A 72089-nucleotide genomic window follows, 5' to 3' on the forward strand; every position below is an offset into this window, starting at 1 on the left:
CCTATCCTTCTCAATGGTCCATAGATGATGTGAAGACCCGGCGGTGGCGGAACCTAAGAGATACATACTGCAAGAAAGTAAAAAAACTGAAGAAGAAAAGTGGCTCTGTTGCAGGAGACGCAGCATCATCATGGCCATATTTCGAAATTATGACCTTCTTGCGGGACATAGTCGAGCCTCATGAGTAAGTAAAACAGTTCAGACTTAATTCTTGAACTTTGATATGCTCTGAATGCTCACTGTTCAGATTTCCTTAGCACATGTTTGCCGTTCTTTACCTAAGCAACTCAATAGAATATGCATTTCAGTTGACAATACTGATGTGGAGCAGATATATTGCTTTAACTGAAGACAACATGGAAATGATGAACAAAAAACGTACTAAAATAACTCTGAATATGACTGCATTAGGTAGTGTAGGTTTGTACTGTGATAGATGACCTTTGTCCTGCAAAGGACGTTAAGAAATGCCAATTGAATATGTATTTCTACATCGTTAATTTACGACCACTGCTGTGCAAAGGCTTCTCCGATGTCCCATCAGTGAACTATCTTGTGCCATCTTTGCTTGCCTTCTCATAAACCTCTCATTGGCCGATCAGACTTTCTTAAATTAGTTAATGCCTTATTTTGCATCTGCAAATAAATGGCCCCAGTCGACCTGCTTCAAGCGAGAAGCTCGAAGTGCTTGTGGCCATTACACATTCTGGCATTCAATGTACTCAACGGCATGACAACAATTGTGAAAGCAGCGAGACGTGGTTTTTTGCACAAAGATAAAAATGTCAGTGGAAGCAGTCCTGGCCCATACACAAGCCTGGCAATAATGCAGAAAAGTACAGAACTTACACTACCACGATTACAGATTGCAGAATGACAGATCATATCTATTTACAATATACGATTTTTAACCTCATGCAAAACCTTCATGTTGTGAGTAGAAAGGTAAAAATAAAATTGGCACAGTAAATCGGATGTATCTACGTAGAATTGTGAATCAATGGCATAGACTTCTATGGTGGTGTTATGCTGATGAAAACCCTATTATTTCTCCTTAGGTCCTCCAGCAATGTTGCGGGTGTCAATGCAGGCAACTTGCGTGCAGTAATCGTTGACAGCGACTCAATTGATGAAATCCTGCTCGTTTGTGAAGACGACCTATTGATAGACTCCCCTGCACAGCACTCCCCTGCACAGGAAGTGCTACTAAAAACGGTATCGGAACCGGCAAGTTGCAACACGCAAGAAAACTATGCATCTTTTTCTCAAACTTCTTCACCTCTGGCTGAACTGTCAAATATTTCACCATGCCCATCACTTCCATCTCCTCGCAACATTTCAGTAGCATTAGCAAAACCCGCTAGGCATCAGCCTCAAATGGAAACAAAATAAACAAGCAAAAAAGAAAAAGTGACACATTTGATTCGAAAATAGAAAATATAAACAAAGCGCTACAAGAAAAATTAGATCCAAACGAACACTTGTGCTTGTACCTGGCCAAGGAAATCAATCAGATACCAGAAGGAATGCAGAGTTACTGCAAGATCCACATAATGGATGTCGTTATGCAATATAGGTCTGGCAAGGCGCCTACCAGTTTTGTACAGTTGCGGCAGCCAGACGAGTTGTAATTGCCTAGGTTTCAGTTAATACTTTTGAAGATTCCTAAACATAGGAGTTCAAAATAGAAAAAAATATTCGCAAAAAACACTTTGAGCATTGATGGATACAATTTACTACACAACACTCCTAATCATAGCTAATTAATTGAAACTCACTATCTAACTGCTACACTTCTAATGTTAAAGCCAATGAAGAGTTTGAAGTTGTGGACAAGACGATGCCATACCAGTTGTTCAAACAATAAACCAATTTTCTGAAGCCCCGCAGTAGTAGGAATTCCAGCGTTTTTATTTTATCCTCATTAAACCGAAACTGGACATATTAAATGCGCAGGAAGCTTGGTGCAGATGCGACATCTGCTGATGATGCGAGGCAACAAGGAATATGAAGCGAAAGTATGTTATGCCCATAGCATCCTTGTATAACGAAGTGACAGTGCAAACACCATTCCCACTCCTCCGTGGGAATTCACGACTATTACAACAAACAAGACTACTCTGCTTCGATGTAAAGAAAAGCTGGCATTTCTACCTTTGCTTGATGTACTTTCAGCTACCTGCATTGCATATAAGGACGCATCAATTGTAGAAAATGGCTGTAGAACAGCAGGTACTAGCCCAACAAATAGTGAATTAAAGGTAGCTAATATGTTTCAGAATACCCGGGCTCGCTTGTGATGGAACTCTTTGCAATCCGCGATGCTGTGGAGGCCATAAATAATATAACAGCCCCCATCTATACAGACTCCTTAGTCGCCATAAAACAATTGAAGAAAGTGACAAAGACACTATGTGTAACCCAGGAAATCCACACACGCAATAAAAAAAACAAATATACGCATCCAGATACATTGCATACAAGACGATGCTGAAAGCGCTGAGCAGAGAAAAGTTGACCACCTCACACACGAAGTTCCAAACACTAATTCGCCCCCCACCAGGCTCCCTTTTGATGCCCGCTCCTCTGTTCCCATCTTAGCATCCTCTTTAAGGAAAGTACACGTGCCCACATTCCCCCGTGTACTTTCCCCTTCCCTCATAACGAGATTGGAGGAGGTTTTCCTTAGAAGGGTAAGAGCTGGGGAGGCCCTTACCCCATCGGTAACATGCCGATGGGAATCTTAAGAAGACATCGGACACACCACCTGCCCGAAGTATTCCACACCAGCTGTAGAAGTGGATGTTCGCCACCTGCTGTGAACTTGTGCAGGGACAAGGGTATCAGCGATACAGATTCTGCAGGAATTGAAAATAACCGCAACAGGGGAAGAGGACTTCTCCAAATGGCTCACCGACAACGATAAAAGCGGGAGCCTTCTCCGGTTCCTTACAGAAAATAATTTACATGAGTTTTTGCGTAACTAAAAAAAATTATAACTGCAGGCATTATTTATTTTTTATTTATTTATTTATTTTCAGTACGCCCTGCAGCGCCGAAGCATTATAGCAGGGGAGTGGGTACAACATGAAAGTGACGAGCAGATAAACAACAAAAAAAATCACACGAAAGCAAGAACAAAAAAAAGCGGGGGGGGGGGGGGGGGCGGTTGACAAAGGAGTAATGAATTTAAAAAAAATACAAGAGGAACAACAGTGCATTCGGTCAACAATAATAGTTTGAAGGAACAGTAAAATCACAAATCATTGATTAGCCGTAAAAATACATATCGGTCTACACTCACATAAGCTGGCAACTTGTTCCATTCAGAAATAGTACGTGGGAAAAATGAGTACTTTTTGTACTTCGTTTTACACGCCATTTCCTGTATTTTAAAACTGTGGTCTGTCCTGTTAGAAATATAGTGGGCTCTTTTTAGGTACTTTCCCTTATCAATGCCTGTTGTGTCGTTGTATACTGAGTGCAGAAGTTTGAGCCTTTGCTTCTGGCGTCTTATCTGTAGCGGTTCGAGTTCTATGTGTTTCTTTATCTGTGTTATGCTGGCATGTCTGGATTACTGCCTTGATATAAATCTGGCTGCGCGGTTTTGTACAGCTTCTAATTTATCTATCAGGTACCGCTGATGCGGATCCAATACTGCAGACGCATATTCCAGTTGAGGCCTTACCAGTGACTTGTAGGCTGTACTTTTAAGAATCTGAGGATTAGTTCCAAGGGTCCGTATGAGTAGGTTGAACATTTTCCAAGCTTTTTTGACAGACCTATCAATATGAATTGAAAAGGATCGATCAGCAGTTAGTAGGACTTCTAGATATTTCACCTCATTTGCCGTGCTGAGAGTGGTATCACCTAGTTTGTAGGTAGGTTCATTAGGAATCTTAGACTTAGTAAATGTTACCTGGTAACATTTTTTGGTGTTCAGGCCAAGTTGCCAGGTTTGGCACCAGGAGGCTGTGCTGTTCAGGTCCTGCTGCAGGGCATCTACATCTTGTACATTACGGATTGGTCTGTAAACAAAGCAGTCATCTGCGAATAATCTTATTTGTGAAGATATGTTTGAAGGGATATCATTGATATAGCTTAGGAAGAGTAGCGGTCCCAGCACCGAGCCCTGCGGCACTCCCGAAGTGACTTCAACAAAGATAGAATTTTCGCCTCCAATTACCACGCATTGCATTCTGTCGCTCAGGTGGTCTTCGATTACTTTCACAACTTTATCATCCAGGTTAAGAGTTCTCATTTTGTACTTTAGTAGTTCATGTGAGACGGAATGAAATGCTTTGCGATAGTCTAGAAAAACTGCATCGGTACGGAACCTTTTTTCAGCAGTATCCGCTAGCTCATGAAAAAGTTCAACCAGCTGAGTGTTGCAGGACACGCCTTTGCGGAAACCATGCTGGTTGGGAAAGAAAAAGCTGCTTTGTCTACATTATGTACATAAGCTACATCATGTACAATATTTTACTTGCAGCTTGCTGTAAGTGAATATTTCACTTACACCCTGTATGCACCATATATTACATTGCACGCAACCACAAAGGCAGTACTCGATTGCAAATTACGAGCGCTGCGACGGAGAACAACAACGAGAGAGTAATGACAAGGACAGGCGCTACTATCAACTGAACGTTTATTCGAAGAACACAGATTAAATACTCGCAGAAGACAACCAAAGGCACATGCGCTTCACAGATTTTTCCTAGGTATCCAGATAAACAATCTCACATTCTTGGATGCTTACAGATGGTGAGCTCACGCACGTGTCACTGTTTTTATGGATGTGATATGACTCTGACAGTTCTCTAGTCATTTGATCTTTGTGTCTAAACTTAATTTTGGTTTTGTTAAAAAGCGGTAGGTTTTGTTAAAAAGCGGTAGCGGTAGAATGTGAGATTGTTTATCTGGATACCTAGGAAAAATCTGTGAAGCGCATGTGCCTTTGGTTGTCTTCTGCGAGTATTTAATCTGTGTTTTTCGAATAAACGTTCAGTTGATAGTAGCGCCTGTCCTTGTCATTACTCTCTCGTTGTTGTTCTCCGTCGCAGCGCTCGTAATTTGCAATCATGTACCAACTAGCTCAACTTTCCGTATTACTGAAAGGCAGTACTCTCTAGTACAGCACGGCATGCTGCCAAGGCGCTCGACCAATATGGCTGCTAAAATAGTGACAGCACATTTCCCGAATATACCAGGCTCTCTGTCCAAAATTCCGCGCATTGCAGCGCGCCACTTGCAAGGGTGGCTGTACAAGCAGTTGACGCCTCTGGCCAAGCCTCCTTTTCCCATTCCCATTCACTACATCGGCATAGCCCGGGGCACAGTAGACATCCTCTTCTGCACTTCGGTCCATCAAAAAACTGTGCACAACACACAATGCTTTCATGAGCTCTTCAGCATGCATGGGAGGTTCCCCCAGTGTCCTTTCAAGTATTCTCCACCGGCTAAAGAGGATGACAAAGGCATTTTCAGCGCACCTCCTGTTTCAAAGAAAAACAAAATTAATGCTTGGATAGTGATGCTCAACCAAGCTGCACTTTTTTATATCCGAAAACATTTTCATGGTTTTGCTGCAATCGCAACGCAAATGCCACAATTTACCAACAAATTCAGTGCTGTAAAAAAACAACAACAAAGAAAACGCCGCATGCGCATCTTGCCACAAATTTTTTATTTAATGCTTATGCAGGTTTTCATACACTGCACAAGAAGGATTTGTAAGTGCGTCAAAGATAGCACTGATGAACTAGGAGCACTAGTACAATTCGAGAATGTACGTGATTATTTTTACAGTATCTACCATCAATTGCTACTGTTATGGCAAAATGCTATTCCAGCTACAAAGAACCGCAACAATTGCAAGGGAGTGCCGAATGTGCATGACTTTGATTTATTCCTTCAATTGTTACGAAACAAAATGATGGTCTGCCCATTTTCCATTTGTAACCATTTACCACCTACTATCAATACATTGTGTTCACACGTTTTGCACATCTGCCTCAACAGCATTGTCAACTGAGTCCGGAAAAATGCGGTGCTGCACCTGCAATGAAAAAGTTGCTTTTGAGTTACCTAAATAAATATAATAATGGTCCCGGAAACTGTCCGAATCGAGTTTCTTCATTGCAAATCTTGCAGCAGCGAAACGTGCGGGACACGTGTGGTAACCGACTGGCTCAACTGGCCATAGATTTGACAGCAGCAAAATAATGCTGCTCTTTGAGACAATGACTGTCATCGACAGGTGTGTGAGAGCACAATTATTCAGTGTGGTCATCGTGATTGGCCCAGATCACTCTTACCTTGTGTAATGCTGCCAACATCTTGTAAAATAAAGCACATATGCTTGGGCATGTTGAACTGCATACGTATGGCTTCACAACTGGCGATGCCAAGCTCATGCTCCTGCTGCAAAATCAAAATTGTAGAATGCTCACCTGGAGTAAATTCTGTAACCAGGCGCCTTCACTGGTACTTTCATTAACCGCGTTACTTCAATCGGAGCTCGTTTGAGGCTGCTGGAACTGCACTGCGGTCGCAATCACGGCAATTTTCAAACCTCAAACGGCTTATTTCAAATATAAAATACAAATCTCAAATGGGCATTTCTCAACTGTCTGAAACTTTCCAAATGTGCGTCTTATTAAACCGTCTATCCAGCATAGCTGTTGTACAATAACGCAGTCTGTAAATTTAGACTGCTCGTCATCTTTTTTACTGTGGCACGCCTGCCGTCATAGCGCGCCGTAGAGGTCACTTGGGTGGCTGGAAGGTCTCAGCGTGAATATCATACGTACAGAATCATGTGGCCGGTGTGGACACATTGATCGCTAACTTTGTTCAGATCATGGCACTGGTCACGCAAACAGCCTAGATACGCAGATTGAGAATGGCCTAAAAACAGCCTCCTATAGTTTAGGACAACTATCTGAAAGCTTGCACTATTCTAAGCTCACGCATTGTAAGTTTGTAACTCGACACAAAGCTGAAACAGCGTCACATCCAGACAAAACATGAGAAAACTGCTCGAAATTGAATTTGCACATGCTGAAGAGCCTTCTCCAAAATAATATTGCTCACGCTCACTACTGAACCAGATACTAAGCCAAACTTTGTGCATGTTTTGCATGTTGCTGTCAATGTACTGGAACTAAGCAATGAAATTGCAAATTATGCACGCAATATTTGAGGCCGTATCGATTTTAGGAGCGGCAACTTCACTGCTGTTACCTTGCTCGGCTAAGGCGATAGTTGAAGATCCGTTTGCTGGCCTCCAAACCGCGCCCAGGGTACGGCCTCGAAAAGTCATACCGCAGCTGGAAAGCCTCATCACCGACAAACACACAAGGCGCACTGAGACCTGTCCCAGGCAGACGCAGGCGCCTAGGCAAATTTAGTTGACCTGCTTCCAGACGTTTTCCGAATGTTGACTCCTGGAGTACCCCTCCATCGCTCTGCTTGCCATAAGCGCCAACGTCTGCAACAACAAACATGTAGGCACTATCAACTACGGCAAGCAGAACTATGGAGAAGGTGCCCTGAAATGAAAAAAATGTTGAAATGCTCAGTTACTGAAGCGCCCACAATCTTCCACAGCATATGGAACATGTCTAACGGGCACCTTTCAAATGTAGTTTATCAACATCTGCAGACTGACTATGTCCACTGTAGGATATAGGCCTCTCTCAAATCCTTCGAATTAACCCTTCAATGTGTCTTCTACAGCAGTTTTCACAAAGTATAAACACGGTTTCCTGGAGCGCCTATTACATATATCAAAGTTCTAAAATAGCAATACAAATCTCCCATTGGAAACGTACCTTGTAGTTGAAATACATACTGCCAGACTTGGCGGGGGCTTTAATCTGGACGTGTTTACTATCCGCAGCAACAATGCAGTTTGGAAACTGCCAGGTACGCCCAAATCCTTCTGCAACACGCAGCCAAGTCATGAGATCTGGATCCTGAAAAAAAAGTTAAAGTCCATAAAGAAAGGAAAACATGAACACGGAGGAAAATAGCAATAAGCAATGTAGCAGGTATTGATTGAGAGGCCTTATTACAAATAGTAATTTATGTTACTGATAGTTTTGCGAAGTATTAGTCTTGAAATTAATCTTGATAGCAAATGGGTGAGTATGAAACGCATGATGCCAGACCACCAAGTGTTTTTGCAGGTATTATGAAGGATTATATTATCTAATCAATAAAGCACACAGATGGGGCAACTTGATTCTGATCTTGGAAGTGGCACCTGTTCAACCTACACACTGAGTATTTCATTCCACTGTGTGCACATGATAAATAAAGGAATACATTACATAAACACTTCTATGATTACACATCCTTAAAGTTACCATGCAGAGAGTAATACCAGTCACATGGGCATTTCGAAGGCCTAAAAACTGCCAGTCTATATAATAAAAGTTTATGAGCAGGGCTACACTAGCGGTTTCAATGGCCATCAAGCAAGTAACAGTTTTAGAATAGGGTGGGAGTGCTTAGGCAGGCACTAGCCACACCCTTTGCACATTTAGCACAGCATTCTGTGTGTGTGCACTGGTGCCTCACTATTACCCTAGCCCCTAACCTATAATGTCATGATATTCCAAACTTTCCAGCTATGGTGGCACCACAAAACCTTAGTCCGAGTGATGGATTCTCTTGATGGTGATCAAGTTTGCCATGCAGGAGTAGCACAACTCCTTCGAGTTTGGTAGCGATTGAGAATCTTGAAGGCTCTTGACTTAATATTCTTTGTATCCTTACGACGGGTATAACACAGACTTCTGAATTTGAATCAGGGTGCCTGGGTGATATTCCTAGCTATGAGTACAGCAGACTTCTTTAAATAGAATAACAAATGCTATGCATGAATACTCATATATGGCTGCAGTGTTCATGTTAAACTTTTTTTATAAAAAGTTTGAAAATGCTTCGTTTCAATAGGCACATTTTTGTTTGAATCATAATTTCATGTTTATATCACATCTGGCCACATGTAATGAAGGTCTACATAATCCGAGTACTCATAGGCATGCACAAATGCTGGAGCCTAGCCCACAAAGCTCGACATGTCACTGCGGCTCGTGCTGTAGAAATTCCCACCCGAAAAGACAGGGCTATGTTCCGTATGAGGTCGCCCGATGACAGGTACCTGTAAAATCGGTGTTCAGGCAGCTGATGTAGGGAAAGAATTGAGCGGACTAAGTTTCATGCATGAAACAAATTACTTAGAATGTGATCCCAATGCCTGCCGAAAATTGCAAGTTTGATGGGAAATTCAGAAAAAAACAGCCCCCAGCTGCTGCAGAGGAGTTAAGTGATGGACTAGTTGGTTTGATGACAATATATTCTTCATTTAGCACAAACAAACACAGGGCCAAAAAAAAAGACAACAAAAACGAAACACTGTTAAGCCAAGCGGTCAAAATAGTCATGTGGCTTTGCATCCCCTTAAAAGACTTTTTACCCTGCTTCACTAGATTAAAATTTCTGTTCTGCATATCAAATAACTTAGGAAAAGAAATGCACACAAATACATGGACAAGAAGAAAATAAGGACAGGCGCAACTATATAGCAAACGGTTCACGTGAATGGTTCACATATATTTCAAGTTTAGCAACAGCTGCAAGTTCGCAATGTGATGCTTGAAAATAATAAATGAGCCTAGCATTTATAGTACCTGAGCGTGATAGCCAACCTTTCAGCTGGGCATATTGGTTCTCTGACCGCATGGTTCTTCACGAGGTCCTGCCTCATTAGGTCCAGCACTAAGTCGAATTTTTCACGAGACATGCGGTAATATTTTTGGAAATACCCCAAGTTCTTTCATCTTTGTCATCTGAAATAAGAAAAGGGAACAGCGGTTACCCATGCTTCTCACTTCTGGGGAAAAAAATGCGAGGATGACGAGGCGTCATTCAAGTTTGTCCAGCCAGATTTCGTATAATTTTCACATTATTAAAACGCGACTGGTGAACACAGGCCCACGGTTTGAGAAGTAAACATGCATTGATAGCAGCGCATCATGGGATGACGGTTCGTTCTCACATGGTTGTACTGAGTCGGATTTTCTGCTTTTATTGCAGGGGCGACAATGAGCAGCCAGTTGCCTATTTTATATGATGCATACGTACGGCTCACGGCGGTGCAATATACCATGCAGCAATCGAAAAAGAAGGGAAGCGGAGGGGGGGGGGGGGGGGCAACAAAAGCCGAGAAGCGTGAGCGCTCGAGCGATGAGCTGCGGAGCAAATTAGCGAAAATCGAATGCACCTGCTTTGCTATGAAAAATGTGCATGTGCATGGATGGTTTGTGCATCTAACCGCGGATGTACAGGAGCGCAATTATTTCTAAAACTGACTAAATGCTTTCAATTTGCTCCGCAGAGTACCGCGAACGCTCTAAATTTCCGCGCTTCGCCTTTCTGCGAGCATATTGCTGCATTGTGTGTAGGAAAGCAAGATGCGTTGCTTCGTATGCCAACGTCTTTGATTGAGTACGTATAAAAAAATATCGGAGCTACCCGAATGATTACGATTCTTACCGTAGTGAACAATTCGTTTTCCGTGCTGCGAGGTCTCCAGTCTGGTCGTACCCACCTCCTGCGCTGCTTCACTTTTTCTTGTTTGGCTTTTAGGAGAAGCAGCTTCCATCGCCGGGAAAAGTGCACGGACATGATTTAACAGACGGAACGAAGACGCCCGAAAATTTACGGCTCAGCTACGTTAGCTGCGCCGCGGCTTCCTTCAAACAAACCAAAACATAGAAGAGGATTGTTGCCAGCGACTTAACAAGAGTTGCGCTAATGTTAAACATTTATTTTATACTTCCGACATGGGCAGTACCATAACATGTAATAATAACTTTATAAAGTACCAAAAGTGATAAACTAATACGATATATACAATGAATTTTTCATTTATTTTTAATTACTTTTGTGTGAAAGCAAAACAATTCCCCAGCAAACCAGTAACCGACGCCGCTGACGTGCTGCTGCCGTCTCCACTCCCATGTGTCTCCGTATGCAGTGTTGCGGCAGTTCGGAAGCAACGATCCGCGCGGCGCGCCGCTGAAGCTTTCGCACATGTCTCCCACTTTATGAGCGTGAACACATGAGCGACAACGGTAACTTACTGGAGAGGATGAGGGAGACAAGGGGAAAAGGCGCAGGAATGCGCGAGGACAAAAAAGGAGCTCTTGCTTTCCCGGAAACGAGGTTCGCATGTGGCGGAGAGGGCTGCAGCTGCCCACGCATGGCTTGTCATTGGTCCCCACATACGAATCATTTCCTGCATCGAGGCTGAGATGCGGCAACGCCAGATGCCAGTAGCTTTAAGAGTCGCTTCGCTTCAAGCGCAAGAATTGCGCCTTCGGCGACGCTGATTTCCGAGATGCTGACGCAGCGCCGAATAAAGGCTGCCACGTGTCTCGGCCTTTAGGGGACGAAAGAGCGGCTCGGTTTTTCAGCGAATTGCGTTAAAATTCGGGGAACGTCACGTGAAAAAAAAATAGCTATTTGGAGTATTTGCCAGAATGACAAACAAACAAAGGCTCCTTCCCTTTCTCCATTTCTAGTCTTGTTTTTGCTGCAGAGCCCCAGAAATTTGGCCCTAATGTAGCACATAGCCAGGGAAGGGTTGTAAGTCGTCTCAGGATGCACATTTCTTTCACTCGTGGCATAAGCGCCTCCCAGCACACCATTTGTTGGCTCTGTTTGTTTGCAACAGATTACCTTAGTCGCCCCCGCCCTTACATACTCGCTTAAAGGAAGGAAGGCAATGACAATTTGAATTTGCTATTTAAAGGTCAACTCCGGTGGTTTTCATATCATTTTGTGTTTTTGGTTGAATTACATTCCTCGGCACGTCCTGACTCCAACACAAAAAACCGTTTTTCGAAATTCCAATTAGAAGTATTTTTAAAAAGGAAAAACAGCAAATCGAAACCGAAACTGCTTTCACGGCCTGAAACGACATCCTACTTGACGAAATGGTGACGTCAAACTCAGTACTAGAAAAACACTCGTACGCGCGTTGGATTGTGAAAATAACGTATGGACATCATAAAGCATTGCATAAAATGTCTGATGTAGTTCAATATAAGCCTCACAATTTGATAATCATTTGTGACGTCAGAAACTCAGTGTTGCCGGCAGAAATAGTCTCAACCTAAGCCATGAAAACAGCATATTGTAAAGTCGTGTTGCGCGCGAACGAATTATTGTACCGCGCCCAAATTTTGTAGAATGCGTCAAGACGGAGAGGAGAATCTACAGTAAAATTTTTATTTGAATATTCGAATGTCAAAAAACCTCCGGAGTTGCCCTTTAAGCACATCTAACATGGACTAACACAATGGACTTTTTTCCAGTAGGACACTCCTTTTGTGGCCACCAGGCGAAGTACGTTTCACAGGTTACCGAGAAAGTTTCCAAACAGTATTTTAGTACAGGGCTAGTCTGGCTTAGCCTTCGCGGAGACGCGTGACTGATGGGTGAACACATCGTGATACTCTCCCCAAGCCACACATGGGCTGCCTGGCGCTGGTGAACCTCACCCGGTCTTTTCTCTTCAGGCGAGCTAGGAAAGGCGGAGACAATGCAGTGCGTGCATTCCAAAGGCCTTGAAGATGCTTGTCACGGACATTGTTTCGTGGAAAAGCAGGCGCTTCGAACACCACCCCCCCTCCCCCCGTCTTTCCGTGTGGCATCCGGGCGAAAATGGCGGTCGGGAAGATTTCCAGCATGCGCAGTTACAAAAAGGTCCATTTGAAAACTACGAATGTCCGATTGACATACTTTGTGCGGCAAGGTAAATAAGGGCCCACGAATCCCTATCTTAAGTGTAGCTGAGTGTATTTAACAAAAAGAAGTAAAAAAGAAACAATTTTTGATAAAATTTGTCCTCGAGCGTGACATCTTTCACCTACCCATCAGCCTGCCTCTAGTTAAGGCTATAAAATTAAATAATTCATAACTAGGAGAACGCCAAAGTTTCGTCTTGAGAGTAGAAACAATAGCACCTTTAAATCGCATTTCGATTCCTCGAATTTTTGGCATTAAGAGACGCAGAGTTTGGCAAAGTGATAAACGCTTTTAGTTGGCTTGGTTTTGGGAAACGGAAGTAGCTGTATCTGTCTCAGTTCTCGGTGAACGCCAACCCTTAAAATAAAGACATGCGATAGGAGGTACAGCTGCCCAAATCTTTAACTGTCGTGCTCATGGCAGCCGTCTTTTCTGTGCTCCTGTGCATTAGTGCGGATACAACTTGCCAGAAGGTCAAGATAAAGCAAGGGCTTAGTAAACCCTTCATTTTACTTGGACTTCGCGCAGAAAATTCCGACGCCACGTGCGCCAGTTAAAAATTTGGGGCTATACATATGTCGTCGGTTTGAACCTCTGTCGCAAACTAGCCTTCAACATGACTAGCAGAAGGATGCTAAATGTGAAACGAAAAGGGTATGACAACACCTGCTATGTGAAGCCACGAAGCCACGAGAAGCCACAAAGTGTGTTCGCACCAAGATTCGACTGTAGTTGCGAGCATACAACTACCCTGAAAGCTGGTAAAAAAACACTTGCATCAAGGTTTTGATATAAATCAGAGCGCTTATTTTCCCATGTGTTGCAAGTTTTGGCGAAGCCATAAACGACGGCGACGCCTTTTCGATCGAACGAGTTGTATGCGGCGTCTCTCATAGCCTGAGTCGCTTTGGGACGTTAAACCCTACAAACCGAACCAAACCTTATAATATGGTTCAGGTGTCAGGTGTCCGAAGTGTGGCAGATACCGAGCCTTTCCTTACCTGTCAACCAACTAATATTAATACTGATAATAATTATTATTATTATTACTATTAGGCAGCTGAGGGAATAACTTTGCACAACGGCCCATTACAGTTAGCTGTGCTGTTGCAGCGAGATCACTGCGCCGAAAACAGACTGTGCACTGCCCGAGCATTACTACCGCAAGCAGAAAAAAAAGCAATCTGCTGTTTCATTACAACTTCGACACATTATTGCAGTCACGAAGTCATCCCACAAAAATCATAGCAAACCTACAGCCTGCAGTTCCTGAGTGGGGAAAGGGACCCAACCCCGCGAGAGAAAGACGGGGGGCGGGTGGCACAAAAGGCATCCTCACTCTGAACGCGACGGAGCGGGATCGAGACATGGTGACAAAATGCTGCACGAGCGCTCCACCGTGACATGCGCCCAAACTATTTACCCTGCCGTTTAAGGGGCAGGAGCAGAAAAGCAGTTACAAACACTGATAAAGAGGGTAAGTAGGGTGTTAGTTTTCTTAGAGGGGGTAAGTGCAAAGGGACCTGCTTCCAGCAGGTGGAAAGTTACCCCCACGGCCTTCCAAAGGGTGTAAAGGACCCTGCTATGCCCTTTTTACCCCCTTCGCACACCCTTTTTTCAAAGGTACCTGACCAGTATAAGGCGACGATTTTCCTCTTTCCAGCACTTCGCTGCCTATTGCACCGTTCTACACTTCCTTGGCAGTTGAAAATTAGTTAACAAGTTTCCCCTCCCTACTTCGTCTTCTGACCGAGTGTTTATAGGCACGTCCCCATAAAAACGGAGGCTACTCAAATGTTCACAATAGAACTTTTATCCCCTGCCCTTATCCCAATCCCAATCATATATCCTGAACGCATCCTGCAAACACGACAAACAGCCAAGAACAATTAGTGTCACGTCGCTCTACTTTTAATTCGCGTTTTATCCCTTTTATTAAAATAAAGAAATTTCTGTTTGTATACCCAATAGGAGTGAGGGCCTCTACAAGTCTGAAAATTTTTAATGGGCTTGACGTGTTCGTGATGCTTTGTGATGCAGTTCTTGTAAAGTGGATTACATCATCCACAGCTGGGAGGCGACAACGAAAAGAAAGAAAATACGCTTCAGTATGTGCGGAAAGATCTCCCATCGTCCCCTTCAAAGTCGGCTTTCCCCAGGCGGCGGTTACTCTAGCTATCGCGGAATGGCGCCAACTTTGGTGGTTAACATTAACTATCGAGAGATGGCGCCAGCGTCGTCGAAGCAGAAGCGCCACCCCTGATCTTGTCACCGTGCACGCGGACAAAGCCAGCTCTCTTTGGCATCGGGAACTGGATGCGAGCGGACTCCTCCTCGCGGCACTCCGCAGTCGATGGCGAGGTGAAGCCTCGCGGAACTTTTCCCGCTTGCCCGTCTTGTCCGGCCTCGGAGTTTATCTCCTGCCCTAGAGTGGGCGAACATTCGCGCCTGTAGTCTTGATGGTGAGTCAGACGACCTGTATTCATTAGCGTGTTTTACTGCTAGCTGGCATTGTTGTTACTGCAACAATAAATGCCTGTTGTCAGCACGTGTTGTTCCTTTGTTCCCAAGGGCACGGCCCGCAGTGGTCGGTGTGCGCTCGGTAGGGCACGCGATCACTGGGTGGGGTCGGCGGTTTGGACTGTCAGCCGCTATTAGGCGGGGAAAACGTATTTATCCCCCTATTATAACTACACATATGGTGCCCAACGTGGGGCCGCTCATGTAACATTGGACGATCTGCTTGTTCGTGGCAAGGGACGTCCTTTGTCCGGACATGAAAAGTGCTAGGCCTAGTGTGGATTCTGATCGCTAGGCCCTGCGGCATGCTTTTTTGAGTGCGAGTTGATTCCGCTGCAGCATTTGAACTTTTCGACATGCTCAGCGCATAGTTTGTGCCCTTTGGATAAGTTTCTTTAGTTTTAAAACCACATGGTACCCACCGAGGAAGCGCGAGGCCCAGCGTTCGCGTAGTCACCCAGCCTGTAGCAAGTGAGTACGAAAGCCACCTGGGTGGTCCGAGTTTTCTGTACATAATTTCTCATCTGTCTCTTTTGCGACTCCGGGAGTCGCGGGCTCTAGGAGTCGAGCGGCCTGGGGCCACGGGTGCCACGATGAGCTTGCTGGTATTGCAGCTCGGCACCGGGCGGTGGGCGCCGATCGCTAATCCGCTTCGTGCGGTGAGCGGAGTAGGACCAACCCGTTATGCTGATGTCTCCTCTTGGCTGTGTACGCGTAACTCATTTTCTGGTTTAATTTTTTTAAGGCGGTCTTTGTCATAGTGGATGTTAGGCCTAAGCTTTCGTAGCTGCCTGCACCACGCCCGAAGAAACGACAGTCAGGAACGTGGTGTTGTAAAGCCGGGGGTACATTGCTGCCCACTTGGTTGTGCGGACACCGGTGCTCCCTCCCATGACTTTCTTTAAAGGCATGTGGGCATGTGGAGAGCGTTCTGGAAGTTATGCAGGTTCATTGGACTCACCCAGGCTTACTGGCCTCTGCACATCGTCTCGCTACCGCCATGCTGCGACGGAGCTGTATTACGTTCGGGGAGTGTATTACGTTATGTTAACAAGTTCTATGTCTTTGCCTCTTTACACCGAGCATACTGTGTGCTGTGGCAGGGACTTGCGCCACGTGTTCGGGAAACGTATCGCTGGCTCAGTCTTTAAGAACGTCGCAAACTGGCAGCGGTGCCGAGCCATCCTTTTTGTCCCTCTTCGCCACCATGCGCGAAAAAACACAGATTCGTGCAGTTACACCCGTTGTCTGCTGTCACTAGGCCAAAAGGCCAAGGACAATGCAAATGTCACTAAGATGGAAGCCAGAGCAGCATATTTCTGAATTGCGCGAGAGGCGCGCTTTATTCTTGGGAGATGTGGATGCTGTTGGTCTGTCTATGTGTTCATTTTATATTATGACCACGTTGTTCGCTTCAGCCTTGATTATATGGACAAACCCGTTGCTCATTAGGCACCTCGCCTGGTTTCAGTTCAATGCAGTTGCAACAACACCATGATGATGTTGGGAGTGCCGAAAAAAAAGCCACAAAGTAGGCTTGATAGATCTCAACCAATTCCACAGCTAGAGTAAGGTACTCGTCCGTGCATATTCAGTTAACTTCAGGACAAACTCACCTATCCTGGCTGATTTGTTTCCTCTCTATATTATTTTAATTTATTGTTGTCATTTTTTCCGCGCCTTGCTTGCACAGATGCTCCGCACAGAATCCCACAGAGCGGTGCCGTAATATCTGAGGTGCGACAATATCTTTGTAAGTATCTTAGTCCAGAATACCCCCTGTCATCATTAAGATAAGCCACATCCATGCCATAAACTTTTTAACAGCATGCTTGTGAGTCGCGGACAACCAAAAGCACCAAAGTATTTTATAATAATAATCTTCTCCAGTGTCTGTCATCGCTTAAATGCCTTCCAATTGTTTACGTTCGCAGCATTTTTTTTCATCTTGACATCCGCTGAAGGTGGTATTGTATACTGTCACGTCCTAGCCTAAGAACGGGACGATGATATCGGCCGCAGGTCAGCAGGGCGGCCGCAGGAACCAGCGCGACGGCAGGGATACCCAGAACACCGAAAGAATCGCCCGCATCAGCGTCTTCTTTCTCCACCGAACGTTGGCACTTCCTCTTCTTCGGCTACACTGCCTCTCTCCGAAAAGAAGCATCGTCCCGATTTTAAACACAAATTGCAATAATCGCCACGCAGACGCATGCACATTTGCTAGTAGAAGGAAGGGTTCTCGGGGATCACTGGTAATACGGCTTAAGCCGCACTACGTGCACAATGTCAGGACGCGAGGAACGGCGTGACGACGGTTGCGTTACACAGGGCCGCACCTCATAATTAATTTCACCAACTCGACGGACAACTGTGTACAGCCCGAAATACCGCTTCATGAGTTTTTCTGAAAGCCCTCGACGGCGAACCGGTGTCCCCACCCACACCTTGTCTCCTGGGCGGAAATTGACATCACATCTCCGGAGGTTGTAGTGACGAGCATCAGTACGCTGTTGCTGTCGTATGTGAAGTCTGGCCAGTTGTCAAGCCTGCTCCGCGAGTTCGCATACCAGCCGGATATCATCAGCTACGTCGTCTGGCGGTGCATGAGGCTGCATAGCGTCAAGCATGGTGGTGACTTGCCTTCCATGCACCAGCTGGAACGGGGATATACGGGTGGTCTCCTGGACTGCGGTATTATAAGTGAACGTGACATAGGGCAGTACCTCGAACCAGTTCCGATGGTGGACGTCCACGTACATGGCGATCATATCGGCCATAGTTCTGTTAAGCCTCTCTGTAAGTCGATTAGTTTGCGGATGACTAGCTGTGGTTCGGCGGTGGCTGGTGCAGCTTAGGCGCAAGATCTCCTGAGTGAGTTGCGCCACAAACGCGGCGCCACGGTAAGTAATCAGCACTGCTGGGGCTGCCTTGGCTGCCTCGGCAGCCGTTCCCGACGGCAGTGCGCGGGACTCCGCGTAACGCGTTCGATAGTACGTCGCTATGATAATGTACTTGTTGCCTGATTGCGAAGTCGGAAATGGGCCCAAAAAATCCATTTCAATCGTATGAAACGGAGCACTCGGTGGCTCGATTGGCTGGAGAAGGCCCGCCGGTCGCGTAGGAGGTGTTTTTCGCCTATGGCATTCGCGACAGGTTCTTTTATTATTGACGCACATATTTTGCGCGTTTCGGCCAATAATATTTTTCTCGAATACGCGAAAGCGTTCAAGTGTATCCTAGATGTCGACCTCACTGCGCAGGTCCTCCGGCACGGCAAGAAGCCACGATCTCTGGCTTCTGTCAAAATTTTTCTTGCAAAGACACCATTCCGGATCTTAAATGCAGGAAGAATACGCAGAAAATCCCGAGGTACCGCATCTGCGCCTCCTGCGAAATGCACCATCAATTGACGAAAGCTGTGGATCATCTCGTTGCCGATCTGCCGTATCGTCAGGATTCAAGGCCCCAAGGCAGCTGTCTTCCTCATCATCTGCGCCGCCTGGCGATGGTCCCACGGGTGCCCGAGACAAGCAGTTGGCATCATGATGTTTTCTTCCGAATTTATGCATGATAGTGACTTCGTACTCCTGTAGCCGAAGCTTCAGCTTGCAAGCCGGCCCGCAGGATTCTTAAGATTGGCCAGCCAGCAGAGCGAATGGCGGTCGGTTACCACACGAAACGGGCAGTCGTACAAGTAAGGCCGAAGTTTGGTTATGGCCCAGATGACGGCGAGGCACTCTTTTTGTGTTGTCGAGTGATTGTCTTCCGCCTTGGAAAGAGTTCGGCTTGCGTACGCAATAACACGCTCAGCGCCATCCTGGAATTGTACAAGAACTGCCCCTAGTCCTTTGCTGTTGCGTCCGTGTAAAGTTCAGTGCCGGCATTTTGACCAAAGTGGCCTGATATAAGTGGTAACAAAAGGGCTTGCTTTAGTTGCCTGAATGCTAACTCTTGCACTTTATTCCACACAAAGTCGACACTGTCTTTCGTAAGGTGGATTAATGGAGCTGCGAACGAAACGTCTGAAGTAAGCGGAGAGGCCAAGGAAGCTTCTGACAGTTTTCTTGTCTAACGGTGGTGGGAAGGACGCCATGGCCGCTGTTTTCTCGGTATCTGGTTTGGCGCCTGTGTGACTGATTATGTGCCCAAGAAACAACAGGTCACCTTATGCGAACTGGCATTTCGAAGGCTTGAGTGTGGGTGCGGCGTTTTGTATAGCACGAAGAACAGCTTCGAGGCGCACAAGATGGTTCGCGAAGGTGTTGGAAATGATAACGTCATCCAGATAAACTAGACACGTCTGCCCCTTCAGTCCGGCGAGCACAGTGTCAATCACGCGTTGAAATGTCGCGGGCGCTGTACATAAGCCAAACGGCATCACCTTGAACTCATAAAGGCCATCCGGTGTTATAAACGCGGTCTTCTCTCGGTCTCGCTCATCCACTTCGATCTGCCAGTATTCACTTTTCAAATCAATAGAAAATAGCGGGCGTGACGGAGCCGATCGAGTGTGTCGTTGATTCGAGGCAGTGGATACACATCCTTCTTTGTCACCTTGTCACAGGGAAAGATTGGTAAAGAGCGGACACTCCCGTAGGGCCCAGCGGCCCATTTCACTGTAGCGCACCAAGCGGCGGGCAGCAACTACTTCCGATCTTGGTGAAAGGTGCACGATTTAAATGCTAGCATGCTCTGCGTCCTTCCCTGCCCTTTTGCGCATTATTTTGGGTTTACATGGTCTGCTAGTGTTTGAATTTATATTCAGCATGCATAACAACATGAAAAATAGATTCCCAGTGCTCTAAACTGGCCATCAACGCAGCTGCGCCACAGCCATTGCAAAACAGTATTGCAGAAAAGACGCCAAGTGCTTTGTGAAATGAACATTTATTTTCCTGCATATAAAACACGAGATGCAACAGATGGAGAAGGATGCATTGAAAAAACTTGGCACACATTAGTCGATGTGCACAGTACAAAAAAAAATACACAAGGCGAGAAAGAGCACTTAGGTAGAGTAAAAAAAAATAGCATAACGTTGATTTCCGAATTATGGCAAATGATATATGTAACAAAACAGGCATTATACATAAACTACACAGTCCCAGTCGCGGCTACCATAAGCAAAGGTAACTTGTATTGTTCAGGGAAGAGAAAAGTACAGACGCATGGGGGAAGGCGACACCGCTCACTCGTCGCATCTGCCGTGCTTCGGCTGCAGTCCGTGGGTCCATGCAGTGCTGTTCGAAAAGGAATAAACATGATGCAGACGGTTCCAATGAATTGTAAGGCCACTGCACCGCGCACACATCTATGCATGTGGGTGCATACTGAAGCTTGGTGAGGAGCATTTATGGTCCAGAACAGGAACGCTGTCATTCGTAAAATTGATACAAAAGCTACTCTTGCAACGTAGAGGTCAGGAAATGCAGGCTAGCCGAACCTATCTGAATATGCATTTTTAAAGTGAGTGATATAACAGCCACTAAACTAAAAATATTCCTCAAAAGCACTGAACAGCTGAACCGATGAAGCCTGCAGCATAAAACATTTCTCACTTCAACGTTGTCCCGTTAAATGCAACGCGACACCACGTAAAACTAGCCGTTCGCAAAACCGCGGCCGGCGAGCACGCCATGTTGGCTTGCCCTTCATACGCGACATTGTGAAGCGCAGACCGCCATGCTGAGCTAAACTGCCCGACGTTCCTCTCAGTTTAACAAGAATGAATTATTTCTCACATTGCGGTTGCCCTGTTAAACGTGACACCACGTAAAACTAGCCGTTCGCAAAACCGCCTCACGCCATGTCACGTCACCGCGGCGACCAGCACGCCTTGTCATATCTGTTAGCTTGCCCTTCACGCGTGTTTTTCTGAAGCGCAGTCACCGCCGTACTGAGCTAAACTGCCTGAAATACTGCACAGTTTGACAAGAAAGTCAAGAATGCAACATTTATCACCTCACCGTCGCCCGGTTAAACGCGACACTTAGGAAAACTAGCTGTTCGGCAAACCGCGTCAGGCCTTGCCGCACCGGCCGGCTCATGCGCCATGTTGGCGCAACGGCGTGCCTTGGTGCCTTCACATGCCACTTTGTCCAGCGTGCTGAGATAAACTGTTTGAAATGCAGCTCAGGTTCGCAGGAGCACAACATATTATACCGCTGTCACACGGGCATGGCTGAACTCCTTTTAACTACCTTAAACCAAGGTAGTATTTATCTCAATGGAGATACGCGCCGTGTCACACAGCAGTCCTTTAGGAAAGGAAGTTCCTAGCGGAAGCAGTTCTGATCATCTCCCTCGAGCAGGCAAAGGGGGTACTCTGGTTCCCCGTGAGCTTCAGTGCAGGTTCAAAAAAAAAAGAAAAAACGTATTAATTTTGCGTTTATAACTAATTTTAATACTTTTTACCGCTTAACGGAAGTAATCGAGCGCACGCAAAAACGTTCACTCTCAGCAAGAGCACTAGACTGACTAGACTCTCGAACCACGTGCACGGGTCGCGCTTTCTTGGTTTGTTGCTTCGCCATTTTGTTTGTTTTCATTGAACGGGACCAACGTGACCGGACGATATGAACGACGTCGACGAAGTGCGCGTGGAGCAAGGCACGCCGCGTCTGCGGCCACAGCAGCCAAGGGCCACCTGGACAGAGTCAAAGACGTGGGCTCTGATTAATATGTGGGAGGACAATTTGGACCAGTTGCGCGGCGAAAAATATAACGCCAAGGTTTATGACGCTATTGTGCAGGCACTAAGATCACGCGGACTCTTCAAGACCCGGAAACAAGTACAATCAAAGATCGACAACTTAACTCAAAAGTACAGGTGAGCATTGTTTCATTGTAACGCGTGGATGCGCTATCGTTTAGCTTGGCAATAAAACAGTAGTAGAACGGCAGTTCGGGCGAGTTGGTTATGCATTTTTCGTATAAAACACCGTGAAGACATGGGACGAAGCAGAAGAAATAGACACAGGGCGCCGTGCGTGTCTATTTCGTCTGCTTCATCCCGTGTCTTCGCGCTGTTTTATACGAAAGATAATGAGCTTTAAAGGACAAATGGTGCCTCTTGTCTACTATTTGAGCCCAGCGTTTAGTTGGTAGCCCTGTGACAACGGTAACGAAATCACGGCTAATCGCTTGCCTGTGTGTGACAAGGCACTTTCAGGCGGACCTCAAGCAACCCACTGCATATTGTGCCGTAGTGTATACATTTATTTTTATTTTTATCTACCCTGTCCTTTCTCCCTGTCGCTCACCTCCGATTTCCTCCACCGCTTCTTCATTATTTCTTTATTTCTGCCGCCACAATTCAGCTGCTTCAGATATCAGATATCGAGGCTAGCAAACGTCTTTTCCTTCCTTTTGAATACGTAATAAAATAACCACATACTACTACTTGTCTGTGTTGACCAAGTACTTTGACGGGAATAATGTGTGAGCGATGTCCTCCCGATTGTGTTGACTGAACTTTGGAACGATTGACATTCGAATTCACTTGCTGTTATTTACCAGGAAAGTAGATCGAGAGAACAGCATAGGATCTGGGGCCACAGCGTGGCCGTTCACCGGGAAATCCATCGCTTCCTCAGAGAGCGACTGCTAATTAGAATAAACTGTGGAACAGGTGAGATGCATCTTCTTTTTCTGCTTTCGTAGCTAATACCAATATGTCGCAGACAAAAGGCAAAGCAATCTATTTAGCAGTTTCAGCAGTAAGCAAGTTTCCACCCTACATTTACTAGCTTTTGAAAACCTGCAAGACAGCCATGTGCTTCAATTCCTAATGGCGAATCAGGCACCCGACATTGTCCTGCTGCATGTGCATTGCAGAGTCGTGACAACATTTTTGAATGTCGTGCACCTGTTTTGCTTTGTAGACACGTGACAACTGTTTTGAATGTCGTGCACCTGTTGACTTACGAAAGAATGCTTACTAGACCATTTCTTCAACAACCCTTCGTGGTTTTAAGGGCTGACAATTGAAAGTTCCTCGTGTTTGGCAGTTTGCATTACCAGTGCATAGGTGAGCATCATGAGCGGTGCCTCACACTATTCGCACTCACATTCACTCAAACTCGTCCATTGAGACGTACTCACCACCACTTGCTCAGACTACAGCACGCTTTTGGCTCATCATATATATCTCATAACAAAGTCCATCATCTTCCCATTATTTGTGTGCTAATTACAATTACAACCAGTCTCTTTCACATTCGCAAATATTAGTGCGAGAGTGAATGAGTGCACCCATAAGTGAGTGCGCTGATCTGTCTGGTAAGTGTGAAATGAAATGTCCTCACTTCAGTAACATCTTTATTGTTTTTACAATTTTCAGTGTGACAGCACTTTTGTTTTGTGGAACTGTGCAATAAATAAATATTTCATATGAAATTTTTATCACAGATAATATTAGGTAGGGAAGTAGGAAGGCCACCAACGCCTTCTTCAGATGAGCTGGGTGACCTTTCAGGCGAATATTCTGCAGATACTGAAAATGTTCAAACTCTACGCTCACAGACCGAAGCTGCTATGATTCCAAATACGGAACCTGAAAGCAGCAGCGGGCATCATGGGCAGACACGAAAGAGGAAACGTGTGGCCCCGCAAGATAAGTTCGACTTGCTGCTGGAGCAGCAAGACAGGCTCATTGGAGCACTGGAAGACACTTCAAGGCACGAGAGGAGCCTCAGGGAACGGCAAGTCGTTGCACAGGAGAAGCTTGTGCAGTTGCTTGGAGACTTCTTCAATAAATCTAAAAACACCCAGCGAATATTCGCGTGGTATTAAGAACTTTGTTCGATTCGACGCTTTCGATGGACGGAGAGCTTTGCTACCTCACACTTCAACACATCAGCTTCAAGCCACATGAGATGAATTAAAGTTAGTACATGCTATGCTCCATTCAATGCCGTCCCATTTGTTGAAAATATTGAACAAGAGCAGCACGCACTTCCTTGCTATCGGCAACTTGCATGTCGGTAGTATGCGATGGCTGCTCGTAGAGAGCATTCTGCTGCTCAGCTTCGTTAATCCATTGTTGGGATAGTGAATCATTGAAGTGTTCACAAATGTTGTTAGGTGTGCAGCATGCACGCACAATAATTGGAACATTTTTAACATCGCATTCTATGCGCTTTACGATATACCTGAACCGTGCTTTAAGCCTGCCAAAGGCGTTCTCTACAATCCTTCTGGATTTGGATAGCCGATAATTAAATGTTTTTTCAGCTTCCGTACTTTGGTTTCCAATTGGCTTCATTAAGTGTGCTGTGAGAGGAAAAGCCTGATCATAAAGTATTACTGGCGGCACATCGGTATTTCCAACTTGAAGCACTGGGTGCCTGAATTTGGGCCCTTCAATTACACAGGCCAGTGTTGAATTTTGAAACACGTGAGAGTCGTGGCACCTTCCATGTGAGCCGACCACGACATTCCGAAACCTGTACTTATGGTCGACTAGTGCCAGCAGGATCGCATTGTACCTGAAAGCAAAAGTGAGCACATTAATTGGTGAGCCAAACACAGTGGGAGACCGCAAGTTTTACAACTTTAACGATGAGTAAACAATTCCTTTGCAAGCCTGTGCAAGTACATTTTTTTTATTATACTGTCAGCCTTCTTCAGGCTTATACAAGAGTGGGTCAGAAGTTGAATAAATAAAGCGAGATACATTTTTGTGCAACGTATGCAGTCATCTACGTAACAAGTCGAACAACATGCAATGCGTACTGCCCTGCCACATCGACCCGTAAGCTGAAAATTTTAAGCAATTTCAGTTTTCATATAGTCAATTACTGTGAACGAAATGCACATTTTCCATCATACGTGCCAGTGTCGACATGGTCATACACATTTAACAGCAGAAATCAAACGCTAGGCTGCTCTGTGGTAATACCCTCGTCTTGAACACAGTGATCAACCAAGAAATTATGGACCTATTCTCAATAAGTAATAATGTACACCTATCATTACTGTGCAATGTTTCAGCACGACCAACAATGTAGGTTTCAGTAAGCATTACAACTGAATTGGATTCCATTTTTCTTATTTTACAGGTGGTGAGTAGATGAATATATTGCACACAAATCTATAAGCACAATGCAAAGTCACACATTTCTCCTTATTACCTCACATTGTACAGGCGTAAACTACCCGTGAAACCTACATTTTAGCAAACGTTAATACTCGCTCTTAATGTACTTACCAGCCTTTGTAGTTGTAATAATCGCTGGCGTGCTCTATTAGGGGGGGGGGGGACTGGGAAGTGGCACCCATCCAGTGCGCCTACTGCTTGTGGGAAACCACAAACGGCTTCGAATTCCCTCATGTGGTTGGCGAGCTCGGCGACTGGCACCATTTTCACGCAGTGTTTTTCTAATGCTTCCACAACAGTTCCTCAGAATTCTCTGTAAATTGTATTCACCGTAGATTGTCCAATGTCGAAGAGATGCGCTACAGTTCTGTCCTCAGCCGACGAGCACAGTATATATAATGCAACGGTGACTCGCTTCTCAACGGCAACTGGCTGCCGCATATTTGTAGCTTGCCGCATCATTGTAGGCCGACAAACATCAACAATGTATTTAAACGTCGTTACCGACACTGAAGCAACGGCTTCCCAAGTTGGGCAGAGCGTTCTCAAACCATCGGCCGTCTCGATGGTACGCCCAAACCTCCCTTGGCGCACGCCGCGAAGATGTTGCAACGGCCATGAGGGCGGCATTGTTAATCAAAATTTGCTGTTTGAGCAGTCGACCCCTCTCCGCAGCTGCTTCGATCTCCAGGTCCAGAGAAGAAATAATCGCCGTAGCGAGAGCGATCTCGCACTTCTTCCGGACGTCTTCGCTCTCGTCACTCATGTTTCTTCCGTTAAAAAACTCACGGTATACAAGCTGGCTTTCACCGCACGGTCCGCACCCACAAGGAAGATTTGCAGCACGCAGTACCGATGGGGCTTGGCAGCACTTCAAGAACGCTATGCACAGCGCAAAGCTTGGAAGAAAGTGAACGCGTAAATATCCATGCATGCATCATGCATGAATTTTGCAAGCACATTGTGGCCAGCAGAACGAACAAACCCACTATGCTAGTAAAAGTAACAGCGCATTCCTTTCACATGAATGAAAAATAAATTTATATTTTAAATTTATTTCAAGCTATTGGAAAAAAAAGCAAATAAAAATGATTTTAGCTGTTCTTAACTTCAGTATTTTATATGCTCACACAAAACCAACAGCGCCTCAACCAACAACCTCAGCTTCCTCCAATACAGGACCGCAGGAAGTGCGTGACACTGCCCCCTTTGTAGACGATGCCCACCGGGCGAGTCAAGGTTCGTCACGTTGATAGAAGGAGAAGGGCTTCATGCGGGCCACGTGGACTACTTGAGGCTTCTGTGAACGACGACCTTGGGTGGTCAGGCGAGAGACTACAAAGTTTACTGCTCTGAGGCGTGCGAGTACAACTAAAGGACCAGTATAGTGGTGCAACAGTTTCTGGGACAAGCCGCGCTTACGGAACGGCGTCCAAAGCCACACCAAATCACCAGGGATAGAATTAACGTTTGGTGACGCTTGTCGTAGCATTGCTTGTAGCGTTCCTGGGAGGCAAGAGTGCCAAGTCCACAGAGTCGACGAGCTTCTTCAGCCAAAGAGAGTATGTGCGAGTGATATTTCAGCAGACAGTGAGAAAGGTAAAAACGTGTCCAGAGTACTTCGTGGAGGTTGTGCGTAAAGAAGAAAACACGGACTGTAGCCTGCGTTTCGTGCCTAGCAGTGTTACATGCGTACGTTATAAACGGAAGGACTTCATCCCTGTTTTTCTGGCGGGAGTCGACATACATTGCGAGCATATTGCTGAGCGTACAATTGGCGCGTCCGGTAAGACCGTTTGTTTTGGGTGGTAAGGAGTTGAATGACGAAAATGGGATGAGCAGAGGCGAAGAAGTTCCTCTGCAACTTCTGCCGTAAACTGTCGGCCAAGGTCGCTTATTAACACTCGAGGAGGCCCATGTCGAAGAATGATGGACCGTAGAAGGAAAGCCGGGACTTCAGAAGCAGTGGCTGACGGTATGGCAGCAGTTTCACAGTACCGCGTAAAGTAATCTATGCACACGATGACCCAGCGGTTTCCGTTCAAGGATCGGGGAAATGGTCCTAGAAGGTCAATTGCAGCCTGTTCGAATGGGGTTCGGGGTGGCGTTATAGGCTGAAGATGGCGCGGCGGAGGGCAGGTTGGGAGCTTGAAACGCTGGAACTGGAGGCAGCTGGCCACATAACGTTGAGTAGTTTGACACATCTTCGGCCAATAAAAACGTTCCTTAGTTCTGTGCAATGTTCTGGCGAAACCCAAGTGTCCAGCTGTGGCATTGTCGTGCATTACCCGAGGAACCTGACACCTAAGACTTGTAGGAACTACCAGAAGAAACCGTGCACCTACTGACGAGTAGTTCTTACTGTATAGTGGACCGTAACGAATGCAGAATGAGGGCGGAGGGTTCCGGGAACTTGCTGCATCAAAAAGCGGTCCCAACTCCTTGTCGTTCCGATGCGAAATCCTTAATTCACCAACATCGGGGAAGCTTGGAGAGATTGCAGCTATATATTCATCCAAGATCTCATTGTCGCAATCAGTAGTTTCAAGCGGCCACCGTGACAGGCAGTCAGCATCACCGTTCTTACGACCACTCTTAAAAGACACAGTAAAATTGAATTCATGCGGGCGCAAAGCCCACCACGCAAGGCGTCCACAGGGGTCACGAAGGTTTACAAGCCAACACAAGGAATGATGGTCCGTCACAATTTTAAATGCACGTCCATAAAAATATGACCTAAACCTTTGCACACTGAAAACAACAGCTAAGCATTCCTGTTCAGTTACTGTGTAATTACGCTCAGCCTTTCTCAAAGAACACCTTGCATATGCAACGACATGTTCATTGCCATTGTGGCGCTGTATGAGCACAGCACCCACTCAAACTGCGCTGGCGTCAGTGTGAAGTTCTGTTGGAGCTGATGGGCAGAAGTGGCGTAGTACCGGCCCTGATGTCAAAATAAATTTTAACTGACGAAAGGCGGAGTCACAATCGCCAGTCCACTTGAAAGGCACATCTTTTTGCAGAAGACAAGTAAGGGGATATGCTAGGTCAGCAAACTTCGGAACAAAACGCCGGAAATAGGAGAAAAGCCCCAAAAAACTCCTGAGCTGTTTTAGCGATTTCGGTGGTATAAAACAAGTGAGAGCTTCGACCTTTTCCAGATCAGGCCTGATTCCATCCTTGTCTACGAGATGTCCAATTACCAGTCTGGCGTTCTCCAAAACGACATTTCTTGGAATTGAGTACCAGAACAGCTTTCTCAATACACTCCAAGACAAGCTCTAATCCGCTGTTGTGTTCACGAAAAGTAGTCCCGAATATCACTACATCCTCGAAAAACCACATACAAATGTGTCACTTCAGTCCGCGTAAAACAGTATCCATGAATCTTTCGAACGTGGCTGGAGCATTCCATAATCCAAACGGCCTCACATTAAATTCATACAACCCGTCTGGGGTGATGAATGCCGTCTTTTCTTTATCTTCCGGGTGCATGGGGATCTGCCAATAGCCTGATCGCAAACTGAGGAAAAAATAGGAGGCAGAATGTAAACAATCAATGGCGTAATTAATACGTGGCAGGGAATACACGTCCTCCTTGGTAACAGTATTGAGCCGTCGATAATCAATACAAAATCGCCATGTGCCATCTTCCTTTTTGACTAGTATCACAGGGACAGCCCACGGACTAGATGATTCCTGAATGATGCCCTTACGCAGCATAACACGAACTTGTTCTGCGATTGCTTCGCACATCTGATGAGGATACACGATAAGGCTTCTGACGGATTGGATCAGCAGTCCCAGTATTGATTCGGTGCTGAATACGGGAAATAGGAATCCGTGGTGGTGAGTCCCGAGAGAAATCGCAAGCCGCAGTATGTTTCAGCCGCAGTAAAAACGTTCGCTCAGGCATGCTTCAGCTACTTCTACGCTGCTGCCTCTTCCACTCTCTTCGGTGGCCAAACCGACGGTTGTTCACTCGTACAGCCCGTGGTTGTCTCCCAGCAACTGACTCTCTGGACACGGCAACCCCGTCGTGACAATGTCAACTGATGTGCCACTATATGTGCAGGTACTTAACGGATTCTTTTCCATTGCCTTGGGCCGTGCAGTAAGCGCAGACAGCGGCTTCAATCGTCACCCAGCTTCTGCCGATGCTTATCGACTGCCGTGTGCGGGGGGCGTACATTTTTTACACTGCGAGCTGCTGTCGTGGCACGTGGATACTGCCTTCTGCGCACCCTCTTCGAGCACAGAGACGTCATCCACACTTCCAGCCCGGATTTTGCCTATAAAAGGTACGCCTGCGCCTTCCGTCAGCAGTGGACACGGCAACCCCGTCGTGACAATGTCAACTGATGTGCCACTATTTGTGCAGGTTGGTGGACGAAAATATTCCTGCCGTAGCAACTGCCTTTTTTTGATTGTGTTGCCGTGTCCACGCACATTGCTGGTTTGCTTTAGTGATTGTATCTCAGTTGTAGGCCTGATGCCGAAGCTATCCGGTGATGTTGAGGAAAATCCTGGCCCGGATACAATGGAAATGATTCAACAAGTAATTGCTTCTCAAACTGAAATCCTCAGTAAATTAAGCGAAATACAGGAAAACCAAACATCTTCTGAAGCAAGAATTCTGGACATGCAATCCAGGCTGTCTGCTATAGAACAAAAGCTACAAACCTTTGACGAGTCTCAGGATAGCCTTTCGAAACTAGAAACTTTTGCTGAAAGATGTGAAATAGAAATGACTACAGTTTCGAGAAAACTTGATGAGTTGGAAAACCGCTCGCGGCGCAATAACTTGATTGTACGCGGATTCGAGGAGGAATCAGAGAGTGAGGAGGACCTACTACAGAAAGTAAGCAATGACATCTTTGATAAAATTCTGAAACAAAGGGTGGACACTATTGAAAGGATTCACCGACTTGGAAAGAGGGAACCAGGTAGACACCGTCCGATTATTATTAAACTTACTGACTTTAGGGATAAGATGAAAATAATGAGTAGCTGTTTCAACCTAAAAGGCACTCAATTTAGTGTAAATGAAGATTTTTCTAAAAGGCTTGTGGAAATACGAAAATCCTTTGGAACTCCTGTGCCGATGAACTAAAGAACGGCGTGAAAGCTAAGTTAATTTTTGATAAGTTAAAAGTCAAGAATACCTTATACGCATGGAACGAGGAGACCAAGCAGCGGTTCAAATGCCAGGTTGCCACTAGCACTAGCAATGAGTGACTAAATAATCATAAGACGGTCTGCTTTAAATTGATAAATGTGAACGCTAGGAGAATGCTTAACAAGGTTGACGCCATATAAAGTATATGCTTTGAACATGAACCCGATATTATGGTAATCACAGAGACATGGCTACATAAAGATCTTAGAGGCTGTGAAGTTGCTCCCCCAAACTGCTCCAAAGTACGAAAAGACCGTGAAAGGAGGGGTGGCGGTGTTGCAATACTGGTTAAGAGTAATATAGTATTCTCAGTTATAGAAGGGTTTGATGATTTAGAAACTGCATGGATTAAAACCAGACTGAATGGTCGTACTGTCTTAGTGGGTGCTTTCTACAGAGCTCCCAATTCAACCATAGACGTGCTTGAGCATGCTGTAAAGAACGGGGGAAGCCTTAAAGCGGTAAAGAAGAAATTGGGCATAGGGAAAAACCAGATGTATGCAATAAGGGACAAGGCGGGCAACGTCATCACTAATATGGAAAAGATAGTCAAAGTAGCCGAGGAGTTCTATACAGATCTCTACAGTAGCCAAAGTAGTCAGGACCGTAATGAGAGTGGCGGTAGGGAAAAAACAGTCAGACGTTCCACCGGTGACGAAGGACGAGGTCAAGAAAGCACTAGAAACTATGAAAAGGGGGAAATCAGCTGGAGAGGATCAGATAACTACAGATTTGCTGAAGGACGGGGGGGATATCGTGCTAGAAAAACTGGCCACCCTGTATACGCAGTGCCTGGTGTCATCGACGGTACCGGAACCATGGAAGAATGCAAACATTATCCTCATTCACAAGAAAGGGGACTCTAAGGACCTTAAAAATTACAGACCAATCAGCTTACTGTCTGTTACGTATAAGGTATTTACTAAAGTAATCGCTAATAGAATCAGGACAACCTTAGACTGCAATCAAGCAAAGGATCAAGCAGGGTTTCGGAAACGGTACTCTACTATCGATCATATCCATACCATCAATCAGGTGATAGAAAAATGCTCGGAATATAACCAGCCCTTATACATAGCATTCATTGATTACGAAAAAGCATTTGACTCAGTTGAAACTTCGGCGGTGATGCAGGCATTGCGAAATCAGGGGGTAGACGAGCCGTACGTGAAAGTGCTGGAAGATATATATAGTGGCTGCACAGCTACCATAGTTCTGCATAAAGAAAGTAACAAAATTCCCATAAAGAAAGGTGTTAGGCAAGGAGACACAATCTCCCCAGTACTATTCACAGCTTGTTTAGAGGAAGTATTCAGAGACTTGGAATGGGAACAGTTAGGGATAAGAGTAGACGGAGAATACCTCACTAATCTGCGATTTGCTGATGACATTGCCTTGCTAAGCAACTCGGGGGATGAACTGCAAATAATGATTGATGACCTAAAAAGGTTACTGGACCTAAATGTACACTTTGGTGACAATATTATTCTGACAGGTGATTTTAATTTGCCAGCAATTGATTGGATGTCGCTTTCTCCCGGCAGAGTTGATACAGCTAGCAGTGAACATCTGATCCAACTCGCCTACTGCTATGGTTTGACTCAGATTGTTGAAAAGAGTACGAGAGCAGGTATGACAACATCCTCGATACTAGACCTTGTCTTTTTGTCATCTGGTCTACTAGAGTTTTTGCTGAGTGGTGATGTTGAAAAAGGATTGTCTGACCATAAAATGGTGATTATGTCGCTCAATATGACTCACGAAATATGTCACAAATCTTGCAGAAAGACTGTTTTGAATTTTGCGGCTGCTGATGATGTCGGATTACTGGACTACCTTGAAATCTCGTTTGATGAATTCATGTGTTTATATCAAGACGGAGTTGGCACAAATAAGTTGTGGGATTTTTTTGCAAACATGACAGCGAAAGCAATTGAGATGTTCATTCCTAAAACCACGAAAATAACAAAAAGGAAGCATCCTTGGATTAATAGAGACATTATTCACAAAAAACGACAGCTCAAAAGGAAACGAATAAGACGCTTACAATAAACAAGCCCTGAATTAAAAACCTCCATATGTCGTATGAGCCAAGAGTTAAAGCGGCTCATCAAAGAAAGTAAAAATACCTTTTACAGTCAGACTCTCACCAGATTTCTTACTGAAGCGCCCAGTAAGTTCTGGCGATATATAAATGGCGGCGGTCAATCTCACCATTCTAATGAAGAAGAGAGCCCCAGAGGGCTGAAAGTTTTAATTCATTTTTTGCATCTGTTTTCACTGAAGATGACGGCGAATCACCGTTTTTTGAGCCTCCAGGTTGCCCTCCTATACCCGATTTAGAAATAAGTGAAGAAGGAGTTCTGAAACTCCTTTTCAATATCAACACAAAAAAGAACACAGGACCGGACGGTATCCCGAATGAATTCCTATATAGATATGCAGAGTGGAATTCTAAATTTTTTACCAAAATCTTTCAATCGTCTATCGACAGTAGTTGTGTTCCCGTTGCCTGGAAATGTGCGAAAATAGTGCCTGTGCATAAAAATGGTCCCTCTTCTAACGTTGAAAATTATAGACTCATTACCCTCATTAGTACGTGTTCCAAGTTACTCGAACATATTATGTACGCTCACTTATCAACTTTTCTTGAGAGTAACAATCACCTATTTGTAAACCAGCATGGCTTCCGCAAGGGGCTTTCTACCATCACACAACTCACGGAAACTGTACATGATCTTTCCCAGTCAATGAATTCCCGCATGCAAACAGACATCGTAATTTTGGACTTTGCAAAGGCGTTTGATAAGGTTTCGCACCCTAAACTATTACTAAAAATCAGTGCCATATTTAAAAATGAAACTCTAACTAAGTGGTTCAGGTCATATCTTTCGTCTAGAGTACAGTATGTTCAGGTTCAAGAGTATAAACCCAACATCATGCCAGTCGATTCCGGTGTTCCCCAGGGCAGCGTTCTGGGCCCTCTCTTGTTTTTGATTTTCATCAACGACTTGCCTGATGGTTTGAGCGTTCCAGTTAGACTGCATGCAGATGACTGCATCGTTTATAAACAAATTATTACTCCAGAAGATCAGGCAGAACTCAATCAAAACTTGCAGAAAATACATGAATGGTGTAAGGTGTGGCAGATGGTATTAAATTCAAACAAAACTGTTTTCATGATCATTACAAGAAAGGAAACTGTCCTTGATTACAGTTACAGCATTAATGGTAAATTACTAACTAGAGTAAGTAATTTTAAATACCTTGGAGTAACACTCACATCTGACTTACGCTGGAATTCACACATAGATAATGTATGTACTAAGGCTTCCAAGGCACTCTGGAGCTTGAGACGCAATATGTGCAGTGCAACTCCTGAAATAAAAAGTCTGGTTTTCAAAAGCCTAGTTAGGCCTATCCTCGAATATGCAAAAGTTGTCTGGGACCCGTACACTGCTTCCAACTGTTCTAAGCTAGAAAGAATCCAGCGTCTCGGAGCAAGGTTTATATTTATAGGTATCGTTATTCTGATTCTCCAACTTCTTTGCGTAAACCTGCTGATTTGCAAACACTTGACATTAGAACCAAATGCGACAGACTCAAGTTTCTTTTCCAGATCGCTAACCACTACTTGAAAATCGATCAAACAAAATACTTTGAAATTAAAACAGGGGAAAGATCACGCCATCGTCACAGTTTGTACATCCCAATGCCGCCTGTCAGAAATGATTGCTTTAAATTTAGTTTTTTCCCGAGAGCCATTAAGGAATGGAATATGTTACCAAACTCCGTTGTCACGTCACAATCACTTAGCGAATTTTTAGATAAACTGCACAATGTTTTATGTTCTGCTTAATTTCTTGACAATGTTTTTGTTTTGTTCAAGTGGCAAACACAATTATGTATGAAATTTAGTGTTGATCTCAGTGTTTGTTTGATGTGTTCCTTTTCTGTTTCAAGTTTGATATCCACTCCTGTAATAGCCCGCCCAGGGCTGACAGTATGAATAAATGAATGAATGAAATGAATGTTTGGACAGAACTTCCACTAAACTGTGACGGTCACTTGTTGGCAGGGACTTGCTAATCATGGCAAGAAATTTTCTCTTATCTACTTCTGGGCATGCGGTAGGCTGGGAATTGTCTGTGCTGAGCAGTGCCACGGATTTAAAAGCGTCTTTGTCAAAGTTGGCAAGGTTTAGACCATGTGGTAATACAACAGGTCCGTTAGAGCAGTTAGTCGTTCACAAAGAAGAATGACCGTTCATGACAGAAATGACGCAGCGAGGAATAAGAATACTTTTCTTCGCGCAGTTGAGGGTGAGTGGTTCAACCACAGCATCGAACTCATTACTGGCACAGCTTGAACTAACAGCTTGTATAAACTCTGCTGACATTGCAGAAACGACTATGTCGTCCGAAATTGTGCTGGGATTGGTCGGCGAATTTTCGCACAAAGCAGATTCAATTCGAGTGCTCACAGAAATGTCTCCGTCGCGAAAGTCGAGAGTGGCTCCACATTGTTCCAGAAAATCGAGTCCAAGAATTACGTCATGCGTTAATAGAGCAAGTAATGCGAATTCAGTTCGAAATGTGTGTCCGGCGATAACAAGATTCACGGAACAGACTCCAAGTGGGTTAAGCGGTTCGCGACCAACACCCCACAATGTTGCCGCACAATCCCAACCAAACATAATTTTACGACCAAGGCACTTTTTAAAAGCGAGGCTTATAATAGAAATAGTTGCACCTGTGTCCAACAACGCCATAGTACGTACACCGTCCACAAACACTTCAATTCGGTTCTTTAACATCGAAACGGGCAGAGGCATAGGTAAGCTAGAATCATTTGCAACCTCACATTCATCGGCAGCACTCACTAGTTTCCCGGAGGTGGCGACCGTCGTCGGGGAGAAGGGGAGCGTCGTAGACGACGGGATGGTGGTGTCAGGCTACGGTCAGAGGCCGGGGATTCGTCTCGGTTCAGAGCCATTCTACGTTCTTGTTGGCTAGCTGTTTTTTTGTACTCATTCTGGCCAGGTGGTCTTCTGTATGGATCATCATTGTCTGCATGAAACCTTGTACGGGAGTTCACCCACTGTCAGCGATACTGCTGGTACGGACGGCGATTGCGGCAAAAACGCGAGATTTGGCCGATCATTCCACAGGCATAACACACTGGCGGCTCACATTAATTCGATGAATAAGGCTCATCGTCGCTTGGATTAAACGCGTCGTGTTCTGGATGTAGTCGACGAGGAGGAAGAGAGTGCTCGCTGTTGTAGGCGTTGATGGTGAGAGGTTCGATGTTCTGGCGATGAGCTGCAGAGCGTCAGGTGTCCGAAGGACTTGTAACGGAGGGAGCATAACCGGTAGAAGATGGGCTATTGTCTGCCGAAGAGGTGCCAATGTAGATGGGTCTGACGTGGCCCCCAATATCTTGATGCCTTTGAAGCTCCTCGCGGACGATCTGTTGAATTGTATCTTCCATGCTTTTCGCTTTAAACACATCCACACTGGCGACAGTTGTGACGTTAGGCAACCGACCAAACTTTGGAATAATACGGCGTCGCTTCAAACCTCCAAACGTGCGGCAGTATCCTGTTACATCAACGCTGGTGTTCAAATCCTCCTTGCAGATGAGAAAGTTGTACACATCTTGCGCTATTCTTTTGAGGAGGTGGCCCACTTTATCTCCCTCAGTCATCCGAGCATCAAATATTCTGCATAGCTTGAGGACTTGTCTAAAAGTTGTGCAGGTCTCCCCCAGTACTTGCGCTCGCTGACCCAGAGTCTGTTCGGCATTCTTTTTTCGAGCATCGGCATCGCCGAATCCCGCTCTCATTTCTTCCATGAAGCAATCCCAGGTGGTAAGGGATGCTTCATAATTGTCAAACCATGTTAGTGCAGTTTCTTCAAGAACGAATACCGCATTCGCCAACTTGGTTCTCGCATCCCAGCCGTTGTATTTGCTCACCCGATTGTAGTGGGTGAGCCAGTCATCCACGTATTCCCCAGGCTTGCCATAACGAGTGTCGGGGCTCCCGATAAGGCTGTGGGGTGGTCGGTTGTGCTGCTGGCATGGGCTGCGTTGAAACATCTGCTTGCGCCATCTCCGTCCGTAGGGGAGGGGGGGGGGGTAGACCATCAATTCTTCTGCTTCGGTGGTGTCGGAGAGGATCCGTGGTGATCCATAGCCCGCAAACTCCCCTACACAATTGTTACGAGGTTTATTTACACACGTGTTAGGATGCGCTGGAGGTTAGCACACCAGAGCAGACAGAACCGGCTTCCTCTTCTTCTTCTGCTTATCCCGCCAAACCTCATATTCCTCCAATACAGGACCGCATGAAGTTTTTGACACTATGTTTCGCGACGGGCGTCTGGCGTACCCTGGATGTCGTTGAAAAACGATCGCGGTAAGGATGCAAAAGTTTGAATAATTCGCGTGTTTGGGACGACTCAAGTTTTTCTTCGATGTTCAGTTGCAAGGGTTTTTCTTCCTCGTGCGGGTCTGGCGGAATATCTCTCTCAGGCAACACAACAGCCTCACGAGCATCACTTATCTCTTCTATATGGGCTATAACTACCCCTTTTGTCACGTGCTGCGGCTCGTTCCTAAAGTTCATCACCAAGATGTTCGCACGTCCTCCCTGAACATCGGCCATTCCTCTGGCAACGCCAATTCCCTTCAAAAGTAACATTTTGTACACTTCCTTCCAGGAGGCCTGCGCCACATGCGGGGGTCTAAGCTCGAACAGGTAGAAATACTGTCGAGAGAGGTGGCAAGTTAACATGCTCGGCATCAACTTTAAGCGCAACTGGGGTGGCTCTGCGAAACCTCGGCGAAGGGGAACGTGCTCAAAGGGTCAACTTATTCTGCCCTACATCGATGACTGCGCCATATTCACGAATAAAGTCCATTCCGAGAATACCATCCTTGGAGCAATTCTTTAAAATCGCAAGTTGGGCGGGACATGTGTCACTGTATATTTCGACGCGGGCGGTGCATTTTCCAAGTGGAACAAGGTGATCTCCTGCGGTTCGTATCGGAGGTCCACCCCCCTGGGTGGTAACACTAGCGTAGTCGGCGACATAACTTTCCGCTGAATACCGAGTAATCGGTGCAAGTATCAACGAGTGCAGTGCCCACGTGACCGTCGATAATAACGCCTATATTACTAGAGGCCGCCAAACCATTTTCGTTTCCGCGTGTGCCGTTGTTCGTGATGTCAAACGTACGTGGAGGCTCTTTCTTTCAGACGAATTCGAGAACGCCACCTCCAGGCATCGCCGCAATCAGTTTTCCCGGCGAGGAAGAGGAGACAAGCTCTCACGGCGAAACCTGTAAGGAGGCGTGGGAGGGTGGCGTGGCGAGTGCAAGCGAGATACACGGTCATCGGTTCGAATCGGGGATGAAGTGCGTCGAAGATACTGCTTGATATGTCATATTGTTCGCCGTAACGAGGTAGTCGGTCGCTCCGGCTGAATCCTCGCAGGCTGAGATCTCGGTATAGGCAGCGGCGGTACATGTGATCCTGTTCACCACAGTGGAAACACAACGGTCGACTGTCTGCAATTCTCCAGACGTCGGCTTTTCGTCGTCTCCGCTGCTCCGAGTATGTGTCCTGCTGCTCCAGGAATTCCCGTCGTCGAGGCTCTGAATCTGTAACTCGTTGGTACGGGTGAGTTACGGGCGGAGGCTGACGGAGAACGGCAGCGTAACTTTCAGCCGGCTGTTGTTCTGCAGCAGCAACCACGGGCCCAGTAGAGATGGCTTCCGGTGTAGGTGCCTGTCGCACTTCCTCACGAACGGCCGTAGCGATGGATACTCGGGAAGGTTGCTCAGGAGCTGGGAAAAGCATCCTAAGCTCTTCGCGCACCACTTCGCGAATGATTTCGCGGATGTCAGTGAGGCAAGCACCACTAGGTCCAGACGAGGCTATGCTCAAGACTTTGGGGCAGGTTCCCAGTCACCGATAGTGGTTTGCGTAGCCAATGCGCGCTCAACGTTAGTCACTTCGGCCACAAAACTGGCTACTGTAATCGGCCAAAGATCTCGTTTCGGACGCCCCGCTTCAAGGCGCGCACTTTTTTTTTCCTCCGTAGCCTGTGGGTCCGCGCGAGCACTTAGGCGCAGCACGTCCTCTACAAAGCTCCTCGCACTTTCGGCAGGGCCCTGAAGTCGAGCCTGGAGATCTTTGGCGTGCTGTTGGGCGAGTACGGCACCAATACCGTGACCACTGGCGTCGGTGCGTACCTCCGTTGGTGCCGAGGGATTGAAGTGTGCCAGGACGGGCGGATTGGTGAGGGCTGCAATGAGCGCAAAAATGGCTTGGGATTGTTCTTGGTACCAGCAAAATGGAGTGCCGTTCTTCAAAAGATTGGTCAGTGGACGAGCCGTCTCCGCGAAGTTGGGTACAAACTGCCGAAAATAGGAGCAAAGCCCAAGAAAACTGCGTACGTCACTGGTACAACGGGGTGTAGGAAATGCACTTACAGCACGTATTTTGCCTGGATCGGTGTGAACGCCACGGGCGTCGACCACGTGACCGAGCACCTTGAGTTCACGTCGGCCGAAGTACATTTCTTTGAGTTCAGCTGAAGGCCAGCTCTTCGGAAGACGCCAAAAATGGCATCAAGGCGATGGAGATGGCTCTCGTATGTAGGAGAAAATACAATGACGTTATCGAGATAGCATGAACACGTCGTCCACTTCAAGCCGCGCAGGAGAAAGTCTATCATGCGCTCGAAGGTTGCGGGCGCATTACACAAGCCGAAAGGCATCACCTTGAATTGATGCAGGCCATCAGGAGTGACGAAGGCGGTCTTCTCTTGGTCTCGTTCGTCTACTGCGATCTGACAATAACCAGAAAGAAGATCAATGGAAGAGAAATAGCTGGCACCGTGCAAGCAGTCGAGGGCATCATCTATCCTGGGGAGCGGGTAAACGTCCTTCTTTGTAATTTTGTTCAGGTGTCGGTAATCAACGCAGAACCTCCAGGTATTGTCCTTCTTTTTAACAAGCACCACAGGCGACACCCAGGGATTGCTCGAAGGCTCTATATTGTTTTTTGCTAACATCTTTTCCACTTCATCTTGTATGACGCGACGTTTAGAAATGGCAACTCGATAAGGTCTTCTGTGAATTGGGCTGGCGTCACCGGTATCGATGCGATGTGTAACAAGAGACGTTTGTCCTAAGGGGCGGTCACCAAAATCGAAAATATCGCTGTACGAAGTCAGAAGGCTCGTAAGTGCTGTAGCACGGTCAGGGCGCAAGTTAGGTGCAACCATTTCTGATATGCGGGCCTCCGGAGGTGGGGACGGTGCAGGTTGTGTCGACATTTTAGCAGCAGGGTCAGGTAAAAGAGCGGCCACAGTGACGTCAGACAGTGGGGTCCGTTCGGCGAGAGTAATGCTTTTAGGAAAAACGAGCACAAAAAGGCCGAAGCTCAAGACTGGAATATAACGTTGTTATTTTCTACGTGCACGATGGTATGAGGGAGGTCGATTCTACGCTGCAGTGGCACGTCGGTTATGGGGCAAACAACGTAGTCGCTATCAGGAACGGAGGGGAAAGACGACATGAGCCCATACACTGCAGCTTCTGGTGGCAGACAAGTAAATGTAGAGGCGCGTTGAAGTATCAGAGGCCTGTTTGTCAGGACAGAGTGGGAGGTCAAGATGAAGCATTCCAGAGGAACAGTCAATGAGCTCGGAATGTGCACTTAAAAAGTAGAGTCCTAATATAACGTCGTGAGGGTCTCTGGTGAGAACTGTAAATAGCACAGCGACATGGCGGTCGGCAATGGTAATTCTCGCAGTACACATACCAATCACAGTAGCTGTGTTGCCATCAGCAACGGGAATGGTAGATGAGGGAGCGGGTGTGAGGACTTTGTTGAGGCGTTGACGGAGCGAGGAACTGAGGACGGAAATGTGGGCACCAGTGTCAATAAGGGCAGAAACTGAGACTACGTCCACAAGAATGGCAATGAGATTACGTCTGTGTGCGAGGGTCAGTTCCGAGTTGGCAGTCCGGGTCGGTAATGCAGCGTCACTTCCGGGCGCTGCATTTGCTAGTTTCCCGAGTAGGTACCGGCGTATGATTGGGAAGAGCCGCGATGAGGTACCGGTGAACGTGGTCGACGAGCCCGGGGAGATGGAGATCGGCTGTAGCGACGAGCAGTTGGGACGGTTTCGGTGCGAGGTTCATCTGGTTGAGGAGGAGAGTGTGCAGGTCGATCATAGGCGGAGCGGGGCTCCTCTGGTGGGGCGACAAAGCGTCGAGGTCCATAGTAATACCGACGGTCGGCGTTGTAGTAGAAGCGAGGGGTGGGGAAAGTACGGCTACGGCAATACCGCGAAGTGTAGCCGGCTGGACAGCAAATGAAGCAGATTGGCCTGTCATCTGAGGTGCTCCACTCTGCAGGGTTGTGACCAAGGTAGCGACGTGGGGAGGCTGTGCTGGTGGTTGTAGCAGCCACTAAAGGAACAGGGTGCGATGGTGGCGGGGGCGGCACGGAGCTAGAGGAGAGGCCGACGTTTGCAAGTTCCTGACGGACAACGGCCTGTATATAGGCAACGGTGCCGGGCAGCGGAGACGAGAGTGGTGCAGGAGTTAGGGCTTCAAGTTTTCTGCGGACGATCGGAGTCAAGGTCGTGGGATGGGAGGGTTGGTGCAAAGGGTCCAGGTCATCGCAGGATGAGGTAGCCGCCGTGTTCGGAAGACGCTAAAAGCGATGTACCACACATCTTTATTTAGCCTGCTCGAATTTGCGGCAGACTTGGAGCACCGAGTCGACGGTAGAGCAGTCCATGCAGAATAGGATGTGGAACGCATCATCCGCGATACCCTTGAGGATATGCCCTACCTAGTCACTTTCCGGCATGGGAGGTGTTAATCTTGCGACACAACGCATGCACATCCTGAATGTAGGCGAGGTAAGACTCTGTGGGGGATTGAACACGAGAAGAAAGTTCCGTTTTTGCAGCCAGAGCGCGTCCAGTTGGTTTCCCGAACAAGTCCTTAAGCTTACGCTTGCAGGTATCCCAGTAACGAGCTCTTGTTCGTGGTTTTGAAACCATGTTCGAGATGTTCCCGCCAAATAAAGGATGATGTTAGCGAGCATGATGGTGGCGTCCCTGTGGTTGTTCCGGCTGCAGCGCTCATACTCATCAAGCCAATCGTCAACGTCTGGATTGCCGTCGTCATTAAAGATGGGAGGGTGGCGAATTTTCGTTAGAACAACTGGCTGAGCCGATCTTTCCGCGGTGGTTGGGTCTGCTTCGGAGGTCATCATAGCTGTTTGATACGTGGTTGTGATCTCAGGTAGGTGGCGGCCGCTTCGTAAATCCAGCTTTTGGAAGCGTAAATGGGCTAATCGGCGCGTACGGGTATCTTGATTCACCTCCACCAAGATGATACGTGGCAAGGTTAGTCCACGAAGGTTAGTCCAGGCTGGCACAGCACACAAAACAAACACAGCAGCGTCGACCATATTCCTTCATCAATTGCTGCTACCACTTTGACTTCTTCGGTGTCACTGTTGCTCATTGTTGTCATCTGCAACTTCCAGCGATGCAGGGCATATATGTCAGAATAGCTTCAAACAGCAGTCGACCCACATTTAACGTGTATTTAGCAGTTCTGTCGAGAGTTACTATGGCTCGTGAGAATTTCGCGCTGGTTATACAGTGGTAATTGTGTCTCCTCGAGCAGCAGTGCTAGACAGTGTGACAAATCGTAAGAGACACGATCTACAAATCTGCGTTGTAGATGGGGTTGATTGTGTTAGAGCGGGCATTTTAGAAAACGACGCTCGCGGCACCTACGTTACTTCTAAAGGAAGCCAGTAGAAATTCTGACCGCTACAGCCGTGCGTTGCCATGACGGCGAAATGACGCACAGCATGCCCGTGTGCGGCAAAATAATATGGTGCCTTTTTTTCTTCTTCCCCCGCGGCGCATTCAGGCGTCCGCCGAGAGCTAGACAGTCACTTGGCTTGCAAACAGCGAGACCTGGAAATTGCAGTCATCATTGCAGAGAAACATGTTTGTTTTATTCCTTCTTTGTATTTATAACGTCACTGCTCCTGCAAGGCTTGAAATTCTCAAAGATGCAAGCACCTTGTAGCAATGCTGCTGCTGGCGCACCGGCAAGAACATTTCAATTTCTTATCATGACCTTTATTATATTGACACGCTGCATTCTTTATCTTCCCTCTGTGCTGATCGCGAGCGTGTGCCTCCTCGAGGCGAAGAAACTGAAGTTCTTCTGTCGAAGCGGGCCTGCTAGTTTCCTGCCGCACTGTGACTTTTGTTACTCCTGTGTCCCGCGGTGACTTCTGATCAGAGACTTCACACCATGACAATATAGATATTCTCAGAGGCATACAAGTACCGTGGAAAGCATGACACCAAATGACATGATGCAAGCATGCAATTTCATGTCAATAACATCACTTAGTAATTTGCATTAAAAGAGTTGCATTCCTCAAGCACTTCGTGGTTGCAGAAAACTTGCTTGTAACTCAGCAAGGCACACTTGGTAATACAATACCTGAAAAGGAAGAAACCATGAACATTAAACAGTCCTCGCACAACATGAACACTTTAAATCCTCATGGAACTCGACCTGCATTCAACTGAGTACAGATCGAGGTTGTCACACGGCAACTTTCAAGTACAAGCTAGCTCCTTTTTGTAAATATTTGCGATGTTTATTTCTTCAAGGCTTAAAAAGAATGCTACGAAGAATGAAGGGTGTGGTCAAAAGAAAACAGGTTGGCTGATGCAATGAAGTCGATGATGTGGTCCCTACGTCCAAGTGGCTTATGACTGCGGATTTAAAAAAAAAAGTGAGCTCGAGTTTGCTTGGCTTGAAGCCCCTTCCTTGAGTACTAAGTTTTTAAGCACATATGAGAGTGAGTGTTGACGCCTTCATTCTCATTGAGCCCTAAAAAATGAATTGATGCAATAAAATCTCATATGTTAGCATAGAAATACATTAAAAGGTATGGCAATACTTCTCACTGGCCATTCAAAACGTCTGTGTAGAACAGAAGGCTTCAATCCTTTTTGAAAACCTCAGTGAAAGCTGTGTTCAGTGAAAGTCGAAAGTAGTCATGTGACACATATTATATGTAATTACTAGTGTTGCTCCAATGCCGAGGTAATATCTGACATTACCAACTGCTCTGTATCATGACCTATTTAAGCATATTTTATTGTGCTCCATTTCGTCAAATGCACTTTTGCATATTTAGTTTTCTGGATGCAGCTATATTATCAGCAATCTATGGCAGCAGCCTCCGAACAGATGCACCTTATTGTGCACTGGTGGCATAGCACAGAAGCATGTGTGTTCTATTAATTTGTAAATAGTGAAAAAAGCTACAGTTATACTGTCATAAAATGCCAACACAATCCAGTAGAGGGCTGCTTTATCCTCCCATGTAGCTTAGTGTCCTTAATAGTGGTCAGATTTCTAATGACATCTACTACATTTGTCAATTCCGAGCTTTTCAGGTGAAGCTGCATATAGGATTCTCACGTTAGCTCATGGTAGCATTGAAAACTTTTAGCAGCATGGGGCCTAGCCGGTACTGAAAGTGACGATGCATTGGTGCTCTGTATTGGCTGACTACTGAAAACTAGCAACAGTACAAAATATTCAGTCGTCCTAAAATTTTCTTTTAATCCACGAACCGCTTCTTAGCAGATTTCAGTACAGCAGTGAAAGTTAACACAGCAACTGGTGTTGTTATATTCAGATCTTTTTCAATTATTACCAATTGTTTTTTTTTGCCAACAGGGTTGGTATCCAAAATCTGGAAACATTAACCAGCACAGACCTCAAGCAAGCCTGGGGCAAGCTCAAGGCGACTCCCATGTACCAGGCACGGGAGCTGCAAGAACTTTGCCATGTGCAAGCTGTCCCGAGACTGCGACTTACAAGTGATGAACAAGATGGCATAAGGCGCAGACTGATAGCAGGCCTGCCACAGAGTGCATTGGCGCTGCACTTCAATGGCAGACAACCAGAAAAAGCTCCAATTTCAGCAAATGAGACTGTCCAGGAGCAAGCTTTGCTGAGCCACATGATGGAACACAATATAAGTCCATACACAGAAATGCGATTTCATGATGTGGCATTCAGCAGTGCAGTGAAGCTCAAAATTTACAAGTTTGCTGAAGAAGACCTAAGAGAGGCTGAAAGGCAATTTTATTACAAACATGTGGTGGTGTCACATGAAGACGCAGTGCAGATTAGTGCTCAACCGAGGTGTCAAACCAACACAAAGTGGCAACCGGAGCGTAAAGTAAGAATAACGGGCAGCAAGTGCCATTCTTACTTTACATTCATCCTCATGGAAAGTAATACCTGGGAGATGAAAGTCTCAAAGATGATGACTGAGACCTTTAGGGGTAATAATGCCACTAAATATGGCAAAGAATTGGAGGCAAAAGCCATTGAGGCCTACTCGGGTTCATTGAACAGCACTTTCGAAAAAATGGGCTTTGTTGTGCATCCAAGTGTGCCATGGCTTGGCTATAGCGCAGATGGCGTTATATTCAGGAAGGGCGAGCCAGCCATCCTACTTGAAATTAAAAGCCCCGTTCTTGGCAAGACGTGGAAGGCTTCTGAGCTAGGGGAGGACAAAACCTGCCATATATGAAGAAGAACATTGAGAATTTCATTTTGAACCCCAGGCACTGTTATTATTCTCAAGTCCAACTGGGAATGTTCCTGCTCAACTTGAGGACAACTGACTTTATGGTGTACACACAAGTTGAACCCCTGACTATTCATGTGCACCGCTGTGATGAGTACATCGATAGACTTGTGAGGAAGCTTCAGTTTGTATATTTTAAGTGTTTATTACCAAGGCTGGCAGGATCAGACCAGCTGGGTGTTGCATAAAGATAATATGCATGCTCCATGCTCACAGCACATGCAACACTGCAAATAAAAGTACAATCAGTTTTATAAACACACCTTGTTCCTGCAACACCTTTTCATGACTAAGCAACAACATGCATCATGTACTTCAGCCATTTCATGCGGACTAATGGGAGGCTAGCTGCCTAATTTATCAATGAAACACTGCAAGGTGTACACAACGTAGATGGGTTTGCCTCGCCACAAATAAGGTATGAATATTGTAACGAAGACAGGGATCTCTACGCTGAATCTCTTCGCGTATTATATGTGCGAGAGAATCTCCCCTAGGTTGGAACATGCCACAAACCTTCTGCAGTTCCTCGTGTATGATTGCACGAATAAGATCTCGGAGGTGATCAGTATCGCTTACAGCAGCTGTAAGAGGCTCGGCAGCAGTCGTAGCGAGGATTGGGCTGTCGTAGACAGCCGAGCGCTGGAGTAGGATCTTTTCCATGGTGACCGCCTCTATTAAAAATGAGTTAACTGTAGATTGTGGGCTACGTACAAGACCAGCAAAAAGCTGTTCTTTAACCCCACGCGTCAGGTGGCGCAGCTTTCTGTCTTCAGACACGTTGGGATCCACACGTCGAAATAATTTCGTTATGTCCTCAACATATATCATGACGGACTCATTTGGCATCTGTTTCCGAGATTTTAAACTCTGCTCGTTTTCGCCTATCCAGGCTGACATACGCCTCTATGATAAGACGGCGGAACTCAGGCCATGATGTTAATGTGCCCTCTCGGTTCTCATACCATGTCAAAACATGGTCTTCCAGGCAGAAAATGGCGTTCCGTAGCTTTAAGTTGTCATCCCACTGATTAAAAGATGCGACTCGTTCGAACTGAGTTAGCCAATCCTCAACGTCTTCTTGCGTAGTGCCATGGAACGATTTCGGCACTCGGGGGTTTTGAAGGCAAACAGGAGTACCTTGCATGACCGACGTAGGCTTTGCGTGGCTGGCCGGAGGCTCGTTGTTGAAGTGGACTCCAAGGGCCCGTGTTCGGGAGGAAGGCCCAGGTTCCTCCGGCTGACGCAATGAAACGGCGCGTCCACAGGCAAAAGCTCGGTGCCGTTGGTTCGCGGAGGGTTGTGCGACATTGAGAGGACAAATACCCAGCACCTCCACCAAAACTGTCACGGAGACTGGTGACAGGGATTTATGGGAATCGGCAAAAGGGGCAGAGACACACAGTCAAGACAGAGGTTCACAGGAAACGGTAACACAGACACAGGCTCAAGAGTCTACAGTCCTAGCTAACCGAAGCGCGCGAGAGTCTTCAACTTATTCGTATTTCAAGCACTACCTCAAACCGTCAGGTGACAATATGAAGTGCTTCCAACAAGTAAATGGCAATAGTTCGCTGTCAAGATAACGATCCCAAAGCATTTGTTTAGTGAATGCAGTAAACAAGTTATTTTGTCAAGTTTTGTAACCATGTTGACATGTTCACGCGCACCCAGTGTGTTGCAGAACATAAACAAAGTGAACAATCTGCACAGACCAGCATGCAAAGAGTGCATACGCCCCGCAGGCTATGTGTACCGTGAACATCGGGTTAGGAAAGGCTGCATTAGCAGTGCCACTATCTACTGTAGGAGTGGTTGCGTGTGTTTCCAGTTGTGCTTAAATGGAATGCCAGGAATTCGTTAAAACGGATGCTTAGGCAAGTTGGTAACTCATTTTGACCGGAACAGCGCGCACTAAGACACAGACAAGAAGAGAGACACGACACACATGAGCGCTGACTTTCATCTGGTGTTTATTGTTTGGAACAAGGCATATATACACTGTTCCAACAACACAAGGAAAACAACCATCCTTCATAGATTCATAGTCAATTCATGCATGTCACACTGAACAAGGACGATAACAACATTATCATTTTCGCTTCACTAAAAATGCCAATTCTTTTGAACTGATCGATAATGAGGGGCTACTGACGCGTGCGTCTTTAGACCAGGCGATGTGCGCTGCTTCGATTATCTTGCGTGTTAATTGGTCACTGTGTTTACTTAAAATTTGTGTGCTAGTGAAGTCAGGGTGGCAAGTTTTGTTTTCACAGTCTCTACAATGAATCCCGAGATGCCCTTTTACTGTGTTATGCACGTTATTATTGTGCTCCTTCAGGCGTTCATTGAGGCATCTCCCCGTCTGACCCACATACAGCTTGCCGCATGACAAGGGAATGGCATACACTACACCTTCTTCACATGACACGAATCGATTTTCATGCTTGATGTCGCAATCTCTGGGAACGAAATGAGTATTAACCATTTTGCACATCTTCCCAAGCTTATCTGGAGCCGAAAATATAACCTTAACTCGTGCTCTATTCGCTATCTTTTTTAGTCTGTGGGAGAAATGATGAATGTAAGGTACAACAGTAATTATTTCTTTTTCCTTCCGCGTCTCTGAATCTGCCTGCTTCCCTTTTCCATTTTTGCCCAAGCTACTGAGAATAGATTCGGACACTGATACTAGTAGCTGCTTGGGATAACCAGCCTTAACGAGCCGATCGGTTTGGAGAAGGAAACACCAATAAACACCAGTTGAAAGTCAGCGCTCGTGTGTGTCGTGTCTCTCTTCTTGTCTGTGTCTTAGTGCGCGCTGTTCCGGTCAAAACAGAATGGCAGGAATCATACTGAATATAATCAGCGTTACCTGTAATGGGATCAGACATGACTGCATGCTCAAATGACTAGTTTGGATTTTCCCCAGGTTGGATGCAAAATCAGATTGCTGCAAGCTGGATTTTGGTCTATCTCTTATCCTGAATATAGTTCCAGACTTTCAGTAATGACATTGCTAAGCATATTTCACAGCATTGCATACTTTGTCGCCACCAAGAACATAAACAGCAAAAAAAGCTTTGTTTAACCACATGGTAGCATACGCTTTCATATAATCAGTGAGCTGTACAGACATTAATATTCACGCAGCCATCTAACTGCCTGGTTTTCTCTTTTTCACCTATCTTTTAAACGTCGAAGAACTCCTAAGCAGGCAAATAGAAAAAAAGCATTGCATACATGGGGGAGTGTTGTCAAATCGGTGCCAAGCAGGTAAAACACAAAAAAGAATGCTGCAAGCATGGAGGAGATATGAAGCTCAGGAAATGGATAATGCACAGAGTAGATCGAAATAAAGTCAGAGCAGAATGTGTGTTTGACAAATGCAAGACTTCAAACAGGGCTGACATCACTTCAATGGCAGAATGCATTGAGGACTCATAGCTCTAGAATCTTTCATTTAAAAGAATGGGAAATGAAAGGTTCACTATGCCAGCAATTATGATCAGTATTTGGTCAAGTGACCCAACCATCTCCCAGGGCACAGGGCCCTGTAGCACCTTAAAAACTTTCATTATTTGAATGGCACGCTCCACGTGCACACACACTCGTGCAATTTCTAGCGCCTTTTCAGAATCCTCTGCTGAGGACTGGGCTTGGTCACGCAGAAAAGGTGGCTGTACAACACCAATCCCAAGCTGCCCACAAATGCCATCCAAGTTGAAACCTTTATCAACCATTACGTCATCCTTGAAACTGTCAAGCTTATTTAGCCCATCTGATTTCTCTACGCAGGCTTTGTCAGATGCCCTGCCTCCAAAACCTTTACTAATGAAAGTATTTAGGCCAGCAGGTGAAACACCGACAAGCACCTTGACAGTGTGCGTCCCCTTGTAATATGAATAAGTCAAAATCCAGAATGAGGCACAGTGGGTTTTTTTCAACTTCCACCTCAGTACAATCCAGTACAATGCGCACTTCCGTAAATGCAGCAAAGTGCTAGGGCATATTGCTCTGCACTTCTGCTCAGTCAGGCCATGGTACGGTTGTTTCAAGCATGGCTGCCATGCTCCGCAAAGAGCTAATAAAGTTCTTGGTAGCTGTGGACATGCTTACACCAAACAATGTGGCCAGACATACAAATGGCAGGCATGTTTTCAGTCGAATGAGAACAAGCACAATGCGCTCCAGAATGAACATGCTAGTGTTCACACGGTCAATTACAGCTACTTCCTGAGAAATCAGCTCTAATGTTCTCTTTGACTGCACACCCATGAAAGCGTTCACAGAACTCTCTGTGGTCAACAGTTACACAATAGTATGTTTTTAGCAATAGTTCTGAGTCCACCTGGACACCTACTTCCAGCCTGCTGTTTTCATTTAGCACTTGCTGCATGTCTTGACTGGAGCCTTCAAGCTGCAGCAGTGCTTCTGCCATCTGCACCTCTGCTGTGTAGAGCTCCCAGTGACAGACGAGTCTGAAGCCACTTCTGGAATGCACGCTGCCACCTGCGTAAGAGACGTTTACCATCGAAGTATGAATATGACACATTGTTTTCAAAATGCCAAAAATGTTTAAATACCAACTGGGCTATCTGTATACTGCTGAACTAAGGTCATGTACTTTTCGGTTTCAGCTGGAAAACCCCAATAAGCATCTGGTGGTGAAAATTTTGAAATAAGTTCAAACTGAAAAATACCTATTTTTTGCATGTTCATGCTTTCACGCTATTCAAGCACCCGTTTTCAAAGGAAACCTTCCCATTTCCTTTCCTTCACGGTATATAAACGGGCTGGCAAGCACTGAAGACTGCACGACAAAGGGGGGGGGGGGGGGGTCGAGTCTCTATCACGCCAGCTGCCAAGAAGCACCTGCTAGCATATATTGTCGAATAATATAGCAATGTGCCATCTGCGTAAAGCTGTAATCCAGCTTCTCCTCGCTATTTGTTTCCTAACCAAGAAGACTGATTCTTAGATGATATTCCTGCCTTCTTCTTGTAAAAAGAAGTAGGAGAGCTACCGAATGAAGCCAATTGATGTGATGAGAAATACTGACTGGTAGCGTGGGGGTCGACAAGTGCAAAATGAAGGAGCTCAAGCTAGAGTTAAGCATTTACCGACAGTACACTGTGAGCGCTGTTGTCCAGACTATTTTGTTTTGGAAACTTGATAAGACTGGCCAGCATTCGCCCAAGCGGCTTCGGAAATTTTGAGATTTCTTGCGTCCAGCACTAATGTTGAGCAAGCAGTCTCAAAATTGCATGCCGTCAACACAAAGGAGTTCACTGGCATAGCTGACGACAGTCTAATAAGTATGACAGTCTAAGTATACTACAATCAACTGTAAATAGCATTTACAATAAACTTACTCTAAGACAACAGAGGGATCGTCAAAACAGGCATGTCAGATGCAAATCACCTTAAAAGGCACACTACCACTTACTATGCTAGATGAGCAGTAAAAAGTAGGACGGGATAATGGAACCCGCAGCCCTCCTCAGGTTGTGATTTTGTACCTAGGGGGTGTATGACCAGAGAATGATAAGAATGACAGCACTTACCTCATTGGAGCTATTGATGCTGTCGACTTTGCTTGGCAAGTTAGGCAGTGCTGAAGGAGGTCCCAAATGTTCTGCTGCTATACCTGCATAAAATACAAAAATATAGGTGCGAAAGTGGATCCCAAAATTTGACAACTGTGGCATCAGCTCCAATTGTAGCAGGGCAGGTAAATATTTGCATGGTGTTTAATGTCCCAAAACTGTTCAGGTTATGAGAGACACTGCAGTCGAAGGATCCAAACAGTTTAGACTGCGTACAGACTTAAAATGTGCTCTGATATCATGCAGTATACATGCACCTTGCTTTTCCCCGCCATCAAAACGTGGTTGCACGGCTGGGTTTGAACTTGAGTACTGTGATCAGTAGCTGAGCCCTCCCTTAAAATTTGATCCACCATGCAAGGTCGAATGTAGAATACGGCACAGCTAAAGAAGAAAGTGCTTCATCTTCACTGTTTCTCGTGCACTTCCAATCAATAAATGTTTGCTATGATAGTTGGATTCTTAACTCATATGTCATAATGAGCCTCTAGGTCTTTATACATGTTTGCTGAAAACAATTGGATGCTTTACTTCCTACCAAACAGTTGTGTGCCAAGGGCTGTGCAACTAACTACACAGGATAGATACTATCATTCAGGGTGGCTACAAACTGTATTCACTTGAAGGAGATAATTTTAAAGCTAGAATAAGCATAGTGATGTGGAGCTAATACACACATTGCTGTGCAATTAAGAATAAAAATAGCGTTTAGAAGAAACCAACATACTGTTTCGTTCATCTGCAGCACCTCTTGCTTACTTTGCGTCATTCTTATAGCAGAAAAAAATTGCAAAAATAGAAGTGGACATTTTATAGTCGTTGCAAATCCATTTTTAAAAAAAGGATAATCCTCACAGAGAAGCCCTGACATACCACGGCCATTCCTAGCAGATGCTCTTGCAGCACGGTCTGTTTTGGCTTGCAACCTGTAGCTGTCTTCGTGGTCATGAGTCTTCTTTGGCAGAAGCTGTGAAGTCACAGCAGTACTGAGGAGTCTACTTTTATCTGACGTCCACACCTGGGGGTCTAAACATTGCAAAATTAATTTGCCATTACATTTTCTTGCTATCTCGAGCTCCTTAATATTCAAGAATCACTGACAAACGACACAAGGAATATCGACGCTTCGAGACCGCTACAGCTTCCTCGTTCACGCTCATAAAATTTCAGTCTTTCTTGTGATGGTAATAAGTGGCCTGTGACCGAAACTCTCGCGTACACCCATCAGGTTCGCAGGGAAGCAACTGTGCAGAAGTCGTTACCGGTATCGCGCGTCAGGCTAGCATGTGCACTGTGGCCCCACAATAAATCCTACGCATACAACTGCTTTGAAAAAAAAAAAACACAACTTAATGTTTAATGCAGAGCTAGACGCTTATCAGCGTCACAGCGCGAATTCCTTGCACTACCCCTCGCACCAATACTAACACATCCGGCTTGCAGCATACACTACGCATTAACCAAATGATTGGCATTCGCCTGACGCATGCGAAATTATTTCATTGTTACCTGTGTTACTCCAGAAAAAAATCTTTTGAGGTGAAGTGTGCACTGCAGACGTTCATTGGCGGCGTCACTGGCTTTCCCATCCGTAGTTTGGCCGCCCATTCTTTCTTCTGTTGAGGATCTCGTGGGAAGGAATGTAGACTTACCTGGTTGCGGATTGCTCAGTTCGTACACTGAGGCACGCAACACATTCGTTTACTTTTGTATTTCTTTTCCATCGGCTCGGGAAGAAAGCAAAACAAAAGTTTGCCGATCGCAAAGCCACCGAGAATGCACGCATTGACTCGTCCGGCCATCCGCGAACCCTCTTCCTGGCGCTTCCCTCGCTAACCGCTAGATGGCACTACCATCTATGAACATTGCGAATTGTTGGCATGCTTATTTAGACTTTTGTTTATGCACCGGCCCGTTTGGCCGACATACTTCATTCCGCATCAGAGAAGAATAGAATAAACCACGCCGGTATCGCATTCGACGTGTTTCCTCTCATGGTTGGTGGGGCAACGTAGTTTGGGTGTCTCATCAAGTCTGTTTATTTTCGCGCACAAACCCGATAGCTTTTTTGGTGCCATGAACACCACAGGAACATCGTGCCTGCCTGCAATCTTTTTGAGACCGTGAGATACTCCATGTACGTACGGGATGACAATCGGACGCGTGATCTTCTTGGAACCTTCAGGGTAATTTTTTTCATCAGTAATTTTAGCTGTCAATGTTTCTAGGATTTTTTCCGAAATCCAGTACAGAAGGATATCAGGGTACCCGCTATTTTTTAAACTTGAAACCTGTGGGCTAAGTCCTCGCTCTACTTTATGTACGCATGCCTTCCTGATGCTCTGAATTATGCATGCGTTAGCGATGGACCGTTAATTAATTTTGAGTGTCCTGAATCATATCTTAAAGTCGCCTTCTCTCCTTTTGTCTTGTACAGCCAACACATGTGCACTACGCCCTTATAAAGTTTGAGGTGCAGAAACCTAATCACCGATTCTTCCGGCAATTCAAACGTGAATTTAAATCCTTCGAACGCCGTTTTAAACATATTAATAATCAAGTTGGGGTGGACAGTATGGCCTGCATCACCAGGAAAACACACCAAAAAATCACCAACATAATGGAAACATGCAACCACTCCGAAGGTTTCGAGCTGGTGCTTCAATGAGAATCACGGAAGCGTTCGAAATAAAATCCGTCGGGGCCGATATGTGTATCAGCAATGTATCGCTGTCGTTGTCGGCGAATTAAGTTGATCTGCTTAGATTATCGCGATGAGTGTGCCTAGCTGAATGCCTTTGTTGCCTGCGATGATTGCTTTCCTCGGGTTTCCTCGTGTCTTTATGTTTGTTTGATGAAGATCACGTTTTTGTGTATAAAATGTCTCCGTTTCTTCCATTAAAACCAGTTGTATGTTCGCGCTCCGTGGTGTTGTCTTTATTTAAGTTCTTTATGTTAGCGTGGAGAAACCGCTATGAATAACCAACTAGGTCAAATTCTCGCCATTTAATAAAAGCTAGCTCTTGGGGCAGTTTGTGTACCTTAAAATTCTAACAAAATGAGGGTAGCAGCGGAAACAAAAGACGCAAAGGACGGATGTAAAAGTGGTTAGAAGCTGCTGACATCGGAGCGAATGAAAAAATAATGAATGATGTCATACCAATATCACGTTTCCTGCAATATAAATAAAGTGGCGAAAACGCACAGTGTATGCGTTGCATTTTCCTCACCTTCAAAACTGAATAACCTATCCTTTAAAATTGGAAAAAAAGGAGAGAAGAAGAGAGCACGTAGAACAGTACAATCAAGGAAATTGAACATTGGTCGTTGCTTACCGCATTCCGCTGGCTTCTGAAAAAGTGCATATGTACAGTCTTTGTCAAAAGTGTAGAGCCCAAGGGGTCTGCTTCTGACCAACTTTGTGCAGCCTGAAATGCATTTCCAGTGTTCCTAATCTCTTGACAGTAAGAAGATTTTTTGTGCAGCCCCCTCCAATGGGCAGGGACTCCATTATTGATAAATCAGCGCCACTACACGGCACAGATGTAGACCCCTGGGCTGTACACTTTTGACAATGACAGTAGCTCAGACAGACAGGCGCCTTATTAAATGTTTGCAGGAACATCAAAACTCTATCGGAAGGGGGACCCAGAAAGATATTTATCAGTTCATTGCAGCAGGAGCAACGAGATGAAAAAAAAGGTGTCGACGTTGAGCGTGTCATTATTTTGGCCAAGGAAAACGCGCGCGCGCGCGCACACACACACACACACACACACACACACACACACACACGCACGCACGCACAAACACACACACACACACACACACACACATACACACACCAATATATATATATATATATATATATATATATATATATATATATATATATATATATATATATATATATATATATATATATATATATATATATATATATAATCTATGAAGGAAAGAAGCCATCAGTCGGCCAGGCCAAGGAAAGCATCGGGGATTATGTTTTATGTCCCTGTTTTAATTTTTACTTGGATAATCATAGAAATACGTAATGCAGTCTGCTTAGGGGAAAGATAATTAAACACAAAGGGGAAGAAAAAACAACGTGCCGATGGTGGGGACCGAACCCACGACCTCCGAATATCGCGTCCGGTGCTCTTCCAACTGAGCTACATCGGCCGCTGTTCCCCCTACTACTTCATCGCTATTAATGTTGTCTGTATACGAACCTTGACAGTGTTCGCCAGCGCCGCAATCAACCATAGCGGCGGACGTGGAACGTCCTGTGTTACCGCCAGCGTCACGTAGATCGTGATCAAGAGCGAGGGCGAAAGCTGTGCTAGAACCCTCTTACGCTACCTATGGCTTCAAGACTGCCAGAACCGTGACCCCCGTAAGCTACCAGCAGATAAATGAAGGGGAAATGAGGGTGCTCGTAATAATACATGAAGGAAAGCAGCCAACAGTCTGCGAGGCCAAGGAAAGCATTGGGGATTGTGTTTTATGTCTTTTTTTAATTTTTACTTGGATAATCACGGAAATAAGTAATGCAATCTGCTTAGGGGAAAGGTAATTAAACACAAAGTAGAAGAAAAAACAACGTGCCGATGGTGGGGACCGAGCCCACGACCTCTGAATATCGCGTCCGGTGCTCTTCCAACTGAGCTACATCGGCCGCTGTCCCCCCTGCTATTTCCTCGGGTATTAATGTTGTCTGTATACGAACCTTGAGAGCGTTCACCAGCGCCGCCCTCAACCATAGCGGCGGACGTTGAACGTCCTGTGTTACCGCCAGCGTCACGTAGAACGTGATCAAGAGCGAGGGCGAAAGCTTTGCTAGAACCCTCTTACGCTACCTATGGCTTCAAGACTGCCAGAACCGTGACCCCCGTAAGCTACAAGCAGATAAATGAAGGGGAAATGAGGGTGCTCGTAATAATACATGAAGGAAAGAAGCCAACAGTCGGCGAGGCCAAGGAAAGCATTGGGGATTATGTTTTATGTCCTTTTTTAAATTTTTACTTGGATAATCACAGAAATAAGTAATGCAGTCTGCATAGGGGAAAGATAATTAAACAACGTGCCGATGGTGGGGACCGAACCCACGACCTCCGAAAATCGCGTCCGGTGCTCTTCCAACTGAGCTACATCAGCCGCTGTCCCCCCTGCTACTTCCTCTGGTATTAACGTTGTCTGTATACGAACCTTGAGAGTGTTCACCAGCGCCGCCCTCAACCATAGCGGCGGACGTGGAACGTCCTGTGTTACCGCCAGCGTCACGTAGAACGTGATCAAGAGCGAGGGCGAAAGCTTTGCTAGAACCCTCTTACGCTACCTATGGCTTCAAGACTGCCAGAACCGAGACCCCCGTAAGCTACAAGCAGATAAATGAAGGGGAAATGAGGGTGCTCGTAATAATACATGAAGGAAAGAAGCCAACAGTCGGCGAGGCCAAGGAAAGCATTGGGGATTATGTTTTATGTCTTTTTTTTAATTTTTACTTGGATAATCACAGAAATAAGTAATGCAATCTGCTTAGGGGAAAGATAATTAAACAACGTGCCGATGATGGGGACCGAACCCACGACCTCCGAGTATCGCGTCCGGTGCTCTTCCAACTGAGCTACATCGGCCGCTGTCCCCCCTGCTACTTCCTCGGGTATTAATGTTGTCTGTATACGAAAGCTGTGCTAGAACCCTCTTACGCTACCTATGGTAGAGGGTATGGTAAGTTAGTTCGCGCTCCATGGTGTTTTGTCTTTTCTGTCGTTCAATGTGTTAGCGCGGGGAAACCAATATGAATAACCAACTAGGCCCAATTCTCGTCATTTTATCATATAGTGCCCACGCATAAAGATTATCAGTGAGAAAGTTCTTCAGGGCGCCTTCCCAAAGCTGTTCACGCAGGCTAGCAGCTGCGCTACCTCCTCCACCATAGTCATCCCACATCTTTTCTGAAAATTATCCCCTTCATCCCTGGACTGAGGAATGAATGTGCCCACGGCATGAGGTCAAATATTTGTGTCCTTTCCTATCCTGCCTAGCCAGATGGCTGCAGAGCCTCAAAAATTCGTCCGGAACCTATCTGATCCATTCCGGGTATCACTGTGCACATGGAGATATTACGCATTCGACTACCAGAAAATAAAGCTGTCTCTTTTCCGCCTTCCTAGAAGTTAAACCGGAAAGCTACATTCCGATCGCCAGTGCAGTATGTCAGGCAAGCCAATGCTAAACAGGAAAGGGAAGAAAAAAGACGGACCAAATTTCTGCACTCGAACGTTCAGCATGTATTTTTACTATCTTTCTCCGCACTTTACCGAGAGAACACATTTGGATCAGCAGTTTCCAGCGACAGCTAACATTTCCTACATTTTAAAGGGTAGAAAATACATTTCCATTTTTCTTTTTGTAGCTTGCTTTTCCCACGAAATGCGAAATTTTCTTAGACTCGACAGCACTCAAGCCTGAGAGTTAGCCAGAAGCTTTATTGGAAAATATATAGTTGTGGCCTCCGGATGGGTACCGACCTTAGACCATGCAGCCAAGTTGCTTGTACATACATATACCTCATATACAGGAACCCTTAATGGGTTCTCATATTGCCAGTTAGAAAGATAATTATGTAAGCGACACTTCGCTATGTTTAGCGCACAAGGAACGTGCCTACTCCGTGCCTCAGCCTGTCAGTAAACCTGGGCATTTCCCAGAAGAAACTCTGTCGCAGAACTGATGTCAAGTTCTACGAACGTCTTCATGTCATGAAATATCCCATGCACAACACTCCGCGGTAAACACCGTGTCGCTGTAGTCTTCAAGAAAAGTAGCATCAAATGCCTCTTAACTTGTGCGAGTTCATACTAAGATCTGTAGTCAGCCGGTGCATCCTCTTCTGTTTATGAAGTTCTTGGAGGCTTGTTACAGTCAGTGTGGAGGCTTTCATTGCTCAGTGGAAAAGCTCGGGTTAATAGAGAAAGCGCTGCATTGTATGCGTGGAAGACAACAAAATCGCATTTTGCGCACTTTTGTCATCTTCCACATGCTGTTGAATACTGAGTAGCAACCAGAAAACGGTGTAACAGCTCTCATGCACACAGACCTCTGCATGAGAGCTGTTGCACTCTCTGTTAAACCAGGAGATTGCACCATGTGAATTGCTCACAATAAATCTCCACCACTGGGTGAAAATAAGGAAACGTAAGCAGATACTCGAGATGGTGGGAAAGGAGGTACAGAAGAAATATGGTATAAAAGAGGGGTCGAAAACCCGATACGCTCAGAGGGGAGCGAACTTCAGCTCCAAGATGTCAACGGTAAAATGCCTTGCGATTTTAAAAAATCACAAAAAAGTGATCAACGTCGGAGGTGCTTTCCAGGAAAGCGACGTAATTCAAGCGCTAATGGAATCTGAGCTGCGAGAGTTCATTTCAGCGCTGGTGAGAATACAGGTATGATTTTTATTCTCATCTTTTAGTTCTAAGCCTGAAACCCTGCAAAATGTTTCATTGCTTTATAGCCTCAGTTGGGGTGCATGGACAAACCATTTTCCAGCTTCACATTATGATTCAATAGATCTTGTCTGAAAACTTGTCCACCATCTTTAAACCCTTTATTTCTTTTCTACATATATTTTGCGAAGGTATGGCGTTGCTGTTCCTTCTTTTTGTCCAAGTAAACTGATATTTGCAACCTTTTAGAACTGTTTGGAAAGCTACCACGCAATTTATATCAATGACGTTTTCTGCGCACATCAGGAAAACAGGTAAATTATTTGTTTGTTTGAAAAAGGGCTATTACAATGTGTACGGCAATTTTCTAGTATGCATGTCGTAATTCTTAAAAACACAGCATACGTCTTGTAAAATAACTTTGTTTTTATTCCAATTTTGCTTATCACGTACGTATGCATATATGAAAACTGCGCTTGAAGACGTGAGAATAGACAAGCAAAACGATCAACCTTATTTCACTATAGCCCTCGATATATATGTAGTGCCACACATTGAGTAGGCAGAGAAAATGTAGTTTTCAGCTCTTTGATATACTGTATGCTGATATACGCCTTTACTGCAGCTATACGTAGGACAATGAATTTGAAGAGTTCGTTGACATGGACTCTGAGAGAGCTTTGTGCAAGAGCAAGCTGAACGTCGTTCTTGAAAATTATCTTGGAAATAACTTCAGCACGGAAGCACCTCCATCGACAACTGGCATTAGGTCATCAGGTATGAAAAAACAATGAATTTTTTTTCTGCGGTTGACGTCGCAACTCGATTAACGATATTCGTGTCATAACTCGAGTACGATATTGAAATCTAAGGTGAAAAGTGAGCAAAATGAAAAATGCAGACGCATAATCAATCTAAAATCTCTGCTGGAATTGGACTTTTCATTATTCCATTACGCGATTCATTATCCGCCTGCTGCGAAAATGTAGTAAGCAAGTGAGACATGAGGGCCTATTTGCGTATACTGTGCTGCGCGATTGGCGCCTCCGTGATTGCATGATTGCGGTATCAGACGCTCCTTATTTCTTCCTTGCAGGGAAAATGTGCAGCCTGCGAAGAAGCACGAGCCCGACTACCGGTTACCGGAAACGCCATATTTACCGACAGCTCCAGCAAATTTCAGGGAGCGCAGAAGTTTCAACAGATCTGCGCCACTCTATAATTGGATGGCTGCACGCCGACCTTCTTTCCGGCGGACCGTAAGTCGTACACTATAGATTGAAAGGAGGCCCGTAATGCACGCCATTTCCCAGTCTTGCTACACTTTGCGGCTGAAAGCGGGAAGCTAAAAAACACGCTTCAATGCATGCTTCCCAGTCCGTTGTCTGAAACTGTTACACTTATCTTAACTATGGACTGTGGTTGAGTGAAAAGCCCTACAGTTATACCCTCTTTATACAGCCGGCTTAACTACGGGTACTCTTAACCGAGCTTACCGAACTTAACCACGGTTAACTGTCAATCGCGGTTAGCTATGCTTACACTGCTCGCCGCCGTTCTCGGTTACGGCCGCCATTGCCCGTAAAGTACAACCGAAGTTACGCGGTGATCTGCGGAACGAAGCAGCCTTTACAAATATTTCATTTATAATGTAGTTTCCGGAGTGCCGTCCTACAAGGCGTCAACAACGCGGTGAAGCCCCGCATGATGGCAGCACCTCATCGACCGCCGTAAACATCGCCGCGTTGACCCCACCTCCCGCAGACCGTACGCGAACGACACGGCGGCACGCTAGCGCCGACGTCAGAAACAAAGCGTGCTACATTTATTGCAATCTGGAATACTGAGCCGAATATCAGGATTGAATCACTCTTGAGGATCACTGACCATTGCTGGCAAGACCGATAACCGCGATGCTATCAAGTTTCTACTCAAGAAAGTTGCCGCCTGTTCATTGCGGCTCTGCGAATAATGCGTTGCCACAGTTTATAATATCGCTATTTTACGGCGGCAGAATAGGATTCAAAATAAGGAAGTTTCATGAGTAAACCATTTCGAAAGCCTTGATCAGTTCCGAAGCGCCGATCGCCGCGGCTTCGAAGAGAAATAATTTAGGCCTATCGACGACTAGGGGGTTACGCACCTCGCCGTAGTTCGCCGCGCTCGCTCGCTTCACCGCCGCGGTAAGTGTAACGTGCCTCAGCCTGTTCGCAGCATCCCGCACTGCAAGCGTTGCGAATTTGTGCTCTTTTGTTATAAAGCTAAGACCGAGCATTTTTTGACATTCCGCGTCCGCGCTCAGCACCAAGCAGTACAAACGATACTGCAGACACAGGACGGGGCTTCAGTACGCAGACGCTTGAAGGCCGTAACCGAAGACGCCGGGTGGCACAGTAGACACCGGCTATTTAATACGGGCAAACGAGTACACTGCTGAAGCAGACACGCTCGCACGCTTCGCGCACTCGGGTGCCGACGAGCAGCCTCAGTCAACAGACGCCGTCATAACCTCGGTTAATGACGCAAACCGAGGTCGCCAAACTCTGTTTGCGATAACCACGGTTAGGGGTGTAACTGTGGTTTGGTCTGCCGGGTAAATGGACTAACCACGGTTTCGCTTAACCGCAGTTATGCTAACCGTGGTTACCTCTGCCCGTGTAAAGAGGGTATTAAATGGCTCTCCATAAAACTTGAGGTAGCCTTCCCTGTTTTCTGGCGTATTTTCCTGTAGTTAGTAGCGATGTAGCGACCTTGTAAATACTTTGGAAGTGTACACCGTAGTATATTCATCCGTTTGTATATTGCGATGTTCGTGCTAACGTTTTTGATCACCAATTCCTTCTTGAAACAGGTATCCGGGACACTTATACTAAGAGGCTGCCAGACGTTTGGTGATAAAGTACCCCGTGCTTTTCGACAGGACCGGGACAAGTTTTGTAAGACTGTTTATTATCTTCTCGAGATCGTTAAAGAAACCTGGACTAAAATATTTTCTTCTTTTTTTCTCCTTCATCCTCGATATGCATCATTCTTCCGCAAAAGCTTTGCTTTTCGCTTAAACTTGTTTTCTTTGACAGGGATCATTGCAAAGGGCCCTGAAATTGCGGAACAAAAACGAACGCCGAAGGATGACGGGTGCCCCAGAAGTAGAGGAGGAGAGAAGAAAGGCAAGAAAAATGCTAGAGGATGCGCCTTGGTGACAGGAGGGGCAGCGCCAAACAGAGTGGTGAGAAAAACTAAGTTCTATGGCGAAATATTTTTTCACCGAAAGAATTGTTCGTCGACAAAAATTATTACCAATACCTTCATTTTATAGGAACTACATGTCAACGACGCTGAAGATGAACTTTCAATCCACGCGCTGAAAGAGTTCATGCAGAAAGAGGCAAAAAAGGTCGTGGAGGAGCAAAACGTTGCCCGCTTGAAAGACGCCATGGGACGTACTTTCGCCGAAAGTAGAAAATAGATGGTACAAGCCAACCCCACAGTACTGGAAGTGGTAGAAGCATACCCGGCGCTAGCAACGAGAGAGTCCGTATGCAGCTTTCTTGTTTGCCTCCTGTAAAACTTTCAAGAAGCAGAATGCGATTGTGTTAGCATCGATTATGCAGTTGCCTTCTGAATGGACACAAAGTACAGTGACAGTTCTTTTTTTATCATGCAGGTACAGGAAGAGTTCACCAGGTTGACAAACCAGCACGGCGAAGAAAATCTTTCTTTTATTAACAAACACGGCGAAGGCCTGCTGGAGAGAGTCCGAAAACTGAAGAGTGCTTCGTGCATAATACAAGCATATAACGAAGCCACAGCAGGTTCAGGGAGTGAAGATTACAAGACATGTGAGTGCAACGAGTGTTCCATGTGCCCTGATAGTTATTACTGACACTGTATATCGCCATTTTCAGACTGCTTATCCAGTGCCATACTGCAGCTGATGCCCTGCTTCGTAAAAGAAAACTCGAAACGGTTTTTCAGCCAGGTGAGTTGGTCAACAGCACGAAGATAAAAAGCGTCATCGACCTAACTACTTTTTGACTTCCTTTTTGTCTATATAGTAGGAGAACTGCAAGTAGCTGGCTGTTATAGCGGCTGGCTACCTATTCCAGCTGTTATTGCGCCAGGCGGCAGCACTAGAGCGCCTTAAAGTGGACACCCTGGACCTCATCTCATCTTTGGCCTGCATTTTCGAGCTGTACTGGGTCTTCAACATACATTACGATGCACAGCTGTGACAAACATTGCTCTGCTTGATTTTGCATTTGGAGTTGAACCGTCGTTTTCACCGGGAGTTCTTGCGACAAGGCTCATCACTTCGATGAAGACAGTGTGAATAAACTGAAGTTAGAAGAAGAACTTTTTGTCTTCGTTGAATATGTGTGACTGCTGACGTTCCTGTATAATGGCGACGCGTACTTCGGGGCAACAGGGTAACAGCGCGGCAGTTTCTCAACTAGTCTGTTCTCTCAGCCCCATGTCTGCAATAAGCATGCTGATGGTGCGAAATCAGCCTTTGAAGGAGGCGCTGATAGCTTGAGCGATAACCTGTATTTTTTTCTTTTGCACTAACAGCTCTGACCGAGATTCCTTCACAGCAAGCACGGCTCGTATGTGGGTGATTGAGCGATTTTAGGTCTCGAGTAGCCGCGGCCGATCGAAATAAGTTTTGTGCGACGGTGACGGCGAGGAGGGTGCACACCCCTGTTGCCACGAAGGATCGGAGCGTACTGCTGTATCGCGAATAAATGAGTTCCAAATTGTAGTAACAATATACGATACAAGTGCGGGCCAATTGATCTCTTTTGGTGAGGGCCAGGTCCGCTTACGAAACTGTTTTGTCAGTTTTACTGCGCGGCGAGGTACAGTCTCGAAAAGAGTTTCTGGCTTCCACACTCTTTCAGCGTTAAGGCCGGAAAAACTTGAATACTGCTATTTAATATGTTCTCTAGTGGCATAAATTGCGAAACATATTTGTGTTTATACGTATTTGCAAACTTTTTTGCAAAAAAAGTGCAATTTGGTAGAGACGCAGATGTGCAAAGCAGAGCACGAGAGTATGTCAAAGTCTGCACATGGGGCGATCGGTTGCGGCGATAGGTATGCGACGTTCCGTACAGACATCCCACGGTAAATTTTTGGGTTGAATTCCACTTCACTCCGATTGAGATCTTTTTTTTTTTTGTCCAAGCTCGGCCTATGCAAGCCACAACGTTCTTTGTTTAGTTTAGGCATGTGAAGTAGTGCTTTTGTACTAAGATTATACGGGATTAAGCCTGGTTAGACCGATGGTAACATGTCAATGTTCTATTGTAATTAAACTCCAAAGCAGGACAACTGCACTGTGGCGAAACCAAGATCATTGCGCTGCCCTGACAATCGTAGGGCTGCCCTCGTAGAAGCACATGAACGTGCACACGCTGGTGTCTCCGAGTGTCTCGCAAAACGTCTCTGACTTACCGGTCACTCAGACAGACTAATATTCTAAAAGCCCGCCCGGATACCACATGGCAGCGTTTTTTTGGCGTCGCGTCAGAGCCTCTTTTAAGGCGGAGACACATGTCCGAAAAGCGAGTGCGATCCGCTCCGGCGCGCCGTGTCCGGACGAGTCCGATCCGGCAAACCGGCGCTCGCCGCTTGCGTCCAGCCGGGCAGATGTCTCCGGCAGTCCGCATGTGAAGCGATGCTCCGGCGGGCGACGGTAGCCAATCCGAGCGATCATAGCGCCTACCTCATGGTGACGTAGAACCCTTGAACAATAACATGGCGGTATGATGTCGGCTGGGCAACAAGTGACACACAACTCTTTACCGTGAACTTCTAGTTCACTTAACTTTTGCCTACTGATTCAGCCATGAGCGCATTCAAGAGATCACGGATTAGCGAAAACGAGCTGCTGATATCGGCAATACGGAGGCACCCAGCTATATGGGATGAGAGAAGCGTACTATACAAAGACTTTGACCGCAGGTTCGCTAGCTGGATGGCCATCACCAAAGAAGTTGGATTGGAAGGAACACCAGGCACGTACCCAGGCGAATACCCTGCATGTAAAGCAGCGGTTTGCCTGTTTCAGCATGTTTTTATCTATTCTACCAGTAATATGAATTGTTTGGGCCAGAAGCCTGCGCATCCTCGTCTGTGAAGAGCGCAGCGCTCAGCAGCGTCAACTGCGCGCTTTGTTAGGATGAGGCTTGCTTGCATGCTCTGCACGACTGAAGCTATGCTACCGAGATCTTTCTTAAGACAGCACTCTCTACAGATTGCTGGACAACATTTTAGCGGTAAATGAAAACAGGAAATGAGTTTCTGACGTAATTTTACTACCATCGAGTGCTTCCGAGAACAGTCAATGCGAACGAGTTTGCGGCATGCGGGTTCGCGAAAAAAAAAAAGTACTGTCAAGGCCTGTTCACACTTGCAACTCGAAGCGGTCGCGCGACCGTTTCGATCGAAAAGCGAATGTCGCAAATGGTCGCATCGGTCGAAAAGCGACTGCCGAGGGCCGTTCGGGCACTGCTCGATTTCCAGTCGCGCGACGTCTGGTCGCAAACCGTTAAACAAAACAGCGGCTTAGCTGACGTGAACGTAAGTTTTACTCTATGTGGTGACCGATCAGGTAGATACGATGTAGAAATCAATCCGCAAGTGTGAACATCGGTTGCTCGGGTCGCATGCGACTGCCGGTCGCGCTTCCTTCGCGATTCGCAAGGGTGAATAGATCTTCAAAGGTAGCTTATAAACAGTACCGGATCGTGATGTACATACAAGCAAGCTCTAAAAATAGAGGAGCGACGCAATGTTTTCCCGCGGCGCATCCACAAACTTGTCCATGACTCCGCAGCTTGTTATATGCCAGCACCGATCCTTTTATTAAAATGTTCCACCTTGCAAAACGCCGATAACGCGTGCATGATTTCCCTTAAGGAAGCTAGCAAGAAAACGTGGTGTCTTTTTCGCGATACCGCAACATATTCTGCAAATGGCAAAATTATAATAAAGCAAGTTCTACCTCTTAAAACATGAGAAGCAAAAATGTTTTATTTCCGATCACTTACAATACTGGTAGTATCTCCGGTGGGCCCAAACAGCCATTTACTTGTAAAAGGCAGTCAAACTGTGTGCTGCGGAGCACATTAAATATTGATGCAGTTGGTTTGCTGGGACAAGGCACTTGTGCCCGTGCAGTTCTCATGTATATTGATATGAACTAGACTGATAGCATTTTGAGTGAAAGTCAGTACTTTTGAATTCTGCTTTATTTTCCCTTTACAGCACTGCTTAATCACTATAGAAAGCAGTCTTGTTCTGGAATGTCATTATTTTCCTGACAAGGTTTCCTATCCTTCTCAATGGTCCATAGATGATGTGAAGACCGTGACCCAGCGGTGGCGCATCCTAAGAGATACATACTACAAGAAAGTAAAAGAACTGAAGAAAAGTGGCTCTGTTGCTGGAGACGCAGCATCATCATGGCCATATTTCGAAACTATGGCCTTCTTGCGGGACATAGTCGAGCCTCGTGAGTAAGTAAAACAGTTCAGACTTAATTTTTGAACTTTGATATGCTCTGAATGCTCACTGTTCAGGTTTCCTTAGCACATTTTTGACGTTCTTTACCTAAGCAACTCAATAGAATATGCATTTTAGTTGACGATACTGATGTGGAGCAGAAATATTGCTTTAACTGAAGGCAACATGGAAATGATGGACAAAAAACATACTAAAATAACTCTGAATATGACTGTATTATGTAGCGTAGGTTTGTACTGTGATAGATGACCTTTGTTCTTCGAAGGACCTTAAGAAATGCCAATTGAATATGTATTTCTACATCGTTAATTTACGACCACTGCTGTGCAAAGGCTTCTCCGATGTCCCATCAGTGAACTATCTTGTGCCGTCTTTGCTTGCCTTCTCATAAACCTCTCTCATTGGCCGATCAGACTTTCTTAAATTAGTTAATGCTTTATTTTGCATCTGCAAATAAAGGGCCCAAGTCGACCTGCTTCAAGCGAGAAGCTCGAAGTGCTGGCGGTGATTACACATTCTGGCATTCAATGTACTCAACGGCAAGACAACAATTGTGAAAGCAGCGAGATGTGGTTTTTTGCACAAAGATAAAAATGTCAGTGGAAGCAGTCCTGGCCCATACACAAGCCTGGCAAAAAAGCAGAAAAGTACAGAAGTTACATTACCACAATTACAGATTGCAGAATGAGAGATCATATCTATTTACAATATACGATTTTTAACCTCATGCAAAACCTTCATGTTGTGAGTAGAAAGGTAAAAGCAAAATTGGCACAGTATATCGGCTGTATCTACGCAGAATTGTGAGTCAATGGCATAGACTTCTATGGTGGTGTTATGCTGATGAAAACCCTATTATTTCTCCTTAGGTCCTCCAGCAATGTCGCGGGTGTCAATGCAGGCAACTTGAGTGCAGTAATCGTTGACAGCGACTCAATTGATGAAATCCTGCTCGGTTGTGAAGACGACCTATTGATAGACTCCCCTGGACAGGAAGTGCTACTAAAAACGGTATCTGAACCGAAAAGTTGCAACACGCAAGAAAACTATGCATCTTTTTCTCAAACTTCTTCACCTCTGGCTGAATTGTCAAATATTTCACCATGCCCATCACTTCCATCTCCTCGCAACATTTCAGTAGCATTAGCAAAACCCGCTAGGCATCAGCCATATACCAGCCCTTCAAATGGAAACAAAAAAAAACAAGCAAAAAAGAAAACGTGACACATTTGAATCGAAAATAGAAAATATAAACAAGAGCTACAAGTAAAATTAGATCCAAACGAACACTTCTGCTTGTACCTGGCCAAGGAAATCAATCAGATACCAGAAGTAATGCAGGGTTACTGCAAGATCCACATAATGGATGTCGTTATACAGTATAGGTCTGGCAAGGCGCCTACCAGTTTTGTGCAGTTGCGGCAGCCAGACGAGTTGTGATCGTCTAGGTTTCAGTTAATAGTTTTGAAGATTCCTTAACATAGGAGTTCAAAATGGAAAAAAATATTTGCAAAAAACACTTTGAGCATTGATGGATACAATTTGCTACACAACACTCCTAATCATAGCTAATTAATTGAAACTCACTATCTAATTGCTACACTTCTAATGTTAATGCCAATGAAGAGTTGGAAGTTGTGGACAAGACGATGCCATACCAGTTGTTGAAACAATAAACCAGTTTTCCGAAGCCCCGCAGTAGTAGGAATTCCAGCGTTTTTATTTTATCCTCATTAAACCGAAACTGGGCATATTAAATGCGCAGGAAGCTTGGAGCAGATGCGACATCTGCTGATGATGCCAGGCAACAAGGAATATGAAGCGAAAGTATGTTATGCCCATAGCATCCTTGTATAACGAAGTGACAGTGCAAACACCAGCAATGGCTGACCCCCCTCCGTGGGAATTCACGACTATTACAACAAACAAGACTACTCTGCTTCGATGTAAAGAAAAGCTGGCATTTCGACCTTTGCTTGATGTACTTTCAGCTACCTGCTTGCATATAAGGACGCATCAATTGTAGAAAATGGCGGTAGAACAGCAGCTACTAGCCCAACACATAGTGAATAAAGGTACCTAATATGTTTCAGAATACCCGGGCCCGCTTGTGATGGAACTCTTTGCAATCCGCGATGCTATGGAGGCCATAAATAATATAACCGCCCCCATCTATACAGACTCCTTAGTCGCCATAAAACAATTGAAGAAAGTGACAAAGACACTATGTGTAACCCAGGAAATCCACACACACAATAAAAAAACAAATATACGCATCCAGATACATTGCATACAAGACGATGCTGAAAGCGCTGAGCAGAGAAAAGTTGACCACCTCACACACGAAGTTCCAAACACTAATTCGCCCCCCACCAGGCTCCCTCTTGATGCCCGCTCCTCAGTTCCCATCTTAGCATCCTCTTTAAGGAAAGTACACGTGCCCACATTCCCCCGTGTACTTTCCCCTTCCCTCATAACGAGATTGGAGGAGGTTTCCTTTAGAAGGATAAGAGCTGGGGAGGCCCTTACCCCATCGGTAACATGCCGATGGGAATCTCAAGAAGACATCGGACACACCACCTGCCCGAAGTATTCCACACGAGCTGCAGAAGTGGATGTTCGCCACCTGCTGTGAACTTGTGCAGGGACAAGGGTATCAGCGATACAGATTCTGCAGGAATTGAAAATAACCGCAACAGGGGAAGAGGACTTCTCCAAATGGCTCACCGACAACGATAAGAGCGGGAGCCTTCTCCGGTTCCTTACAGAAAATAATTTACATGAGTTTTTGCGTAACTAAAAAAAATTATAACTGCAGGCATTATTTATTTTTTATTTATTTATTTATTTTCAGTACACCCTGCAGCGCCGAAGCATTATAGGAGGGGAGTGGGTACAACATGAAAGTGACGAGCAGATAAACAACAACAAAAAATCACACGAGAGAAAGAACAAAAAAAAGCGGGGGGGGGGGGTGACAAAGGGGTAATGAATTTAAAAAAAATACAAGGGGAACAACAGTGCATTCGGTCAACAATAATAGTTTGAAGGAACAGTAAAATCACAAATCATTGATTAGCCGTAAAAATACATATCGGTCTACACTCACATCAGCTGGCAACTTGTTCCATTCAGAAATAGTACGTGGAAAAAATGAGTACTTTTTGTACTTCGTTTTACACGCCATTTCCTGTATTTTAAAACTGTGGTCTGTCCTGTTAGAAATATAGTGGGCTCTTTTTAGGTACTTTCCCTTATCAATGCCTGTTGTGTCTGTGTATACTGAGTGCAGAAGTTTGAGCCTTTGCTTCTGGCGCCTTATCTGTAGCGGTTCGAGTTCTATGTGTTTCTTTATCTGTGTTATGCTGGCATGTCTCGATTACTGCCTTGATATAAATCTGGCTGCGCGGTTTTGTATAGCTTCTAATTTATCAATCAGGTACCACTGATGCGGATCCAATACTGCAGACGCATATTCCAGTTGAGGCCTTACCAGTGACTTGTAGGCTGTACTTTTAAGAATCTGAGGATTAGTTCCAAGGGTCCGTATGAGTAGGTTGAACATTTTCCCAGCTTTTTTGACAGTCAAATCAATAGGATTTGAAAGGACCGATCAGCAGTTAGTAGGACTCCTAGATATTTCACCTCATTTGCCGTGCTGAGAGTGGTATCACCTAGTTTGTAGGTAGGTTCATTAGGAATCTTAGACTTAGTAAATGTTACCTGGTAACATTTGTTGGTGTTCAGGCCAAGTTGCCAGGTTTGGCACCAGGAGGCTGTGCTGTTCACTTCCTGTTGCAGGGCATCTACATCTTGTACATTACGGATTGGTCTGTAAACAACGCAGTCATCTGCGAATAATCTTATTTGTGAAGATATGTTTGAAGGAATATCATTGATATAGCTTAGGAAGAGTAGCGGTCCCAGCACCGAGTCCTGCGGCACTCCCGAAGTGACTTCAACAAAGCTAGAATTTTCGCCTCCAATTACCACGCATTGCATTCTGTCGCTCAGGTAATCTTCGATTACTTTCACAACTTTATCATCCAGGTTAAGAGTTCTCATTTTGTACTTTAGTAGTTCATGTGAGACGGAATCAAATGCTTTGCGATAGTCTAGAAAAACTGCATCGGTAGGGAACCTTTTTTCAGCAGTATCCGCTAGCTCATGAAAAAGTTCAACCAGCTGAGTGGTGCAGGACACGCCTTTGCGGAAACCATGCTGGTTGGAAAAGAAAAAGCTGCTTTGTCTACATTATGTACATCAAGCTACATCATGTACAATATTTTACATGCAGTTTGCTGTAAGTGAATATTTCACTTACACCCTGTATGCACCATATATTACATTGCACGCAACCACAAAGGCAATACTCTCTAGTACAACTTGCAGTTTGCTGTAAGTGAATATTTCACTTACACCCTGTATGCACCATATATTACATTGCACGCAACCACAAAGGCAATACTCTCTAGTACAGCACGGCATCCTGCCAAGGCACTCGATTAATATGGCTGCTAAAATAGTGACACCACATCTCCCGAACATACCAGGCTCTCTGTCCAAAATTCCGCGCATTGCAGCGCGCCACTTGCAAGGGTGACTGTACAAGCAGTTGACGCCACTGGCCAAGCCTCCTTTGCCCATTCCCATTCACTACATCGGCATAGCCCGGGGCACAGTAGACATCCCCCTCTTCTGCACTTCGGTCCATCAAAAAACTGTGCACAACACACAATGCTTTCACGAGCTCTTCAGCATGCTTGGGAGGTTACCCCAGTGCCCTTTCAAGTATTCTCCACCGGCTCAAGAGGATGCCAAAGGCATTTTCAGCGCACCTCCTGTTTCAAAGAAAAACAAAATTCATGCTTGGATAGTGATGCTCAACCAAGCTGCACTTTTTTATATGCGAAAACATTTTTGTGGTTTTGCTGCAATCGCAACGCAAATGCCACAATTTACCAATAAATTTTGTGCTGTAAAAAAAACAACTACAAAGAAAATGCCACATGCGCATCTTGCCACAATTTTTTTATTTAATGCTTATGCAGGTTTTCATACACTGCACAAGCAGGGTTTGTAAGTGCATCAAAGATAGCACTGATGAACTAGGAGCACTAGTACAATTCCAGAATGTACGTGATTATTTTTACAGTATCTACCATCAATTGCTACCGCTATGGCAAAATGCTATTCCAGCTACAAAGAACCGCAACAATTGCAAAGGAGTGCCGAATGTGCATGACTTTGATTTATTCCTTCAATTGTTACGAAATAAAATGATGGTCTGCCCATTTTTCATGTGTAACCATTTACCACCTACTATCAATACATTGTGTTCACACGTTTTGCACATCTTCCTCAACAGCATTGTCAACTGAGTCCGGAAAAATGCGGTGCACATCTGCAATGAAAAAGCTGCTTTTGAGTTACCTAAATAAAATTAATAATGGACCCGGAAACTGTCCGAATGGAGTTTCTTCATTGCAAATCTTGCAGCAGCGAAACGTGTGGGACACATGTGGTAACCGACTGGCTCTGCTAGCCATGAATTTGACAGCGACAAAATAGTGCTGCTCTTTGAGACAATGACTGTCATTGACAGGTGTGTGAGAGTACAATTATTCAGTGTGGTCATCATGATTGGCCCAAATCACTCTTACCTTGTGTAATGCTGCCAACATCTTGCGAAATGAAGCACATATGCTTGGGCATGTTGAATTGCATACGCATGGCTTCACAACTGGCGATGCCAAGCTCATGCTCCGGCTGCAAAATCAAAATTGTAGAATGCTCACCTGGAGTAAATTCTGTAACCAGGCGCCTTCACTGGTACTTTCATTAACCGCGTTAGTTCAATCGGAGCTCGTTTGAGGCTGCTGGAATTGCACTGCGGTCGCAATCACGGCAATTTTCAAACCTCAAACGGCTTATTTCAAATATAAAAAAGAAACCGTGCTAAAGTTTGAGAACATCTATGGGGACAAATCTCAAGTGGGCATTTCTCAACTGTCCGAAACTTTCCGAGTGTGCGTCTTATTAAACCGTCTATCCAGCATAGCTGTTGTACAATAACGCAGTCTGTAAATTTAGACTGCTCATCTTTTTTTCTGTGGCACGCCTGCCGTGA

General features: G+C 45.5%; 1 protein-coding gene and 2 pseudogenes across 1 annotated transcript; 2 read left to right on the top strand and 1 right to left on the bottom strand.

Moving 5' to 3' along the window:
- The first annotated feature begins 21712 nt into the window (after window positions 1-21712).
- LOC146186861 (uncharacterized) lies at window positions 21713-24319 on the top strand. The gene is made up of 2 exons (XM_084608128.1): window positions 21713-22180; window positions 23916-24319. Exons 1-2 carry the CDS (start codon window positions 21927-21929, stop codon window positions 24142-24144), a joined length of 483 nt encoding a protein of 160 aa, XP_084464254.1. The 5' UTR covers window positions 21713-21926; the 3' UTR covers window positions 24145-24319.
- A 5408-nt stretch (window positions 24320-29727) lies between these two features.
- Window positions 29728-31023, top strand: LOC146186862 (uncharacterized; annotated as a pseudogene).
- Window positions 31024-48824: 17801 nt separating this feature from the next.
- On the bottom strand, window positions 48825-51753 carry LOC146186863 (uncharacterized; annotated as a pseudogene).
- Between the last annotated feature and the right edge of the window lie 20336 nt (window positions 51754-72089).

The sequence above is a fragment of the Amblyomma maculatum genome, chromosome 6, assembly GCF_055883805.1.
Source record: "Amblyomma maculatum isolate TAMU_Amacu chromosome 6, ASM5588380v1, whole genome shotgun sequence".
In the NCBI taxonomy this organism is placed as follows: Eukaryota; Metazoa; Arthropoda; class Arachnida; order Ixodida; family Ixodidae; genus Amblyomma; species Amblyomma maculatum.

Coding starts and splice junctions, on each gene's coding strand:
- LOC146186861 (XM_084608128.1), top strand. CDS start 21,927: ATGAACGACGTCGACGAAGTGCGCGTGGAGCAAGGCACGCCGCGTCTG. Junction 22,181..23,915: donor AACTTAACTCAAAAGTACAG/GTGAGCATTGTT, acceptor ACCTGAAAGCAG/CAGCGGGCATCATGGGCAGA.